The following is a 72,089-nucleotide window of genomic DNA, read 5'->3' on the forward strand; positions in this document are numbered from 1 at the left end:
GAGGGAAAAGAGCAATGAATAACTTCTGCAAAGCTGTTAAAGCTTCTGCTTGGATGAGGCATAGAAGACTTCCGCGCACGTTACACTAGGCCAAACAAGCCATGTGGCCAAGCCTGATGTCAAGGGGGGGGGGTATAATTATATCACAGAGAGGGAGGAGAGAATGGTAGGGAACAATAACGTACTCTACAACACCTGCCTTTTGGTTCTCTTTGAGTAGTCTCTAGATAGAATTTCTAAACAAGACCTTTTGGTAACTGATTCAGGGCTGCCCCTGCCTGGCCACAATCTTAGGGTACATCCAGTTCAAAGCAGCTGAGCTGGTTGATTTGTTTACGCTTTGCTTAGATATGCTCATGGACGTTTTGCATGTAGTATTGTCTTACCTCAACCATTAGACTGAAGATGATGAAGAGTGTGAAAACAGCGAAAAACGCACATCAACAAATACATCCAGCTGTGCTTACCACTTAAGGGATATTTAAGAACTACCTGAATTTCACACATGAGCCGTAGTCCCTGTTAATTTTGCAACTGCCCATGAACACATCTGCATTCTTCACCAGTCCACACTGGTGAGGTCGGGTTGCATCTGTTTTGTTCACTGTTGTGTGCGATGACTAGCACCGCACTTGCCATATAATAAGCCTTTGATGAAAATGTGTGGGATGAATAAGCAAACTGAACTGGAATTAGAACACAAGGCTAGTGTCCCACATCAAATCAACGGGGTCAAGTTAGTAAAGATAAGCTATGGTCATCAGAAGCCCATGATAAAAAGGAGATAATATTTACACAAAAACAGCAAAATCTTTGGGGAGTGTCTGCTTCTTTTGTGTAAAGTCCAACAAATGACAAAAAGCCTGGACAAACTGAGGTGGCTTCCAAGTCAGTGTAAACGAACTATTTTATTTTATTTTATTTTATTTTATTTTATTTTATTTTATTTATATTTTATTTATATTTTATTTTATTTTATTTTATTTTATTTTATTTTATTTTAATTTTATTGTTTTATTTCCCTTTTCCCTTTAAGCGTTCACAGCCAGAACTTGTCGGGCCGGTAATGATTAGTTCTATTTTATGTCGTACCCCTCTGAGAACAGCCCCCTGGGAGAGCCCAGAAAGGTAGGTGGCCTGAGGAATGAGTGGGGCCATTCTGGAGTTTTCTGTTTGAGAACCAGCCTCGCCTGTAATGCCCAGAGCCACCAGCAGATGTCAGGCCTGATCTCTGTGGCGATTCTACTGTGTGCTTTTGGTTAACTGTTTTCATTACACCATGTTTTTCTACACGTGGTGTGCTTTGTACACGCAGGGCATATTTTCTCTCTCATCTCCCATGATCAAGGACAGCTATAATATACCTATTTATTTATCCATGCAATAAAGATTATCACGTACTCCATGTCCAGGACTGAGAATACTCTGGTGAGCAAAACAGACGCAGCCTCTGCCCTCCTGAAGAATTCTACCGGGGAGGACAGTTCGTTCAAAGAGTAATTTTTAAAATTATGATTTGGGTTATGCTGGCCGAAGTAGATGGCTCCAGGAGGGCAAGCGAAACAAAATGGACCAAATGTAGCCTAAGGAACCAGGGAGATTCTTCTGGCGAAGCAAGGTTTCTAGCAAGTTCTGAAAGATGGGTAGGTTAAACGGACCAAGAACCAGGGAGAGAGCCTATAATTTACCTTTAGGGAATATTTGTTCTTATAACGAGGAGTAAAGACAGTGTCCTGTGAAACACACAGCTTCTGGGCCATGCCGCCTGGAACCAAATCCTCCCTCTGCCATTTACTAGCTCTGCTTCAGTTTTCTCATTCATACAATCAGGAAAACAATATAACTCGATTCCCAGGGTTACTGTCAGGATTAAATGAACTAATTCATGTAAGCATCTGGCATAAAATAAGCACTCAGGGCGAGTCGGCCCCTGTTGTCATTTCCCGGAATATTCAGCGATACACATTGCACCTCAATTACTTTTCAGATTCAGAAATTCTCTGTGAATTGGAACAGCGCAAACCCAGTGGCCTCCAATCTGCTAAGATTTGTTTCTGAGGCCCAGCCACCTTTGAGCTTGGGTGGTTGTGTATATGTCTTGCATAGGTGGCATATGAGAATCCAGCCAAGGTTCACATAATTTCAAGCCACTTAATTTAGCTATGAGTCATAGCATGTAATCTTTTCTTCCTAATCTCATAGATACCCTGGCCACATTGATAGTCCTTGAATCTTAAGGTAGCAAATCACAGACCTATTTCAAAGTTATTGATACACAGATCTTTGTAGTGTTTTATGACCAATTAGTTTTAATTGTAAATTTTCCTCTTACCTAACAATACTATCCCTTCAGTCTCAGGGTTGCACAACATCTGAAAATCACATCACTTTCCTTAACTTTAATGAGGATCTTCATGGTTAGATTTTGGGGGGCACTTTGAAGTCTGTTTTTAATAACAGGGACACTAAAAAAGATGTACAGGGCATAATTAAGTGGTCTTAGGTTTTTGTAGAGATTAGAAGCAAAAAAATACAAATAGACATAGCAGGGGAAAAAGCCTCCATAAAGAAGAGCACACCTTTTAAATTGCATAGTTGTTTTTTTTTATTACACTGTATTACAGACTATCAGTCAAATGTCGTCCTGAGTTTTATTTTTATTTTTAGCTGAAGTATAGTTGACATACAATATTATATTTGTTTTAGGTATATGACATAGCGATTTGACAATTGTACACATTTCATAAATGCTTACCACGATAAGTACGGTTACTATCTGCTGCTCTATGACATTATTTCAATATTATTAATTATATCTCTTTTCCTGTACTTTTCATGCAAGTGATTTATTTGGTAATTGTAAGTTTGTACCTCTTAACCATCTTCACCTATTTCACCCATCCCTCCACTCCTCTCTGCACTGTCCATTTTCTGTATTTGTGAGTCTGTTTCTGTTTTTTTCTTTGTTCTTTTTTTTTTTACCCTTAGAGCCTCCTGGATTTTGAATATTGAAAGTTTTAATTTTTTAACCTGCCCATTATTCATTCCTTGTCGAACTTTTTGACTTTCAAAGTATGCCAGAATTTTCTTTATAGCTCTTAAAAAAAAAAAGTTATAGATTCGACACCAATTTTATTCACATCCCCATACAGACATAGAAAAAATACTGTGAGACATTACTTATGGTTCTTTTTGAGTTCTGGGATTGAGGGAAGCCTTTGTTTTTGTTATCGTTGTTCTACTTATAATTTTAGTTTCATAAGGGGAATGTGTGGTATTGGTTTTCTAAGGCGACCTAGAAAATAGTTCTCAGTCCTAAGCAATTCCATTTGAATAGAATTCACTTATTTTATTTTGTAAAAGATGTTATGTATTTATTTATTTACTTATTTTAGAGAGAAAGAAAGAGTGAGAGAGCGTGTGCACGAGCTGGGGGAGAGGTGCAGAGGGAAGAGGAGAGAGAATCTCAAGCAAACTCCAGGCTGAGTACAGAGCCTGAGGCGGGGCTGATCTCACAACCCCAGGATCATGACTTGAGCCAAAATCAAGTCTTCAGCTTAAAGGACTGGGCCCCCAGGCACTCCTAACTCACTTATTTTAAAACAATACAAAGCCAATCAAAAAAAGTTAGTTGGTAAAAGAAATGCTAGAGTGTATTAGAAAATGCCCCAGTTCCAGAATGCTTTGCTTGTCGAGGTTTAATATATACGATAGCTGCAATTTGTCTTCATGTGGTTCTTAGGGGTCTTACCGTCGGATTGATTCATTATTGAGACTAAGTTAAATCTTCTGGGAAAGAGAATTCCACTTCTCAGCAGGCTAGTTGCCTTCACACTGGCTCCATTAACTCTACCTATCCCCAACGTAGCCAAAGAATCAATAAGAACTGGTGGCATAAGACTAGTCATAAATTTGATTTCTGTATCCAAAATCATTTCCGTTCCAGGCTGATCTCACAAGGGCGGTCTGATCTGATTACAAGGTCATTTTCCCACAGGTTGTACTCAGCAGATGGAAAGGTACAATGTGTTGGTTAAAATCGGATCCTTGGGGACTACTTGCTCATTTTACAAGCTGATCCTCAATTTGACATAATTCAATCCAATGGGCAGTTGCTCCTTAGGGACCCTGACGTGATAAACGTCAGAGTCGTTCCGGCCCTGTCCCAAGGTGGCCTGACAAAGCCAGCCTGGAGCTTGGCCTGGCCAAGCCATTGGTGTTCACGCTCTGTCCCCGCCCCCATCTCCCCACTCCCCTACCCCCCCACCTCCTTCCAACTCAAACCTTTAATAACCATCTACAAGGAAGTCTTTGTGCTCCAAAAATGTTCTCATATTTACGACAGCTCTAATATGGGGGAAACTACCTCACCTAAAGATTTGATTGGAAAGTATTTTCTTAGCCTCAGAATAGTCATTTTTATAATAATAACATTATTTCCATGACTCAGAACTTTAAAACCACTTTAAATGCAACAGAGCTCATTGACTTTAATTTTGGAGATGAAAAGGACCAGGTACACTAGAGATATTATCTGGTAAATGAAGGAACGGAGGCTCAAAGGGAACCGACTGAACTAGCCTCCGGATAGATGGCTAGTTTTTCATGGAGCTGGGATAAAAACCTTAGGTTTCCTAATTTCCTCCCCAATGCCCTTTCCAACTTCCTCATTGTGCCTGCCTAGTCCCGTTATTGATGTTGGCTAAGGGACGATTGCATTCAATATCATTATTATTAATAATGATCACTACCATTTGTTGAGCCCTTTTTAGGCACCTGATACTGTATGTCACACTCAATCTTCAGAACAGCCTATTGAGGGGCGCCTGGGTGGCACAGCGGTTAAGCATCTGCCTTCGGCTCAGGGCGTGATCCTGGCGTTGTGGGATCGAGCCCCACATCAGGCTCCTCCGCTATGAGCCTGCTTCTTCCTCTCCCACTCCCCCTGCTTGTGTTCCCTCTCTCTCTGGCTGTCTCTATCTCTGTCAAATAAATAAATAAAATCTTTAAAAAAAAAAAAAAGAACAGCCTATTGAGGTAGGTCCTCTTATTATCCCATTTTACAGCTGAGAAAATTGAGTCCCAGAAAGGTTAAATAACTTATCCAGTACTTTAAATGACAGTGAGTAAAAGGCAGGACTGAGATTCAAATCCAGTTCTTCCTGATCTCAGCACACAAGCCTTTAACTATTTGGTACGGTGGCTGGATTTCTCAGAACCTTCTTTCCTTGGCAAAAGATATAAAACTGTCTTTTAAAATGTCTTGGCTTCTGGGATGCCTGGGTGGCTCACCTGGTTGGGCGTCTGCCTCCAGCTCAGGTCATGATCCCAGGGTCCTGGGACTGAGTCCCCTGTTGGGCTCCTTGCTCAGCAGGGAGCCTGCTTCTCCCTCTGCCTTCCACTTCCCCTGCTTGTGCTTTCCCTCTCTCTCTCTGACAAATAAATAAATAAAATCTTAAAAAATAAATAAAGTGTCTTGGCTTCCGAGGCTCAAGTTATCTACCTGATACGAATAGCATCCTTATCAGAACCTAGGATCCCCTTATAATGCTCTCTCTCCTTTCGGTGGACAAGTCAGAATAGAATTCTTTTAAAATAGTCTCTCTTTGTTGTATACTTCTAACCCCCTTAAGTCTATCTTGCACCAAATTCTGCTCTTTGGGGGACAGACTAGTGACAAACCCCGACAGAATTCACACAATGATTTCAAGCGCCCTACTGTGGGAGTTGCTAAAGACAACATTTAAGGAGTCAAGGATGCTTGGGCAGAGGCTTCTTGTCTGCAAAAGACAAGAGTGTGGGGCCCATCTGGGTCGCCCACGGGATCCAGCAGGCATAGCACATCGTAAATAACCCCCCACACAGGCCTCACTGCCAGCTCCAAATGGGTTTTGAGTGTATTTGGTTCGTTTTTAAAGAGAGTGTGAGCTAAAGGCTGTCATTTAAAATTGCCCAGAACCCACGTCACAAGAACAGGTGGGCCTGGATTGAAAAGAAAATAAACGAGAGGCTGAATTTACCAAAGCAAACATTAGGGAGTGATTATTTTGCTTTAGAACAGGATTACCCTTGGGACTCCTTAAAACAGCGATCTCCCTCACTGCAATTAAAATGTAAATTTCTCTATTCAAATTTGGTTAACCCTCAAGACCTGTCAGGAAAGGGCTTGTTTTATTAAGCAAGGGATCCCTTATTCAGGAGAAAAGCAAATTAAAGGTTAGTTCTTTCTAATAAATACTGAAGAAGGCGTGAAAAGCTTTACTTCTTTTTTCTCTTTACATGTTAAGGCTTTATGGTAGCTGCTTTGTGGAGGAATTTTTGTTTTTAAATATTATCTCAAACTCCTTCCTGAAACATACTAATTAATGCCCAAGACCAGGAAGAGCTAATAACCCTTTGCGAGCACATTTTATCTGCTGCCAAACAACCCTTGATCAGTAGGTGGCGCTCTAAGAATGAGATTGCTATACCGTGGGGGCAATACATTCAGTTGAAGAAAGCAAAATTGCACCCTTCTTTGGCATCTCCCTGGAGGAAATGGCTTTGCCCTGTGCCCTTAGATTGCTCCCCTTCTCGAGCTGTCCAGCTCTGCATTTGCTGTTTGAGTGTAAGGATGCCCACACTGAACCCTTCTTGGAATCACAGTCTGTGAAGGCCAGAGAACACCTCTTATATGATGGCTTAGCTTATAGCCTTTGGTCCCAGAATCACAGGCTCTGTAAAGCTTGGAGGAACCCTAGAAATCTTCTTCAACCCTCTCATTTTTTTGATAAGGAAGTTGAGACCTGAAATGATGAACTGATCACTCAAGGTCACCTCGCTAGTTCTTAGCTCAGCCAGGATGGGAGCCTTAGTGGGCTTGCTCTTCACCCTGTGCTTGCCCCCTAATTGGTGAACATTATGGGGGGATGGGGGGAGAGGCAATAGTCCTCAACAAGATATTAGCAAACTGAATCCAACAATACATTAAAAAAATCATTCACCACGAACAAGTGGGGTTTATTTCCATGGTATCAGTTGTATGCAGGGAGACAATGGCCTGCTTGGGGAGACAGGGTGCAGGCAGAGCTCATTTACCACGGGTAGGGGATGTTAAATATCTAATATTTTCTTCCTCTACTCTTTATACTCGTGATTGCCACTCTAGGAGGATTTACTATAAATGTCAGGTGCTGACTCTCTCTCTCCAAGCTAACTTTCCCAGGCATCATGTTTCTTTCAACCAAACCACCATTTCCCCATCACCCAGACTGGAAACTCTGGAGTCCCTCTTGGCTAGTTCTTGCAGCATGGATTCAACATGTGCTTAGAAATGTTTTTATTTTATCTTATTTTATTTTATTTAGACTTTATTTATTTATTTAAGAGAGTGATTGAGCAAGCAAGAGAGAGAACATGAGTAGGGGGAGAGGCAGAGGGAGAGAGAGAAGCAGGCTCCCTGGTGAGCAGGGAGCTGGACGTGGGTCTCCATCCCAGGACCCTGGGATCATGACCTGAGCGAAAGGCAGACGCTTAACAGGCGTCCCTGCTTGGAAATGTTTTAGGCTCCAGGATATAGAAGTGAACATAACAGACAAAAATCTCTGCTCTTGGGGCGCCTGGATGGCTCAGTCGTTAAGCGTCTGCCTTTGGGATTGATGGAGCTGGACATCAGGTTCCCTGCTCCACCGGGAGCCAGCCTGCTTCTTCCCCTCCACTCCCCCTGCTTGTGTTCCCTCTCTCGCTGACTGTCTCTCTCTCTCTGTCAAATAAATAAATAAAATCTTAAAAAAAATCTCTGCTCTCATGAGGGAAACAGAAAATGAGTAGAATAAATAAGTCAAGTATATGGCATATTATAGAATACTGAGTGCTAAGAAAGAAAGGGAAAAGAAGCAAGAAAGAGGGGTATCACGTGTTCGGGAGGGACTGAAAAGTGGGTCAGGGAAAGCCTCACTGAGAAAGTCACTTTTGAGCTAAAATTGATGGACAGGAAGGAGTTAGGTGAAAGCTGTGGAGAGATAGAAAATTCTAGGCAAAGGGAACAGTAGGTGTGAAGGCCCTGAGTCAGGAGCAGTCTTGGAATTTTAAGAACATCAAGGAGACCAATGGATTATTTCTAAATTCTTACCAAGAGCGATTTTTTTCCTTTATCAATATGTCTTCCCATTCATTCCTGTTTTCATCTCCTTGGGCTAGCACATCCTGAAACCTGGATTCTTAAAATTCTCATCGAACTGATCTCTTCACTCTGAGTCTTTGACCACATCTTTGACCAAATGCTGAGCTTGAGATGTGGCAACTCAGTGCAATGTGGCACGCTGCATTGGATCCTGGGAAAGATACAGGACGTTAGTGACAAAGCTGTTGAAATCCAAACAAGAGAGTTTAGTTCACAGTCCTGTAGCAGTGTTGGTTTCTTAGTTGTGATGCATGTGAGACGTTAACAACAGGGAAAACCAGGTGAGGGGTGTATGCGGACTCCAGGTACTATCACCGCAACTTTTCTATAGACTCAAAATTATTCCAAAATACATTTATTTTTAGAAATCCTGTTTGTGGTATGTCACTCATCTGTTCTAGAATTTTGAATGATGCCCTAGGGCTTTTGGGATGAAGTAAAAACACCTCACCCTACCATGTAAAGAGGCCCTCAGATAGTCACATACCCATTCCACAAATAGTTTCTGGATCAGCATTCCAGACACTGCTAGACACTGAGTGGTGAATAAGATCGACACAGTCTTTTTTTCTTTTTTTTAAGATTTTATTTATTTATTTGACAGGGAGAGAGACAGCGTGCACAAACAGGGAGAGCAGCAGAGGGAGAGGGAGAAGCAGGCTCTCCACTGAGCAGGGAGCCCGATGTGGGGCTCCATCCCAGAATACTGGGATCATGACCTGAGCCAAAGGCAGATGCTTAACTGACTGAGCCACCCAGACACCCCAAGATCAACACAGTCTTGCTCAGGCAGCTTACTGACTGGTGGGTGGGGGGTTCTGGCAAGCACACAATGAATTACAAAGTGCTGGGCACTAAAATGGAGAGGCACAGTACAAAGTACAGCGGGGATCAGCGAGGGCAGTCAGGGAAGGCATCCTGGCAGAAATGTCTAAGCTGAAACTGAGCAGATGAATGGGAATAAGCCAGGTGTAAGCAGTTGGGAGGGGTGGAGAGAAAGAAGGGCTAAGAGGAAAGTTCTAGCCTGCCATAAAGTTCTGTTTTTGAGCCAGACTAGAAGTCTTCCTGTCTTTGGAATCCACATTGTTTATTCTCCTTTTGTGGCCTTGCTGATTATTTCCCCATTCCAGCTCTTGGGGTCCCCCTCTCTCTCTTCAGGCTTAGTCTTTCACTAAGACTTGGACCATCTTTTAGGACCCAGTAAAAACGCCATTTCTTTTTTGAAGGCCTGGGCAGTAAGCCCATCTTCATATGATCATTCCCTATTTTCAGTCCCATAACATTATAGACTATGTATTTCGTTTGCTTCTTAATCATATTATACTTTGATTTATTACTTATCTTTGACTTAGTTGTACGTGGCCACAGAAAGCAGGAGTTGTATCTTTTTCACACACACACACACACACACACACACACACACAGGACTCTGTAGTTTGCTGCACTGGGAACCTGCAACAAGAAAGGCAGTTTCCAGGGGCACCTGGGTGGCTCAGTCGGTTAGGTGTCTGCCTTTGGCTCAAGTTGTGATCCCGGGGTCCTGGGATGGAGTCCCGTGTTGGGCTCCTTGCTCAGCAGGGAGCCTGTTTCTCCCTCTGCCTGCCTCTCCCCCTGCTTGTGCTCTCTTTCTGATAAATAAATAAATAAATAAATAAATTCTTTTAAAAAAAAAGGGCAGTTTCCTCATATGCAAACTGCAAGTAGGACAACCAGCCTCATAGGAGAATTGTAAGGATTATATGAGACACTGTAACTCAAGTCCTTATATACGGTCTGGCTGCCCTGTAAACAGTTATTGAAGGATAATAGTGATTGTGTGGTTAGTGGAAAGACCATAGGACTTCTGGTTTAGCTTCTGGCACTATGTATCGGCTTTGTGACCTTGGACAGGGCATCTAACAGGGCTCGTGGGGCTCTCTCCTCTCATCTGTGAAATGGGATAAAAATGATTCACCTCACAGAATGATTCTAGGCCCAAACTGAAAATCATGTGTGTGTAATCAGTTCTTTGAGGGGCTCAACCCATGAAGGTACAAAAACCAGGCAGAAGTTTTATTTTTCCGAGTCTCGCTCGCAACTGGGGTCTGTTGTATTCATTTCCCCTGGGGGAGGCCCCCTTGGTGATATCTTGGACAGATTTAATGACTTTCTAGTCACCTTGGTGATGTGAGCAGTCTTGTTTCAGCATTTGGGACCTAGTTCTGACCCCATGTCTTCATGACCCCAGTTAATGTCAAGCTTTATTAAAAGTTATGCTCCCCCCATTCCTGGCCCCAAGGCAGGTGACTCTCTTTGTGGCCCCAGGAGCGTGGAGCGGAGGGCCAGAGAGGACTCTGGGAAAGCTGCCCCGCCCTCTTCCTAGAGCTCTCCTGTATCGGTAGTACAGGGAGGAGGCTAGAGGAGGCAGAGGTATTCTTCTGTGATTGCCTGCAAGACGGCAGTGTCTGGCTTCTCCCCAGTTCTGGCAGGTTCTATCTAAGGCTAGTGCTGTCTGTTGCAAGTTTCCTTGTGTGTATTTTCTTGGGATGGTGTTCAGCCTTATCCTCTGTCGCTGATGACTGCTTCCTTGGTGGGAAGGTCACTGGGTGAGGGCCACTCAGAGACTTCTGCTCTATGGCTTACCTTGGTATCGCTCCACCCAGGGAAGCCACAGAAATTTCTAGGGTCCTTTTCTGCACCCTCCGGGGCCAGAGACCACATGGGATGGAGTGGGGTTTCTTCCCAGCCATATCTTACTCTACCATGGATGCTTCCAGCACTGTGGGCATGACCCATCCCATCAAGATGCCTATCTTCAGAAATTGTTCAGTGAGTACCAGTCTGTTTCCAAAGGCTCCCAGATGGAAGGCTACACATATCAAGCACCCATTTTTCTTTGCCATAGTGAAGAAATGAATGAAAAGATTGATAGGCTGTTTCTAGGCTTCTAGAACATTTGCTAAGAGCTCTTTCATGATAGTGCTCTTGGGGACAGTTTGATAGTGGGTCAATGGATACAAGGATCCTTCACTGGGGAATGGGGAATCTCTTCTTTTTGCAAGAACCCCTAACTTCACAAGAATGCTTAGAAGAGGAAATAACCTCTCTCCAAAAATCCTGGATTTTCTTTAAAGCCAGTGACCTTCTCCTCTCTCCAGTTCTCTTATGGGCATTGAGTCCTATGTGAGGAGTGACCAAGTGGTGGTAGATGGAGGTATTTTATCAACCTGGAGCCTCTTCAGCAAGCCCTGCAGGGAAGTGGCTGGAAAAAGCAAGGAAGGATTCTGTATTAGCCAGGGGTCTCCAGAGAAATAAAACCAAGAGTATGTGGGAGGGGTGTGTGTGTGTGTGTGTGTGTGTGTGTGTGTGTGTGTGTATTATATACATATAAGGAATTGGCCCACACGATTATGGGGGCTAACAAGTCCCCAGATCTGCAGTTGACAAGCTGGAGACCCAGGAAATGCCTGTGAACCAGGAGAGCCAATGATGTAGTTTCAGTCTAGAGGCCAGGAGGCTTGAGACAAGGGAGAGCCACTAGTTCAGTTTGAGTCCAAAGGCAGGAAAAAAAAAAAAAGAACCCCTCACAATTTCCCAGTTTGAAGACAGGCAGGCAGGAGGAATTCTCTTTCATTCAGGGGAGAGCCTTTTTTTCTATTCAGGCCTTCAACTGATTGGGTGAGGCTCACCCGCATGGGGGAGCAATCGGCTTAATTCAGTCTATCAGTTTAAAGTTTATCAATTTATAATCTCTACAACCAATGTGGGGCTCAAACTCATGATCCCAAGGACAAGAGTTGCATGCTCTACCAACTGAGCCAGTCTATTAGTTTAAATGTTAAACTCATTGCAAAACACTCTCACAGAAACCCACAATATTTTGTCCAGATACCAAATATCTGGACACCTCTGTGGCCCAGTCAAGTTGGCACATAAAATTAACTATCACAACTAGTTAATTTGTCAACTTGCTAATTTGTCAGCTTGGCACCCACCTGCCTCTCCTTAAACCATAATTAGTCTCCAAATGAAGACAATTACAAAGTCATAATTCCATCTAACATGGTATAACTATCCTGCATACAACCAAAACTACACTGACTCCTTCCCCAGGAGAGGAGGTAAATGAGTGATGTTTACTCTTGAGTGATGTTTGCTATTCTCCTTGACGTTCCATAACTTAAATACTATGATGTAAAATTAACAAAACTTAACTATTATGATATAAAGTCAATTCATCTTATGTTACATGATAAGGGAATAAGAGGGAGGAAAACAAAGGTATTTGACACATATAGACACACAAACATATTCATTACAAAATAAGGAGGAAATACTCATGACAATTACAGTCCTTGTTTAACTGTCCATATGGTCATAGCCAGTATTTCTAACTACCTTCTTCTACCCATTCTGTATTCCGTTTGCCTTCAGCAAGTACCTCAGCCAGTTGTTCTTTACCTGGTGAGGTGACCCAGACCTTTACTCTTGAAGGATCTGGACCATTAGTAGTCCTGCCTGAATTAGGTGGTTGTAGTTTTCCATTGGCTCTAGCCATAGGGCATGGTAATACTAACAGGTGCTCTAGGGAATCTGCTGTATTCTCTTCCTTGCCTTCACAGTGGAACAGTGAATCCAATTTCCCCTTGGGAGTCAGGACCAACCACCAAGTCAGCACAGTAACTCCCTTCTTTGTTAATTCAGAGGCATGAGGACTCCAAAGTGGCTGGGTACCTGTCTTAACTTTCAATTCAATGGAATCATTATGTCTCCGGGTAGACGCATTCTTCCCTTTGGAAGAGCCTGTGGGAACAGGAAGCAGAAATTTTGCTGGCGGGTCACTAGGGGTAATAGGGAACAGAGCTACTCTTATTCCATCCCTTGATGCCTGGATGCATAAATTCTGGCCATAGGAGAAACAGCATCTATTGGACCCTGATTCAGAGCCTTCTGGAGAACCTTGCCCCAGCCCTCCAAACTAATGCTATCTAGCTGGTGCTGTAACTGAATCTTCAAAAGGCCGTTCCATGGTTATATGGAGCCAGCTCCTTCAGGTGGTGGAAAACATGACAAGGCCAATGAATTCCAGGAGCATGGATCCAATCCCCACTTCTTTTGCTGTGAAGTGATTCCACAATAGTGGATAAATAATTCTGTAGGTCTACGGATGGAAGTTTTGGCAGAAGCATTGTGTGCAGGGAAGGCAAATCTGTCTGTAGAGTACGTGTCTATTCCAGTAAGAACAAAATGCTGCCCCTTCCGAGATGGAAGGTATCCAGTGAAATCAACTTACTACCAGGTAGCCAGCGGATCAGCCTAGGGAACGGTGTCGTACCAAGGACTCAGTATTAGTCTCTGCGAGTGGCACTCAGCAGTGGCTGTGGTCAGGTTGGCATCGCCGAGTGGAAGTCCATGTTGCTGAGCCCGCGCCTAACCTCCATCCTTGTCACCATGGACACTTTGCTCATGAGCCACTGACGATGACGGTGGCTGGGAAAAGAGGCTGACTGGTGCCCAAACATGGGTCACCCTATCTACTTGATTTTTAAAATCCTCCTCTGCCGAGGTCACCCTTTGGCGAGCATTTACATGAGACATAAATATCTTCATGGTTTCTTCTCATTTGGAGAAGTCGATCTACTTCTCTCTTCCCCAAATTTCCTTGTCACCAATCATGTTCCTTACAGGTTTCTGGCCATTCAGGCAAATCATTGGCCACAGCCCATGCACTGAGATATAGAATCACATGCCTGGCCACTTTTCCTTCTAAGCAAAGTCAACAACCAAGTTCTGCCCACTGAGAGGATTTTCCTTCCCTCTTTGTCCTTCAGGGACATCCCAGAAGGGGGCTAGAGTGCTGCCGGTGTCCTCTTTCTGGGGATGCCTCTATATTGTGCAAAACCATCTATAACCCAAGCCTGAGTCTTTCCCTCTGTCAGCTGATCATAGGGGAGTACCCAGGAGGCCACAGGCGCGGGCTGGGAGGGAGAGACGGTGTACCTGAGCGGGGACTGTGGGAATTTGGGCCACTTCCTCAGGTCACTTAATTGTGTCTTCAGGGCCTGCCTGCATCCTGATGACGGAATGCTGCTGTGCACACCCAATGCTATGGCTGTGTGTGTCAGATAACACCCAGGGCATGGTGAGCAGTTCGGGCCTCATGGTAACTTGATGGCCCGTGGTTAAGTGTCCTGTCTCTATTAAGGTAGCGGGCCATGATCCGTTTCTCAAAAGGAGAGTAGTTATCCACGGGGATGGCAAGATTGTGCTGCAGTTTACCCACAGGGACCTACCAAAGGCTCCCGACAGCGTCTCTGTCTGCCACCGACACTCAAGCACCACCGGACCTGCTGGATCCCATGGTCCAAGTGTCAGAGCAGCCGGCCTGGCCTCCTGGACCCATTGCAGAGCCTTCTCGTTCTGGGCCCATAGCAGCTTTCGCTCTATGATGCCTTGCTAAGGCATTTCTTTCCCCTTAAAGTCATTTCCTTCCTCTCTCTACCTTTCTGTATTGGCTTTAGAGCCTTAGAGAAGTTAGGTAAAGTGCCCCCAAATAAACAGATAAATAAATGGTGAACTACAAAGGAGGAGCTTGGAACTAGTCTGACTCCGGAGTCCGTACGTAACCACTATACCGTGCAGTGTGCGCACTTTGGTAGACTGCCCCCCACTTAATAATATATGATAAGCATTTTCTCACCATATGTTTCTCATAACATTAAACATATAAACATAAAAACATAAAACATAGTGTTTCTCATAACATTAAAAATTCCTCCAAAGCATAATTTTTGTGACGGCTGGATAGCCACTTGCGTGACCTTTTTGGCTATTAGAAACAGCATACAGTCAGTATCTTTTTGCATGTAATTTTTGTCTGGCTTTCTAATTGTTTATTTAGAATAATCTTGGAATGAGTTGACTGGGTTAAACAGACGAACATTTCTGAAGACAGGATTTCTTTCCACGGTGTTCTCAAATTCTTTTGTTTTGGGCACCTCTTGGGAAAGAGATGATATGATCTGTGCTGTTAGGCATCACTGCTAAATTGCCAGGTCCTCATGCAGCTCAGGGCATAGCTCCACATACATACAAGACATGTCGTAAACAGTCGGGTTGGTTGAAATGGCTGGGATTGAATCGCTTGGGGTGTCTTATTTTGTGCGGAGGAAATGAGACCCAGGTGGATAATGGCTGGATAAGAAGCAGGGACAATTCATTTTGACCAGCTTGATCCATGTAATTAAGGGGGAAAGTGCACATAAAAGGGACATGTGTCCAATGTCAACAGTGGCTGTCTCTGGACAGAAGCCATAGCAGACATGGTTGGTTGGCTGATCCTATGCCCATATTCCAGTCCCCAACCCCCATGCATGATCTCTTTAATCCATGGACAACCTTATTCTTCACCGCCTTCCAGCCAGATGTGAGTGTATGACACAGTTCTGTCCAATGAGATGAAAGCAAATTCTGCTGAGCCAGACTGTCAGAGAAGCTATTGTATTCTTGATTTTTGAAAAGCCAGATTTAGGGCACCTGGGTGGCTCAGTTGGTTACGCATCTCCCTTCTGCTCAGATCATGGTCTCAAGGTCTGGGGTTGAGCGCTGCGAGGGCTGCGTCTGGCTCACTGCTCAACGGGGAGCCTGTTACTCCCTCTCCCTCTGCTCCTCCCCCCAAGTCATGCGCTCTCTCTCTCTCTTTCTCTCGCTCTGCTGTCTCTCTCTCTCAAATAAATAAATAAATAAAAATCTTTTAAAAAAACAGATTTATGCATGTGATGAGCACTGGGTGTTATACACAACTGATAAATTATTGAACACTACATAGAACTAATGATGTACTGTAAGTTGGCTAATTGAATTTAAATTAAAAAAAATAAAACAACAAAAAAAAAAGAAAAAGAAAAAAAAAAGCCAGATTTAGCTGGTATGCCATTTTCATTTCTTTCTCCTGCTTCCTGTCCAGAATGCTATTTGATGCCTAAGGATGTGGCAGCCTTCTTGAGACCATTAAGGGCCAAACACGAGGACAAAATCCAACTTGTTAAGGCTGCCAGGATGTTAATATTAACAACTGAACAACACATGATGTCTACTGCACTATTCTAGTGGTTTGCATATATTAAATTATTAATCCTTTCTATAGGCCTGAGAAGTGGGGTCAATTATTATTATTGTTATTATTATTATTATTAAAATGACATTTTTAGAGCAGTTTTAGGTTGATAACAAAATTGAGGGGGAAGGTACAGAGATTTCCCATACATCCCCTACCCCTACACCTGCATGGCCTCCCCCACTATCGACATTCCCCACCTGAGTGGTACGTTTGTAACAATCGATGAGCCTACACTGACACATCATAATTACCCAAATCCCTAGTTTACTTTAAGGTTCACTCTTGGTGTTGCACATTTTGTGAATTTAGTCAAATGTATAAGGCCATGTATCCATTATTATAATATCATACAGAGTAATTTCACGGCCCTACACACCCTCTGTGCTCTGTCTGTTCATCTCTCCTCCTACCCCTGGAAACCACTGATCTTTTCACTTTTTCCACAGTTTTTCCTTTTCTAGAATGTCATATAGTTTGAATCATACAGTATGTAGCCTTCTCAGATCGGTTTCTTTCGCTTACTGATACGCATTCAAGATCCCTCCTTGTCTTTGCATGGCTTGAGAGTTCATTTCTTTTTAGTACTGAATAATATCCCCTTGTTCGAATGTACCAGTTTTTTATTCATTCACTTACTGAAAGATACCTTGGATGCTTTCGAGTTTTGGCAAATATGAATGAACACGCGGCTATAAACATCAATGTGCAGGCTTTTGTATAGACGTTAAGTCTTCAACTCCTTTGGGCAGATACCAAGGAGCACGATTATTGGATCACACGGTAAGAGTACGTTTACTTTTGGAAGAAGCCGCCAAACTGTCTTCCAAAGTGGCCGTACCATTCTGCATTCCCACCAGCAACAATTGGGAGTTCCTGTTGCTCCACATTCTCACCAGTGTTTGGTGTTGTCAGTGTTCTGGATTCTGGCCATTCTTTTTTTTTTTTTTAAGACTTTTTTTATTTATTTGAGAGAGAAACTGAGAGAGGATGAGCCGGGGTGGGGATGGGCAGAGGGAGAGGAAGAAGCAGACTCCTTGCTGAGCATGGAGCCCAACTTGGGGCTCGATCCCAGGACCCTGAGATCATGACCTGAGCCAAAGGCAGACCCTTAACTGACTGAGCCACCCAGGCACCCCGATTCTGGTATTCTAATGGGTGTTAGAAGCATCTCATTATTACTTTATTTTAAGATTTTTTTTTTCAATTTTATTTATTTATTTGACAGAGAGAGAGCCAGCCAGCAAGAGAGGGAACACAAGCAGGGGGAGTGGGAGAGGGAGAGGCAGGATCCCAACAGAGGAGTCCAATGTGGGGCTCAATACCAGAATGCTGGGATCACGCCCTGAGCCAAAGGCAGGCACTTAACGACTGAGCCACCCAAGTGCCCCAAGACGCATCTCATTATTGTTTTAGTTTGCATTTCCGTGATGACATGGGGGATGGAGTTTCTTTTCATATGCTTATCACTATCTTTGGTGACAAGTCTGGTAAGGCTTTGGCCTGTTTTTAATCAGGTTGTTTGCGGTCTTACTACTGAGTTTTGAGTTCTTTGTATATTTTGGATAACAGTCCTTTATCATACGTGTCTTTTGCAAATATTTTCTCCAGCCAGTGGTTTGTCTTCTCATTCTCTTGCTATTTTTCTTTGTGGAGCAGAAGTTTTTAATTTTAATGAAGGCTAGCTTATCAATTATTTCTTTCATGAATCATGTCTTTGGTGTTGTATCTAAAAAGGCATCCACAAACCCGAGGTCATGCAGGTTTTCTCTTATGTTACCTGCCAGGAGCTTTATAGCTTTGCATTTTATATTCAGACTGGTGATCCATTTTGAGTTTATTTTAGTGAAGAATGTAAGGTCTATCTCTAGAGTCACTGTTTTGCAAGTGGATGTCCAGTTGGTCCAGCACCATTTGTTGAAAAGCCTATTTTGCTCCATCGTATTGCCTTCACTTCTTTGTCAAAGATCAGTTGACTAGATTTATGGTAGGGGGAGTCTATTATTTTCACAACCACTTTATAGACAAGAAGACCGGAGAACTGGAGAGAGGTTAAGTAACTTTCCCAACGTCACACAATCGCAGAGCCAAGATTTAATACTACGAGTTAACAAGAGCTAATTAATAACGCCTCATGCCAGCATCCCTGTACTTAACCATGGTACAATGGAAGGTAGCAGAATAAAGTCCTGAAACCCAAGCTATAGAGTAGCTAATCCCCTAAATCACTTTGACGTGCCTTTGTGGTTCATCACCTTTCCCCCTGTTAGAGTGTTAGCTCAGTGAGCACAGGGACCACACCCACCTTGTGCATTATTGTGCCTTAGTACAGTGCCTGGTTCATATGAGATGCTCAGTAAGTAAGTTGGAAAAAAATTGATAGTGAAGCCTAAATAAATAAATGTCATCTCCCATTCCTGCCTTACTTAGCATCACGCTAATTTGTATTCTCTGTGTATAGGCTGGCAAAGACAGAGGGCAGGAGCTCTGTATTTTGTGGTCATGTCAGTCTAACCTGGCACTAAAAAAAACCAAAAACAAATGAATAAATCATCAAGCCCATGAACTGTTGAGAGGTAAGTGTACTTTTGGGTTTTTGTTTCCCGTGCCATTTTCTGTCCCTTTTCAGCCCTGTCTTTAGCTCTCAGTTTCCTACTTCCTTTTAATTCCATACCACCTCTAACATCAATTTATCCTTTTGATTTATGTATCTCATATATGCTCTTTTCTTCTTCCTTGTCTCTCCTTATTTCCCTGGACATTCTGCACGGTTCCTCTCCACTTCTGATAGAGTAATTTCTCTAAGGTATAGAGAACTGTTTGCTACCCTATAATGTACCCTTGCCTCTGCCCTCCTCGCCACTCATTTCAATTTCCTGGTGTGATTTATCCAGCAATCAGACCATTGCCCAAAATTGGCTTTGCAGAAAGGTTTTTAATGTGTTTGTCTTACTCCTTCAGGGACCGCTTCTGATTATCATACAGAGAAGCTCCGGTCCCCATTTTGCTGATCCTTCACTTGGACCAGATCAGCCACATGAGCCATTTCGTTTAATACCAAATGGAGCTATTAATTCCCAGAGTAACGTGCAATATGTGGAAGGAATCCTGTGCCTCTGTCGACAGGAAGGGATTGTGCTTCTTGCGTGTAGCACAGCATGCCTTTTCTCCCTGTGATGCGCTAGAGAGAGTGCTGGGACACAGGTGAGCTGGAGCCTCGGCTCATCTCAGGGAGACACTGGTCTTGAGCAAGTCATTTGCTCAGTTTCCTCCCTGGACCTCAGTTTCCTAGCCCTCAGAGGGTTGAACTTCATCAACCCTAAGATATCATCCAGCCTTGTAATTTATGATTTTATAAATAAGAAATGGCAAAATAACTTACAAAAATCAATATCACAAAGGCAACCTCCATCAAATGTTAAGAAAAAGGCTTAGAATTCTTCCCTTAAACATTTATTATGATATTAATCACATTCAATCTCATAGCTCAAGTTCAGAAAATTGGACTAAAGAACCGAATAGCAGGTCACATCAGAATCCAGCATTCAAGGTTAGATTAATGATGGGAATCAAGAACAAAGGGCTCAAGTCCAACCAGTGACTTGGGTGGGGTGCAGGGGAAAGCGCTTCTCAGAGGCGAAATGTGTTCCTGTGCCTTTCTTAGTGCTGCTATTTGTGCTCTCTCGTTTCCTGACCCCTACCCTCTGCTGTCCTTCCTCTCCTTCAACAAGCATATATTTTATATTTGTTATTTTTGTTTTGTTATATAAAATTTATTTAAATGTTTTTAGAGGAAATTTCTAAAATAAGAAAGTATGTATTTTCTTGTTCCCCCATGATGTATTCCGGTACGCTCAGCCTTCCTGGGCTGTAGCAATCTAACCACCAGGCAGCTACAACTGTGGTCCCAGGCCAACAGGTAAATGAACTCCTGACACTCTGCTGGAAGGTTCCCTCCAGGCAGTGATGCCAATGGGTGGGGCAGGGAAAACATCGTGGATGTGCAACCACATGACTTATTATCTGCATGGACTCCATCTAAAGTCAATAGGAAAAAAGAGATCATTTGGAACCCAGAAGCTCTAACTGCACAGGCTCAATTTAAGCTATTTACACATAACTCACATGTGTTCCCTCTAGTACACAAATCTTTCCCAACCCCCCCCCCCCTTACCTCCTCACACAGTGGATCCAGTTAGACCACATGGCTTTTTTTTTTATATTTTATTTTTAAGTGGTAGTGGGGGGAGGGGCAGGGGGAGAAGGAGAGAGAGAGAGAGAGCATCTCCAGCAGACTCCCTGCTGAGCGCAGATGTGGGGCTTGATCTCATGACCCTGAGGTCATGACCTGAGGCAAAATCAAGGGTGGGGCACTTAACTGACTGAGTCACCCATGCACCCCCACACATGGCTCTTTGATTTTGCCTGTATGGAATTGCCTCGTCACAAAGTAGGAGTCCCTTAACTGAAGTCCAGCTGTTTTGATGGTTAATTTTATGTGCCATGGTTCCCAGATATTTGGTTAAATGTTATTCTGGATATTTCTGTGAAACCGTTTTTTGGATAAGATTAGTATTTAAATTAGTGGTCTTTGAGTAAAGCAGATTATTCTCTATAACATAGATGGGCCTCATCTAATCAGTTGAAGGCCTTAATAGAACAAGACTGCCTGTCCCCAGCAAGAGGGAATTCTGCCAGCAGATAGCCTTCAGTCTCAAACTGCAGCTGTTTCCCTATTCCCAGCCTGCTGGCCTATCCCATCAGATTTTGGATTTGCTAAGTCCCCATAATCATGTGAACCAACTCTTTAGCAGAAATCTCTCTTTATATGTGTATATACATCCTATTGGTTCTGTTTCTCTGGAGATTTCTGACTAATACAGATCTCCAGGCTGAGTCTTGCACACAGAAAGCCTCTGGGCCGATAGAAAAAGAAAACCCCTGGCCTTGAAGTACAAGTACCGATAATGCAAGATTACACCAGTGCAGAATTTCAAGTCTTGGAACCAGGGCCATTTGCTTAGGTGACCTGACTGGCTGGGAAGCAGAGTTTCAATCTTCTATGGTAATATTCGTTGGTTCTAGCCTGCGCTGGCTGAGGGTAGGGAAAACATTGACTTGTTTTTATTTGCATATTGCATATTGTATCCATTGCCTTATCTACTCTTTTTCCTGAATCCATTCTCTTTTCTAATATGATTGATTCTTCCTCTGATCAATGCCGCTCATCCAACAGTGCAAAGAAAAACAAACAAACAAACAAAATCCCCTATAATTCTACGGTCCAGGAATAGGCCCTACTAATAGATGGACCTGGGCCCCAAGGTAAATGGCAGTGCCCACTTACTTCGATTGGAAGAGCAAGTTTCAGAGATGGATCTTGAGGGGGTAGAGGAAATTACGAAATCAGTTTTGGACAAGTTTGTGATGCCTATTAGATAGCTAAGCTCAGAAGCAGAGTAAATGGTTTGTATAGGAGTCTGGAATTCAGGGCAGAAACTCAAGCTGGAGCTAGAACTTGCAAGTCATCTTAGTACATAGAAAGTGCATACAAGGCATTTAAAGTCATGGGCAGGATGAGGTCCCCAAGGGAGTATGAAAAGAAGAGTAGAGACCTGAGGACTGCGTTCTGGGCACTACGATGTCCAGAAGTGGGGAGAGTGAGGAGGAACCAGCAAAAGGAGACGGAGAGACAGTGAACAGGGAGGTAGAACAAGAAAGAGCCAAGACTCAGAAGCTAAGTGTCGGAAGAATTTCAAGATGTAAGCCATCAACTATGTAAATGCTGCTAACAAGGTCTAGAAAGATGAGGAAGGAAAATTGGTCAGTGGATTTGCCAACATGAAAGTCGTTGGTGACTCTGACAAGAGCAATTTTGGTGGAGCAGAGCCTGATTACAGAGGATTCCAGAAAGAATAGGAAGAGAGACTGCTGACAGTGAATTTAGGTAAACCCTTCTAGTAGTTTTGCAGAAAAAGAAGGAGAGAGGTGGGATGTGGGATGGAGGAGGACATGGTGAGTCAAGGGAGGGTATCTTTTTACATAGAAGATATGATACAACGTGTTTGAATGCTGATGGTAAGAACCATAATACATTCCATTTATTAAGGAATGTGTATTTCATTTGCGGGTGTACCATAGTTTATCTAATCATCCGGCATTAGAACACATTTTGTGTCTCCAACTTTTGATCTTATAACTAAACATCTACACTATTTCTAGGTGCAAGGGAAACCCAACTTGAAAAATAACTGGCCATCCCTGGACCAATAAATGAGGGGCTGGGAACTCCCACTGGCCCAGGCTGGGTCAGGTGCCCAGTCCTGCCTCCTCTAGTCAGTGGTGGCGAGGGGGTGAGATAGGTGGAAAGATGACATATCAACCATGGGAGAAGGAGAATTTCCACAAAGGTAAGTGTGTGTAGTGGTTGCTCTGGACAGATTTCAGTAAAGGTATTTATAACAATATCCCTGTATGCCAATCATTGTTTGCATTTCTGATTATTTCCTTAGGATAAATTCTTGAGCAAAATTAGTGGTCCAAAGAATATGAAACTTTTAAAGGCTCTTGCTACGCTGTTTGCCAATCTTTGTGCCCACCCAGTGAGTCTGAGAAAATCATTCCACGCCCCTACCCTATCTCAGCATTGACTACTATAAAAAGAAAAATCAAGTATTTGAAAAGTGGGAAGTAATGTCTCGTTGTTATGATTTTAATTAAAAAATTATCATCGAGCTTAAATTCATGCAAAAATTCTCGTTAACCAATATATGCTTTAACAGTCCACTCACTGGGCTATTCAACATGGCGGAACTGAAAGGTGCCGACCCTCGCCTCCACTTCCTGTCACAGCAGCACTGCAATAGAATGTTTCAGAGGCCTGTCTCCCTTCTAGAACCCTCCAGCTTGAATTGTTGGAGACTCCATCCACCCACTTCAGGGTCACAGTGAAGAGTAGAGGCCAAGGAGATGCTTGAGGAGCCTGTCTCAATTCACCTGAAAGTGAATTCCAGCCTGAGCTCGGGATGTCTTTTGTGTCCTCTGTTCACCTCGGTGAATTTTCCTGTCAGCTGAAAGTGAACATGCCTGAGGCCTCAGAAAGCGGCAGCTGATAGCCAGTCAGCCCGGCTCAGTCTCCTTCTTTCCAGGGGCTTGTTCAGATGTCAGTATGATCCATGGGCCCCTTTCCGTTCCAGGCACCTCTAGCCCCAACCCCTGAGTCCCTAACACATGAACGCTGTTCCCAGACGATCTGCTGCAGTATGTGAGTTCCTCAGGAGTGAAAAATAAGCCTTTATTTCAAAAAAGGGAGAGGAGGAGGGGAAGTAAAGTTTCATCTTTAAAATTTCCTCTGTAAGTCTGAGGCCTCTGGGAGCTTTTCAAGCTCAGAATTACACAGAAGAGCTCCATCCTTCATCTCACTGCTAAACTGCCCGGACTGGGGTCCAAGGACACCCCACCAGAATGTATTTTCATTCCTTAATTGTATTTGGGTAAGTCTCGTGATCTCTGTGCTTCCAAATTTGTAAAATAAGGAGAATAATGGGGGTCACTAATGCCTGTATGAGTGGATTTATCTAGTGTTTGCTTGTAATAGTGAATTGAGCATTGGATGACTAAGATGTATTGAACGATGTCGTCTATTTTCTGGATTTTTAGTGGGTTAAAAATGAGGGGCCTTGAAAAGTTTAGAAAAATTAAATTTCTCCCCTCAGTATATATCAGTTCTGGAGTGAGACAAACATGAGCTAAAATTTCAATTCTTTCTCTAGCCACAGCGACCAGGGGCAGATTCCCTAACCTCTCCTTGCCTCAGTTTTTCGCCTATAAAATGGGGATGTGAGCTGTAACTACCTCATGAAGTTGCTAATGTAAATACATATAAAATAATAATGCTATTATTCCTTAGGTTATCATTAGTTAGAGCTAAGGCTCTGGCACGAGCCGGACCGTGGTTCAAACGTCAGATCTCCTGTTGATTTAAAATCTCTGTGCCTCAGTTTCCTCATGTGTAAGGTGGGTTTAAAAACAAGATCACCTAATCTCACAGGGATGTCATAGGGATTAAATGAAATAATGAAAGTAAAGTGCATGGTAGAGAATGAATGCTCTGTAAACACTAGTTATTTTATAACTGGTCCCTCTCCTGGGCCCACCTGAAGGTAAACTTATGAAGCTGGTAAAATACGTCATCTGGGCTCTAGTGCCCACCTGCCTGGCTCTTCGATGCCCCCACTTCCCCAGATGTCCCCAGATGTTCCTTCTCCATCCCAGATCGAAACCCAGTTCAAGCTCAGAGAATAAATTCCACTTCATGAGACATCTCTCTCACGGGAATTTGCAACACAAGCCTTATCTTGACTGGGAGAACAAGACTCTGGCCGCTATCCCAGGGACTTTAGGCACCACAACCAGGTGAGCATGTTCTCAAGCTGATGGCTATTTTAGTGCTCTGAACATTGCAGTACTTGGTGGGGCTCTCGGAGGAGGCCAGACCCAAACAGAAGAGTAATTCAAAGTCAGGTGTATTAGGTGATGTGTCAATTAGGAATCGTGTCCAGCTGCAAATAGCAAGCAGAGACCCAACTACAACCAAAAGGGGTTTATTCTCTCACATACAAGAAGCCTGTGGGCTGACATTTTAAGGAAAGGATAGTATCTCTGTGACAGCATTAGGGACCTGAATGTATTTTCAGCTATGCCATCCCTAGCTTGTAACTTCCATCCTCAAAGTAGCTCCATGGGCCCAATATGGCTATTAGAGGTCCAGCCATCACATCGCCTTTCCAAAAGATGAAAAAGAAGGGCAAAGGTAAAAAAAAAAAAAAAAAAGCCCCCTCCTGCTGAGTTAGTATTCTTTAAGGAGTTTTCCTGGAAGCCCCACCCAAAGATTTGCATGTCCATCTCCCTAGTTGCAAAGGAGGCTAAGAGAAGTAGACTTTTAGCTGAACACATTATTATCCTGAATAAAATCAGAGTTCTGTTCATGATAAAGAAGGTGAGAAAGAATGATGGGTAGGTAACTTTTGTCTCTACCACAGATAGTATTTCTTTTAAACCAGCTACCTTCTTTATTTGGTTTTGTTTTTCAGGGCTAAAGGTGGACATAGGCTAATGAACTTGGCAGAGTTAGGTCATCACCAAAAAAATAAGTGGTTTTCCCCCCTGCTGATTAGTTTTCTTTCAGCCAGATCAAAGGTCAGAATTATAGGAGATGCAAAAAACAAAACAAAACAAAACAAAACAAAACAAAACAAAACAAAAATGACACTGTAATTTTCTCTCCAAATTCCTAACCATGCCTTTAGCTTCTTCTCCCTTCTCCGTAGTTTCACTGCAATTTGGTTTTTAAGCCTGAAATTGCTCCTATCAATGTCCCTTTGACTTTCCCAAAGGCTAGATTTCAGGGATCCACTTTAGTCCTTCTCTTTCTTGAACTTGCTGTTGCTTTGACACCAGTGACCACTGTGGTCTTAAAACCATTGACTCATGCTACTCAGCGCTCTTTCAACTCTTTCTTCATTGTCTCGTGGACCTCAAGGTTCTATTCCAAACCCCCCTTCTCCTCTTCCTCCAACACACTTTCTGAGGAATGTCAGTCACTCCAATGACTATTTGCCATTGCTGCCAAATCTGTTTTTCCAACTCAGACTTCTCTCTCGAGATCCTACATGATATATTTGGAGGCTTACCAGGCATCTCCAATTGGAAGACTCACAGATAATTCCAACTTAAGTTCACAACTGAGCTCACCCTCTTTTCCCTCAGATCTGTTTCTCCCTCTTTTTCCAGTGAGGGCACCCCTACCCATTCCAGATGCCCAACTGGAAACTTGGTAATCATCCTTTTCCTTGTCTTCCCTCCCCACAAGCAATCTCAAAATCCTGATGTTCTAATTTCCTTTCTACCCCTTGAATCTGTCTCTTCCTATTTCCCCTTCTGTCATGTTGGCTTTCGTTTGCATGGTCTCTCTCATGGATTTTGCAATAGCCCCCTTTCTGACTTCTTTCCTTTGTCTCAAATGCATTCTCCCCACTACTGACAGAGTTTACTTTTTAAATGCAAATATGATTTGGTTGTTTCCCTGATGAAAGTCTTTCTATGGCTCCCACTTAGGCGGAGATTAAATTGAAAACTTGGGCATGACACACAGAGATCTTCATGATATGATCTCTTCTGCTTGTCTTATCTTGCTTCCTAACATTCTCTACTGAGTGTTTCACCACCAAACCTATAACCTGAAGTCCTACATTGATCAACTAGTTTAATCCATTCATTAGACAAATATTTATTGACCTACTGTTCTGAGCATGGGGATACAGCAGTGAAGAAAATAAAGTCCCTGCCTTCATGGGGCTTCCATTTCTGATGGTGGTGTTGAAAGGCTATAAATAAGTAAATAATATGTCAGGTGATGCCATGTGTCATAAATAAAAATGAAAAAACCCAGAGAGTACTGGAGGGCGGTTGCTCTTTTAGCAGGGTGGACAGGGAAGACCTCTCTGATGAAGTGACTTCTGAACAGAACAAAGACCTGAAAATAATAAGAGGGGGAGCCATGAGGATGTGGGAGGAGTGGCATTCTGGGCTGAGGTTGCAGTGATTGCAGAGGCTTTTGGACAGGATCATGTCTGGCAAAAGCAACAAGGAGGCCTGGATAGTGAAAGTAGAGTGAGCAAGGGGAACAATGGTTGAAGGTGGGGTCAGAGAAGTAGAAGAGAAATCGGGTCACGTAGGATCTTAAGGCCATAGAAAGATTTGGATTTGAGTAAGATGAGAAGTCCCTGGAGAGTTTTGAGAAGGAGAGGGACAAGATAAGACAATGGTTTGAAAGGACCTCTCCAGGGCAGGTGTGTGAAATACACACTGTCATGGGCACGTGTGGAAACAGATATGCTGGCCAGAAGACCATGAAGATAATCCAGACAGCAGATAACGGCGGCCTGGACGGGGTGGTTACAGCAGACATGGTGCAAAGGGGTCAGATTCTGGATATAATCTGAAGGTAGAGCTGATAGGATTTGCTGAGGAACTGAATGTGGAGTACAAGAGGAAGGGCAGGGATGACCCACATTTGTGGCGTTTCAGCCAAATGGAATGACATCTTCCCACTACAACGGTGATTATGAAGACTCTGTGGAAGTATTGCCGAAAACTTATGATAAAATGTTAAATGAAAAGAGTAGAATTCAAAACAGCATGTTTCTGATGATTACAAGCCTGTAAATTGCCAACAAATGGTAATATGCCAAAACAGTAACAATTCTGTGATAAATAAATTCTGAAATTTATCAGCCTGATACAAGGGTAATGCTGGCAAAAGGTTAGTATGCCCTTTTCAGGATTTGGCCATCATGTAACTCCCTAAATTTGTTCTCTTGATCTCAGCGCATAAGAAATGGAATCACAGAATTTAGACATGCACAGGGCCTTGAAGATCACCTGGTACAACCCTCTCCTCTTACAGATGACAGAACCGAAGACCCTAAATGTTAAAGGGGTTCCATAAGGTCACCCTGCTAATTATGAGCACAGCCCAATCAAATGTGCAGCCGAACTCCTGATCCACTAGGTCATGTAAATCCTTGCACCTAATTTTATTTTCTGCTTTAAAAATGATCTTGGAAATGTGTTTCTTACAGTTTATTGAAACCTTGTTTCTTGGTGATTTATTCAAAATCACTATACTCACATAGACTTGTTTGCATGCAAAGTACACCCTATTTTCAAAGTTGAGAAGACGTGAAATGTCTTTTTCTCTGCAAAGCCTTGCACAACATGTGAATCCTAATATTAGATCTTCAAATGCAGAAACTTGGTAAATCCCATGTGTGCATAACAAATGCTTACTCCACATTTTTTCAGGGTCTCTGATTTATTCAGCAGGGCAAGTTATTAATAACTCTGTAGTGTTGGGTGAGATAGAATTACCTGTCACAATACATTTCAGTCTGGAAATAAGTGAAGTCAAAAACTGGGAAAACCCCACAAACTCCACCAAGAGCTTACATTTATTAGATTTCCATCAATGTCACATTCCTATTACTAAGGTATTTGGATAAATACTACAGAAGAATTGGAGAGAAAACTCCCGATAATAAGATTGGTTATATATCTTTTAGAGGAATTCAGATAGTGTGGGGAGTGAATAATGATTCTTGAAAAGAATGCAGAACCAAGTACTCATGTCACTGGATTTATGGTATTGAGGTGGTACTAGGTAGTAGAAAGAGCTTTGGGCTGAAACTCAGCATACCTAAGTCCTAGCCCAGGTTCTACTACAGGATGATCTTAGACAGTTAACTCATTCAACCTTGAAAGCCTAGTACTGACATTCCATCTACAGATATTGATTGAGCTCCAACTATGTCACTGTGAGTGGCCAACTCAATATCTGTCTCAGCTTCTTCTCTTTTCACAGAACCCTGATTTTTGTGGAGGAGGTAATGTATTTAGCCAAAAATTCTCCTTTCCAGCTTCCCTTGCAGCTAGATCATGTGACCCAGTTTTGGCCAAGCGACACAGAGCAGAAGATAGCTGGAGATTTTCATGGAGGTCAGAAGTTCTTGGGGGAACAGAGGAGACTTGGTGGCTTCCTATGGAGCATTAAGAATCTGGTTCTGTCTCTCACCAACACGTTCTATGACAGAGGAAGGGTACCCCACTCAGCTTGACAGAGCAAGGAGAAAACTGGAAAAGCTTATTGGAGGAGGTGATATTTAAACTGGGTCATGAAATATCTCTGGTCTTCTGGGCTTCTGTTTCCTTATTTATAAAACAAGAGGATTGAAGTACATCCACTATTTATGTCTTGAGGTTTAAAAAAAGCCATAGTGATTTCAAAAATCCTACTTATAAATACAGATTAAATTTAAAACAACAAAAGGCACATTTTATTTGGAATAATAAATAGGGCGTCTGGAGACACACACACACACACACACACACACACACACACACACACACACACACACTTTTTGAGAAGGGGGTGGAATACATAGGAGAAACTACAGCCCAGGGCAAAGAATGAGCTGTATTGTAAACCCATGGCCCTAAAATGTACAGATGTTATTTCTATTAATTTGTTTTTGGACCCAGTTTGTAAAATCATTCTTCCTTGGGCAAAACTCAAATTGCAAAAATCCCAAACAATGAAAAGAACTACTTTCTGGTTAATAGAGGTGAGAGAGAGTGGAAGGAAGTGAACCTCACCATCTGAGAGAAAAGGAGGGAGAGCTAACTTGACAACACCATGACCAGAGAATGAATTTAAAAGGCAAATGCAAGTTGACTCCCTGTTCCTGGAGATGAGAACTGATTTTGTCTAAAGCTTTGTTGTGAACAAAGTGTTTCCATAGCCCTTATCTTATTTGATCCTCACAACAACCTGACAGAGAGGCATTATTAATATCCTTGCTTGACAGAGATGAGGGCTGATGGGACCTGCCCAAGGTCAGGCAGCATAAGGAAGCAGTAGAACTTGGACTCAGATACTCCAAATACAATATTCTTTATGTGATTCCAGAACTGCATCAAACTGCAATTTTACAAAAAGAAAATAATGTGGATGTCCTTTAACAACAAAAACATTCAGTGCAAATGTTTCTATCACAGAATGGTCAAACTGCAAAATCTCGATGAGGCAGCTAGTGGACAATTTTCTACTCGTCTTTTATTCTGACTACTATAATTTGAAGCCAAGGGGGAGGAATTTCAAAGTGAGATTGCAGGAAATAACTACAGAGTAAAGGGCCTTACATTTGTCAGGATAGGCTAAAAGCTATAACAAAGAACTAACCACTCTTAACACAATAAAAGTTTACTTGTCACTTTTTTCAAAATGTGGCTATTCCCGGTCAGGTGACTCTCCTGAGTGGTGTTCATGTAAGTGGCAACTTAGGAATTAGGGTCTTTTTATCTCATGACACCACAGTCTTCACACGTGAACCCTAGTGTTCATTGTAAAAGGGGAAATGAGCATGAGGTCATACCATATCCCTAATGGCCTTGGATCTACAAACACAAATCACCTTTGCTTTCATTTCATTGGTTAGAACTAGTCACCTGACCCTCCTCTAGACGAAAGTGAGGCTGGGTCCCTCCCTGGCTGGCTGCTCCCCCACTACCAAGGCTGCATAATGGAAGGGAACAGGGCTCTTTGGTGTCAGCTCTCCTGTTAGTTTCAAAGTAACCAGCCGTGTGGTTCTTCTCACCCTCCTAAATCCTAGTGAGACCTAAAGACACTGTTCCATTGCAGCTATCTAGAAAGAAGGCATTTTGTACAGGAATATTTGAAGAATTGCAGGAGAGTAGCACTGTCAGTGTGGGTTCAGGTATAAATAATAGGTCAGAGAAAGAGAAATAGCTAGAGTCAGGGAAATATGTTGGGAAGACTCTGTACTTTAAGGATCTTTTGCTAGTTACTATCTAGTGCCTACTCTATGTGGTAATTGTAGACTCACCAAGTCATTGAGGCATGGGCCAGCTTCTGCAGTTCCCCTGGATGCTTCTCACCCTTTTTGGCTCTTCTCTCTGCCCTAGGAGCTTCCCAGTCTGTTCTATACTAAGGTCTCCTTTGTCCTCTGGGTCCCAGCTGAACTTAGCCAATGGCAACCCTTGAAGAAGGCTGAAGTGAGAGAGGAGGCAAGGGCAGGTATCTATGCTTTCTTCCTGCAGGGCAGCCTTGGGTTTTGCATGTCCCTCTGCTGAAGGTTACTGCTCCTCTCAAGGCTCCCTGTTCTACATGACCCTCTCCTCCTCTAGGTCCTGGTAATCTCTCCCTCCCCGATTCCTTCTGTCCTCCGAGTGGCAAACAGCTCTTCTGTTGCTCATCCAGGATTTCTGCACTATCTCTTGTGGTCCCCCCTAGATCCCACTCAACATTTTTGTTCTTAGTTCCTTTCTAACCATATTATTTGATTTTGCCAGTTGTTTCTATTTGTTGCTTTTTATTTTTAAATCTGTTAACAGTGTGTTTTCAGTCCCAAGCAGCAGGCCTAGTCTCTGTATAAACTACAAGAATCCTTTTTTTAATCATTCATAGTATTTTTAAGTAAGCTTTAGAGATCTGGGCATTATTCATATAGGGCTTTGCTCGTCTTCGTGCATTCAGTCTTGATTATGTGTCCCTCATCCCCTCCTCTTGTACGTACCCTCTGAAAATCTGAGCTCATCAGCACACTCTCCACCCAGTCACATGTCCCTCATCATTGCTCCCTGGATCTTCTAAAAGAAGAAATTGCTAACAAGGCAAGTGGAGGATTCAGCAAATGTTTTGCTTTTGCAGAAGGAGAATTCCATCAGATATTAGAAAAGCTGTATTAGGAAGAATCTAGCATGGGAGGTAAAAACTTTTGAGATTTCCTGTGATACCAGAGAAATCCAGACACACTGGGTATCTGAATTCAACGGCTCTTTGTCCAGTTCTTTTTCCTGATTATTTTAGAAGTCTGTGTTTGGGTTTTTTTCAGTTTTATCTGTTTCTATCCTAGCTCCAAGCTAAATTGTCTCTGTCCCCCAATTCTCTCAAATCTCCAAGGAAGAATTTGTTCGGTTTCCAGTTCCTGCTTGTAGCCTACACTTCTCTGATCCTGCCTACCTGAGAAGCACCTTTCTTCCAGCCTTGACAGTTCCAGAACCCACGCCACCTGTTCATTGTCCTCTTTTCTGCCCTGCGCACTGAGAGGCGGTGGGGTATAGTGATGGATGACAGGATTTTTGACTCAGATAGAACTGATCTTGAGTCCTGGTTCTGTTGCTTCCTAGGCTGAGTGACCTTGATGAGGTTACTCCACTGAATTCTAGTTTCTTCATCTGTAAAATGGAGCTAATAAAGATTCCTAGTTTGCAGAGTTTGTTAGAAGGATTAAAGGGGAAAAAATGAATATACAATATGTGGCACATAGTGAGCACTCAATAAATATTGGTCATTTTTATCATAACCCTGTGTACATCACCCAAATACAGGGTTGTAATCGTGATCTGTTGTTCAAAGTGGACCTCAGATCTTTATGTCTCTTCTGGAAGACCCCAGAAGAGTTCTTATTGATTTCTTGCCAACTGGTGCCCATCAATTAGTTCTGGTTATTTCTCTAAACAGAGAATAGTCACTTGAAATATGTTATGCAAAATCAGATTCAACCAATATTTATGGGGTACCTTGTAAGTATCAGATATCTTGCTCATAGATTTTCTACCAAAATCAGATGCACGCAGTGGATAGCTTTGTGTTTTGTGTAGGACCCGCAGACAGTCTGCAACGCCTTTATTCCTTATTCCAGTTTGACTTTCAACTTGTTCTAATCATCTGATCATAGGCAATCTTTTCTGGAAAGATGGTAGTTATAAAAAGCAACCATAGACACATAAAATTTCAATGGGAAGAGATCATTTTGAAGTCATTTGTCTTTAGTACACTTTTACTTATCAAAAGAAAGCACTTACTTTGAATGAATATAATTTCAAAAGACTTTATGGTCATTTGTTTTTGATAAAGCCATGCATTTGTTTGGGTTACATTTACTGTCTAATTCTGTTCCTACAGACTTGTACCAGCTCTTTTCCTTCTCCTACAGGGACCTGAACTAATTTTCTGTTTCTATGGGCATTTCAATTTGCATTTCCACATTTTATGTCATGCCTGTCACCTGATTGATACATCTAAGTTTAGCCCACCTTCAATTGTTTCTTCTCCTTTTAAAACTTTTCCTATCACTTCGTATATTCCCTGACAATTACTTTTTCCTCCCTCTTTTGAAATGTTACTTAGTACTCTGACAATATTGTATCTGGAAAGACTTCTAAAACTTATCTACTGTGTTGGTCAGGAATGTTCTTGGCTGCAAGTAAGAGGATATGCAGCTAAAGTGGTTCAAACAACAGGGATGCACAATTTTCATGTAACACTCAGACTGGAACTAGGTTGTCCCAGGGTTACTTCAAAGGCTCAACAATGCCACTGAGGACCCTGGATCTTCTAATCTCTCTGTGCTGGATCTTCGGTGTGTTTGCAAGTCTCCTCTCAGGTGTGAGGCAAGCTGCAGTGGCTCCAAGTATTACAAGCTTACCTTTCAGCATCCCAAGAAGAAGGAAAGGGATAGGGCCAAAAAGTCGTCTTTCTTGAGCAGCTTCCTCTTTTATCAAAGAGGAAAAGCTTTTCCCAAAGTCCTCCAGCAGATTTCCCCTTAATCTCATTGACCATCACCTGATTGCAAGTTTACCTTTAGACTAATTAATGTCCAAAAACAAATTACCATTGTTGCTTTACATTGATCACAATTAATCCTCTGAAGGTGGGCAGCTGATACTTACTAACAGGTGGGGTTCTGTTATCCAAGAAGAAGTGAAAGGACCTCTGGATAGGCACCCGATCATCTCCACATATCTCCTCCCACCATTTGTTTATTAATTTTTTAGAGAGACAGAGAGAGACAGAGTGCATGGGGTGGAGAGGAGCAGTGGGAGAGGGAGAGCGAGAATCTTAAGCAGGCTCCACGCTAAGCACAGAGCCTGACATGGGGCTTGATCTCATGACCCTTAGATCATGACCTGAGCCAAAATCAAGAGTCAGACACTTAAGACAGCTGAGCCACCCAGGTGCTCCACCTCCCACCATTTGTAGATGAGGAATCTGAAGTCCATTAAGGTGAAAGGTTTTGCTAAAGACTGCATAGCTAGAAAATGCCAAAGCCAAAACCAAACCCCTGATCTTATGTTCTAGAATTAATTTCTCCATTTTGTGCTCTCTAAAGTAACATTTTAAACCATAGAAGTTCTGGGGGAAGAAATGGAAGTTGGTGAGGAGCCAACTCAAGGAGAATTTCTGTTTGTATTCCAAGTCCTACACTTATAGATTGATGAACTTTCATGTCCACATTTGTGAGGTCAATTCATTCATTAATTCTACAAAGATTTAGTGCTCTCCTACAGTATATTAGGAATAGTATTAGGTGCAAGGGATACAGTTCATTTGGTTCATTTTCATAATTATCTCCTTAAATATTAAATGGAAATCTAAGGGTAGAATTGTAGAAATCATCATAATTGGGACAGAGGTAACCTATACATTTCTCAAAGACTGTTTTATTTTCTTCTTCCTAGTCACACAGGAGGACTTCATTTCCCAGCCTTCTTTGCAGTTAGGTTGGACCATGTGACTGGCATCTAGCCAATGGGTTGTGAATGCATGCCATTTCCAGTCTGGCTGTAAAACCCTATACACCCTTGACATGGGTCTCAAGGTTAAAACAAGGCCATCTCTGCTAGTCGTTTTGCCTGTAGTTCGAATTGTCAAACAGTACCTCCAACCTTTTCCCCCTATAGCTTTATATGGTTTAGAAAACTGATAGCTTTGGAATTGGTCTTGAACTCTCACAGCTTTTTGACTTTTCCCCATGGATTCCTTTAATTTAATTTAATTTTTAAAATTGTATTTATTTATTGGCAGAGAGAGAGAGAGCACAAGCAGGGGGAGCAGCAGGCAGAGGTAAAGGGAGAAGCAGGGTCCCTGCTGAGCAGAGAGTCAGAGAGGGGGCTGGATCCCAGAACCCTGAGATCATGACCCAAGTTGAAGGAAGATGGCCAACCAATTGGTTGCCCCACATCCCCATGGATTCCTTTTAAATAATAGCTTCATCTTATTTTACTTCAGCTTCTTTAAAATGAAGAAAGGCTTTTCTTTGAAAATCTGAAACAGAATTCAACTTCTCCATCCAGAGAGAAAGGTCTAGAATTAATAACCCTGTTAGTGGAGGTTCAAGGCCAGCCAGAGATAGTGGGGAAGGCTCGTATGAGGGGTTGTGCTTTGCTATTGTTTACTTCCCTTCCAGTCTTGAGATTCTCTGTTTTCGGCATCCATTCTATTTCTGTCTCCTAACGCCAACAGCTAAATGGGGAGAAGAAAGTAAGCAGAAACAGGTAATAAGATAAATCTCAGCCTTTTAAAGTTCTAGACTCCTCACCTCCAAAATGGCAACAGCAACCCTAACTTCATCTGGGTAGCTGGAAAGGTTGGAGGAGATAAAAGATGGTCTCAGAATACTACTTAGCACCTGCTAAGAGCTGGGAAAAAATGATGTCATTTAAAATATTGTTGAGAGACACCAGAGTGCAGTGGTTAAGAACTTGGACGTTGGAGCCAGACTGCCTGCATTTCAATCCCTACTCAGCCATTCGCTTGTCACATCATCTTGTATAATTCACTCAGTCTCACGTTGCACGTTGTCCCCATCTGCAAAAGGACAATAATAATGCTATCTGCTTCACAAAGTTGTTGTGAGGATTGAGTTAATACATTTAAAGTGCTTAGAACAGTACTTAGCATAGTTAAACACCCCAAAATGTTAGCTATTAGTGTTGTATTTTTAAGTTCCTGTGGCCTAATTACATTTCCTTCTCAAATGAGGCAGCATAGCACCAAATAGCCGTCAGGACTTGATAGAGGCTAAGTGACATTGGCCCTTTTGAGTTCTCTGTGAGAAAATGGGAAAGTCTCTGTCCTGGTTTTGTATATGCAGGTTACTCTTGACATGTGTTATAACTCTCTGTCCAGTACTTGGTATAAACAGTAGGTCCATAATTAATCAATCATGTATTAAAATTCTATACCTGCCCTTCTTGATATGGATATGTATATATAAGTAATTTTATTCTGTGATTATGCTATATGTTCTAGTATTCAGAAGCGTTCAATTATTTCTTGATTTTTTTTTTCAACAGCATGTGTGCAAGACAGAGAGCAAGTATGGGATGGGTAGAGGGAGAGAGAGAGAATCTTAAGCAGATGCCACACCCAACACAGTGCCTGACACAGGGCTCAATCTCACGACCTTGAGAGCAGAACCTGAGCTGAAATCCAGAGTCAGACGCTTAAGCGACTGGGCCACCCAGGTGCCCCCGAAGTGTTTGATCATTTCTAAAAGCCATTCAACACTTACCTGAAAAAAAAAAACAAAACATGTTCTCATAAAAGTGGAAGAAAATACGAATTGTTGGCCTTTACAAATTTAATGCATCATGTGATACTTTGAGTTTTTATTTTCAACCTAAGCCATAACTTTTCTGAGTAGTGTTCAGTGTTAGCTATTGGCTACATAAACAACGCGTGGCTCAGTTGGTTAAGCGTCTGTCTTCGGCTCAGGTCATGATCTGAGTCCTGGGATTGGGCTCCCTGCTCAACGGGGAGTCTGCTTCTCCCTCTTCCTCTGCCTCCCCAACTTGGGCTCTCTCCCTCGCTTACTCTCTCTCTCAAATAAATAAATAAAAATCTTAAAAAAAATCTCCAGTAAGTACTGGAGACTGAAAAACGGTCTTAATCAATATGTCATTAAATGCACGGGAACATTGGAGCATCTGGGTGGCTCATTCGGTTGAGTGTCCTGCTCTTGGTTTGGGCTTAGGTTGTGATCTCTTGGGTGATAGGATAAAGCCCCATATCAGGCTCCGTGCTTAGCGGGGAGTTTGCTTGAAGATTCTCTCCCTTTTGCCCCTCCCCCACCCTCTCTCTCCCCCTCTGCCCCCTCAAATAAATAAATAAATAAAACTTTTTTTTTAAATGCATGGGAACTTTGAAAAGGTAACAACAATAACCAGTGACCAATGTTGTATATGGAAATGTCATCTAACTTCTAGGCTGTTTATAACAGATTTGGACATAAAGGGAAGGTAAACTACAATAGCTTTTGAATCTTTCGAAGTGACAATAGAAATCAATTCCATAGGTCTTTGCAGTCTGTTCTAATAACACACAGCATCACATGTTCAACCTGCTGTAGTTTCATTAAAGGTGATCTATTTGTGAGAAGATTAAAACCAGGACAGAGAAAAGCAATAGATTGACTCTCCCTCCACCTCCTCAGTTTAAGGAGCTAAGTCCAAAAGGACACAAGAACAACGAAGCCAGTGGAGGAATCTTCAGAAGCCAGTAATGCATGACCCCTTATGTTGCTCTTATCTATTGCACCCAAGAGGATGGGAGACCGACCGTGGTGGTTAATACAATGGGTTATGTGACTCTGGGAAATGGCAGTTGTTTCTTTAACTTTAAACCTGGACTTGAGTCCGGGCTCCATTGCTTCTTGGTCGTATGACTTTGGGCTCGCTGCTTCACCTTCATAGTGTCACGTTGTCCTCATCTGTAAAATGGGGTAACAACAGTCCCTATATCTGTGAGTAAGTGTGAGAATTATAAAGCCTTTCACAATGGATCTAATGTTTTAGTAAATGCAAAATAAATGTATCAATTATCATCATTATGCTTAATTTTTATTAGGTAAGTCACTTTGGCTATCTGGGTCTCAGTTTGGCTCATAAGTCAAAAGGAGCATGACAATTTATACTCATTTGAGGGCATGGGGCTGCATTAGATGACCTCGCAAGGTTATGTCCCGTGATTTGTAGATGAATATATATATATATATATATATATTTTTTTTTTTTTCATCTATCTGTCTTCAGGGCATAGGACTAAAGCTGATCTCATAATGAATCAGGATATGGGCAGATCCAGCCCGAGATGGAGTGACTTTGACACCTCTCTCTTCTTTACACCTCATATTCAATGTATTATTCATTAAACAAATACATAACAAATATATATATTGAATACTGGTTATGCAGCAGGCACTATTTTAGGAACTGCACATAAAATGATGAAAAGAAAAGTCAGACAAAACAAAACACAAAGTTCTGGCCCTCTTCGAGGTCATTCTCTACTGCCAGACGTGGGCAATAAATAAACAAGTAAATGAATACTCTGGCATCACATCCTGTGAAAAGTATCTTCAAAATATATCTCAAATCTGACCACGCTTCCTGCCTCTCCTGCTATTACCGCACAACCCACCATCATTTCTGTCCTTAGTTACTGAACCAGCCTCCTCACCAGTGCCCTGTGTCCCCTCCTGTTTCCGTGATGCCTGTTCTCCACCCAGCACCCTATGCAGATATCACACCGTATCACTCCCTTCCGCAACACCTGTGAAGGGCTGCCAGCCCATTACTTTTGAAACAAAAGCCGAAGCATTTCCATATAGATCTAGCCCTCTTCCATGTCTTCCTGCCACTCACCCTCTCATCTCCACTCCAACCACACCATCCGTCCTTGAACATGACACACATGCTGCTGGCCCTCGGGGACTTGGCACTTCCTGCCCTCCTGCCTGCGGTACACTTGCTGTACCTTTTTCCTTCACCCCATTTGGGTCTCAGCTCTTCAGAGATGTCTTCCCAACTACTGTTTTAAGAATAAGCCCTCCAACCCATTCTCATTAGTCCCTTATCCCACTTTATTTATATTCACAGCACAATCGCATGACATTCTATGGTTATTGGCTTGCTTGTTTGTTGCTGTCTCCCTGCAGTGGAATGTAAGCACCAAGAACATCAGGACTGGGATGCACTGCTGAGCCCCCTGTCTCTAGCACCATGCCCGGTCCACCGTGGTCCTCAAGCACAGGTGCAGAGCGTGGGTTCCAGAGCTGGTGGCACGGGCTTTGAAAGGCTGGCTCCTCGCCCTCCAGTTGTGAGATGTTAGGCAAGTCCCTCAACCTCTCCTCATCTGTTATGGGGAGAAGAACAGGCATGCAGGCATCAGGTTGTAATTTCAAAGATTAGGTTGGTTTATTTGTAAAGTGCTCAGAAGAGTGCATAATGCATAAGAGGTCTATAGAAACACTTGCCATATAAAATAAAATACGTCGGAAATGAATGATGTCAGAAGGCTCACCTGTCCAAAAACATCTCACATGGCTTGCCTCCGTCTCTTAAATTCTATCATCACTGATGCATTAGAGCCTTTATTTATTGTACTGCTTAAGGAATACTTATCATATGCTGCCTTTTTGTTGTCTGGCTTTTCCCCTCTGTCTTCCACTCTTGCCTCCCTCCTCACCTTGGATCCACACACACAGCATATATTCTTAAAGAGTATTCACCAAAGTATAGCACTCAGGGAAGGAAGGTCCCTTAGAGGCCATCAAGCGACCAAGCCCCCATCTGATCCGTGGGTCGCTCCACATCTCTGTCTACGTGGCTGTCTGCTTTCATGCTTCCAGTTATGGGGAACTCACCTCTTTTATTTTTTAACTGACTTTTTATTTTACTGCAATTTATTGAGTATTTGCTCCACACTGAGTGCTGCAATAAGGGTTTGATACGCATCATCTTCTCTAATCGTGGCAACAACTTCAGGACATAGATAGGGCGGTTACCCCCATTTTGCAGCTACGGGCACTCAGTCATGGAGCCAGGCGGACAGTCTGACGGCTCACTGCATACTATAGTGTCCCCCCAGATTTCTCCCTAAGACAATCCCTTTGGTACTTCAAGGCTTTTTTACTTTCTTTTAATCTTCCCGATCTCTGTCAGGGTATGTATCCTGACATGTCTGCTGACTCCGTCACTATGCGTCTTTGAAGCCGGAGATGAAGTTTTTTTCAGTTTTGCATCTCCACCATCCGGCAGAGTCTGGCAGGTAATAAGCATTCAGTAAACGTCTGCCAAGCTGACCTCTGTTAAAACGTGCAGCGAGCTGGGAAGGGGGGTCTGGGTAGAGCGCAGCCTCACTGCCCTCTCCCCCCTCCCTTCTCCCCGTCGCCCTCACCCATGCCTCGTCAGTGCCGCACTGTTCAGAAGTTTTCCAAGATGTGGATTTTTCAAACTAAAGGTTACAAATCACAGTGACAGAAACTGAGGTTCTGTTTGGCTCTGCTCTTGTCTTTGAAAGGAGTTCAGAGCAGCAATGGGTGGGCGGCCAGACCAGGAGGGGCTCTTGCTTGTAAGTTCGGTGGAGTGGAAAGCGTGTACGCACAGCGTCTACACACAGGCACACATGTATACTTTTATCTACAGAGAGGGACAAAGCAAAAGATGTTTCGCATTTCTCCAGCTCTGACCACAATATGTTGTTTCAGTTTACTGGAGTGAGTGATTATCCACTCCACAGAAAATTACTATTTTGGTTTTTGCTAAAGGGTGGTTTGTTCTGCTGTAGAGAAGTACAAAAAGACTAAGTTTCCAAAAAGAGTATTTTTGTCCTATAGCAGAGCACCAGTGTGGAAGAAAGAGGACTGGCTTGGGGGTCAGAACTCCTGCATTTACTCCCCTCTCTGCCCTGGATACACTGTTGTGCTGGGGGCAAGTCCCCTTTCTGAAGTGCAGACTCGTCTGGGATAATTGCTCATCTATTTCTAAAAGAAACATTAAAGAAGAAACCCTTACCTTCTACTTTCTTCTCTGCAATCCGACCTACAGTAACCCTGGGACACTGAGAATGAGGGCTGGGGGTCAGGTGGAGCACAGTCAAGACTCAGCTTGGCTGCTACAGGCCGGTGACTCAGGCACCGGGAGCCCACGTTTCCTCCTGGATGAAAAGGGGTTAATAATGGTACCCACTTTCTAGGGTCGGTGTGGGGATTAATAAAGGGGTGCATGAGAACACTTGTTTCAGCGTTTGTCACATGGTATGTCCTTGACAAGGGTGACTATAAGAATAGTGGCAATAGTAATAATTATCAAAATAGCACAATATAAAAAAATTGTCAAAGTAACAAAATAATGATCAAAGAGCAATAATTATCAAAACCGTGTGCCAGAAGGGACGGGAAGCACAAAGCAGAGGATACACTCTGTGACCTTGAGGAGACAAATGTATAAAACATGAAAACAATAAAAGCCGATATGAACTGAGTGGCAGGGAGGGGTGGGGAGAGGTGATGTCAGGATTCAGAGGGGGTGAGAACCCCTCAGACTGATGTGGTCAACAGAGGCTTCCCAGACGCGGCAGGAGAGAAGCCGGGCCTTATTACATCTGGGTGGCAGGAAGGAAGATGGTGAGATTCCCAGGAGAGGATGTAATGGGCTTTCAGAGGTCAGTACACAGACTGCTTTGACGGAGCAGAGGATTTTTAATAAAATATAAGTGGGGCAAAGGCCTGTCTAGTTTCTTTCTCAGGGAATAGAAATCAAGACCATCTTTGTCTTCCTACACAACATTCTAAATCTGAAATTTATTTCAGTGAATGGCTGGCTTGGTACTGGGGATTGTGTTGCCATGGCTGGAGCACTGAGATGTCTGCGCCTTCTTGGGGGCACGTGTGTCACCTACAGACACAGCCTGGGGCTGGTCTGGGGGCAGGGGAACAGTGGATGTGTTCACAGGGGCCAATCTAGCTGTCCCTCTGGGCAGGGCCTTCAGGTAGCCAGAGACTTTGGCTGGAGAGTACTAGAAGGTAAAACCTCCTTGGTATGGTTCTTTTATCGGCTTGCTCTGTTAGCTGTGGTTTGGATCCCCTGATGCGGCCATCTAGGGGTCCACTTGTCCACAGTTATTCTGTTGAACAGGTCGTGAGTCTGGGTGCTGAGTTTTATGGTTTGTAGAGATTCTATAACAGGATAAATTATTAGCGCACACACACACACACACACACACAAGACTACTAACTTAGCATCTACTTCCCCCACCCAACCCCAGGAAATAAGGCCAACGCTAGATTTCTAAAAACCCACCACAAACTGGGACACCTAGATGTCTCAGTCAGTTAAGCGTCTGCTTTCAGTTCAGGTCATGATCCCAGAGTCCTGGGATCGAGTCCTGCATCGGGCTCCCTGCTGGGCAGGGAGCTTGCTTCTCCCTCTGCCTGCTGCTCCCCCTGTTTGCACTCTCTCTCTCTCTGACAAATACATAAATAAAATCTTTAAAAAAAATAACTTAAAAAAAAGACCCACCACAGATTATGGTGAAGGGAGAAGCTTGTGGGCAGGGGAGGTGGGAGTGGTCATCCAAAAATGGGGAGAAGTGTGGAGATGGGGTCCCAGAATGGAGGGTGACTACAGGATGCCATGTCCTTGCGCCATGGGGGCTGCACCTGAGAGGTTATTTGTGGGGCTGTTCGTAGAGCAGCATCCATGAGATGGATGGTGGAGGCCTGTGCTCAGTGGACAAAGCATGAAGAGGCAGTGGTAAAGCTGGCGACCACCCCGGTGTGATAAATTGCCTCCTATCCCAGTTTTCTGGCCCCACTAATTCCAGAATTATTGAATTACCCAATGCAGAAGGAGAGAGAATTCTACCCTTCCCCCAACACACACCAATTACTCAGTTCCCGATATGTCTCCTGCCAGCCAAGAGAAGGCTGGGGAGCTTGGAGCAGATTACATTTGATTTCAAGAAATGGGATACTTTGACATATCTTGCACCCTAGATTTGTGGACTAATTTCTTTTCCCACTAAGCTTCTGCTCTTAAGTTAACTATAAGAAATTGAGTAAAGGAGTAAATTGATTTGCCTGCCTCCCCGCTGTTTCTCCATGTGGAAAGCCCAGGCTAACCCAGAAATCTCTGTGGCTAACCTTTCAAGAAGGCAGCCAAGTCTCCTAGGTCTCTCACCATGGTCTAAAGATCAGTTGTTGAGTAAGCCTGCCCCCTGAGAGCAGAGGCTGCCCAGCAACCAGGCCAGGTGACAAGCAAGTAGGGGATTTGTACTTACCATGTGCACCCAGTTCCCTGCCTCAAGGCCAAAGGGCATTTACAACTGCGGAACTTACAAAGCACATTTCCAAGAACAATTTTGTGACCCTTGAATTCTTGGACCAGATCAAGGATATAAGAGGGGTCCAGAGCATGGGAGAGAAAATCTGGGGAAAAGGTTCCTTGAGCAGGTGCTGTGCAAGTCCTCTCTGTCCCCCAGGAGGGTGGGCAGTTCTACCCCCTTCACCCCAAGTCTAGTGCAACCATTGCTACAGTCAATTTCATAGCATTTGCATCACCCCCAAAAGAAACTCCTTACCATCAGCAGTCACTCCCCTCGTCTCCCCAAGCTCCACAACCCCAGACAACCACTCATTTACTTTCTGTCTGTGTAGATTTGCTTAATGGGGGCATTTCAGAGAAATGAAGTCATATGTACTGTAGTGTTTTGTCACTTGCTTCTTTCGCATAGCATCTTTTCGTGGTTCGTTCATGCTGTTTCATGTATGAGGACCTCATTCCTTTTTCCTGCTCAGTAATATTCTATTATATGAATGTATCTTATTTAGTTTATCCATTTACCAGATGATGGACATTTGGGTTGCTTCCAGTCCTGGCCATAAATAACGCTGTTGTGAACATTGGTATACAAACTTTTGTTTGGACATATGTTTTCATTTCTCCTGGGTATACACCTGGGTCTATGTTTTAATCTTTCGAGAAACAGCCTGACTGTTCCCTGAGTTACAGAATCACTTTTTTTGGGGGGGGGGTCACTGAATCACTTTAAAAGAAATGGTAGAAGACAAATATGAAATTGTGTTTTGATTATGTCACATGTTGTGCTTGTCCAACATTATGACTACAGATCAAGTCAGCCCAAACCCCTCGCACCTCACCCACCCTGTGTGGGGTTCAGGCCAGAGGGAGGAGGAAGGACGGAGGGAGAAAGAGGGAGAGAGAGAGCAAGTGCAAGGGAGCAAGACAGCACAGGCAAACAGGAGCTTAAAGACAAGGCATAGAGACCCCAGATGAGACCCCAGGAGTGGTAAGAATTGGATAAGAATGGATAAAGAAGATGTGTGATATATATACAATGGAATATTACTTAGCTATCAAGAAACTGAAATCTTGCCATTTGCAATGATGTGGATGGAACGAGAGGGTCTTATGCTAAGCGAAATAAGTCAGTCAGAGAAAGACAATTATCATATGATCTCCTTATATGTGGAATTTAAGATAAAAAACAGAGGAGCCTAGAGGAAGGGAGGTGGCAAAATCAGAGAGGGAGACAAACCAAAAGAGACTCTTAACCATAGGAAAAAAACTGAGGGTTGCTGGAGGGGAGGTGGGTGGGGGATGGGGTAACAGGGTGATGGACATTAAGGAGGGCATGTGATGTGATGAACGCTGGGTGTTATACACAACAGATGAATCACTGAACTCTACCTCTGAAACTAATAATACACTATACGTTAATTAATTGAATGTAAATTAAATTAAATTAAATTTTAAAAAAAGAACTGGATAAAAAGTTGCTTGGACGTACAGGTCTATGAGGCAATTGAGCTACTAGTGTGTGGCTGGAACTGATTTACTCAGTATTCAACCCATATGTGGCTACAGTGTACCAGTATCATCTTTAGGTGAGGTTATGATTATGTATGTGCAAAACACAATGTCTTACCTAACCCTCATGAACATGTGAGGTGACTATCATCCCATTTCATAAACAAGCAAACTGAGGCTCAGGTAACTGACCTGGCCAGGGTCATACAACTCTGACTGGCAATCTGGGATCAGGAACCTTGTCTGCCTGACTGTGAGGCCAGTGTTGTTAATCACTTCATACCTCTCAGTTGGCCTGGACTGCTGGGCTTAACTTGCCAGCTTCCGATTTTGCATGTCTCCAAAAATCCTTCTATGTAGAGAGGTGTGCTGGTAAAATGGGTCTCCAAAAAAAGAAAAAAAAAAAAAAACACAACTCAGGATATGTAATGTGTGCCAATTTCTATGGTGTAAATATTCCTACCACAGCAGATTTCAAGATAACATCACTTTAACAACTACTTCCTAACATTCCTGAATATTTAATGATCAGCGTTCAAGAGCCAATATTAGCAACATCAGCACATCTCTGCTTCTATGCCTTGCGTTGTATGGATCTTTGCTCTTACTTTTTAAAATCTGATCACCAAAGCTCCAGAATGACATGTGTCCTTGAGTGTTCTAGTAAATTGAGGGGTTTAACCTGTAATACTGACTCAACAAACCATTTCTGGGGAAGACATGTTTGTAAAACCTGGTGTTTCATGACTCACAGAAATAGAAGCAAAGTCATATTAAAGAAATGCACTAAATTTGTATGCATTTCCTCTCTTACCTCTAAGTAATAGTTAACATACTTCTAGGCTTATTCCAGAAATGTCAGTTATAAGCCAGTGACCATATGATTGAAGTTTAAGTTGACAGAAGCCAGACCTTCTTCAACACAGTATTTCTTAAACCGGGGTCAGAATGTTCTACCATAATTTAAAAATATAATACTTGTTTACCATGCTAATTAAAAAAAACCGTTATCACTTATAAGGATAAAATTTCTCTTTGTGCATGACTCACAGCCATTTAGCAAAAATGCTTTAGTTCCTTAGCAGAAACGAATTCTTTGGGGGGTGGGGGGCACATTTTTTTTCCCTTTAAAATGAGTGTGTACGTTCCTCATGGATGAGAAACGCTACTCCAACCCTTAGAATCTGATCACCTTTGAAAAAAATCACCCTTCCATATTGTTTCCAGATTTTTTTTTAACAGATTCCTTTCAGTTTTATTCAGCTTCTTTTGTTTTCACACAAACAGGCAACCAGTGACAAGCCCCAACTCCCGATTGTGTGACAGATCAGGGAGAGCTGGATAAATTGACAATCTGTAATCTTCCAGCCAATTTCACGTGGTTCACCAGTGCAAGATCTGCAGGAATGGTATTCCTAGCTGCTAATGACCAACTTCATTATCACGCCGCCCTGAGCTCACATTTTGCCTTTGGCTTATAATGGGAGTCATTAGATTCTAGAACATTCTCTTTCTGTCCTGTTTCTAAATTTGATTTTCCCAGAATCAGAGAGAATACAAATTCTCCTGAGCTTTGTGGATAAGCAGTGAAGGTGGGGACGAAAGGAGACTTGCATCATCTCCGCGCTGCTGTGCCCACACACAGCCCCGACCCAACCGAAGAAGCCAAGCTCCAGATGGACATGCAGCGCGAGCTCACTCCTGCAACATGCTTAGGGTTTTCCATAGGAAGTTAACTAAATAACACTAACATTCCTTCCCTCCTCTCCTTTCCACTCTTCGCTTCCCCCTGTAATGAAACAGTTTAAGCTCAGCACTTTAGCTCCCTCGTGGAGGCAAAAGTTTGACAATTTCATTCTCTTGTGACCCTCCGATCAAAAAGAAAAGTCTCTTTTCTCCTTCACTTGCTTATTCTGAAAAGAGTTTCTCTTCAAGGCTATTGTATTTCACTGAAGATGCAACTTTCTGATACACTCTGTCCCGAAATGGTAGTTCAAAGATGCATCCTTTAAAAATGGCAACAGAGGCACTTTAAAGAGAACCCAATCACAGCGTAAGTGGATCCGATTCCTGTATTCAACAAAATAATTGTGGCACAAATAGCAGCTTGCTGGTGTCGTAGATGTAAAATCATCCAATGAATCAAAAGGAGGGTCAAATCTTCCCCAAGTGGTCATTAACATATGTGTTTTCTTCATTACGAACTTGATAATGAAAGTTTAAATGGAAATGTTCAGTAGCAATTTAAAAATATTGATGGATTGCCTTGTAGGTGCATAGGAATTACGATCTACTTTAGACACGTTGTTCAATAGACTTTGGTGCACTCATGGCCGACAGGGCAAAAAGCTCTGTGACAGGGGATGGGGGGCCTAGGTGGGTGGTCCCTGGCTTCAGAGAGTTTATAATTAAGAGTGGAAGAGAAGCAGGTCTAGAAATAACCAGAATCCAGGCAGTTCCACACGCAGTGTGTATTTCCTGACCTCTCACTGGCCAGGCCCTGTGCTAAGATGATTGAGGCTCAGTGGTGAGCCCAGGAGAAATGGTACCTCCCGTGATAAGGGAGAACAATGTGAAAAATCCTTCCTTATTCCACAAATATTTTTTGAGCATCTTTTGTGTGTCAGCTGCTCTTCTTAGAGCTGTGGGTATAGCAGTGAACTTTTAATAATAATCGTGGCGATTATTTGCTATTGGAGAGATAGGAAACAAATATATAGTTTCAGGTAAGGGTAAGTGAAGAATATAGAAAAGGGTACCTGCATTGAAGGTGACAGTGGGGGGGGGGAGCTCCTTTAGAAAGGGTGGTCAGGGAAGTCCTACCTGGGAAGACCTTTGAGTAGAGACCGGATGGTGGGAGAGAGCTGAATTGGCTTTTCTCGAGTCTTGAGCCTGCTGGCCTTTGATCTGGAACTACACCACTGGCTCTCCTGGGGCTAGGGCTTGCGGCCTCATCCTGCAGATCCCGAGACTCGTCACCCTCCATAATCACGTGAGCCTTTTTGTTCTATTTTAGAACACCTGATTGGATGGACCCCCCCCCACCCCATTAGGGAAGGCAATCTGTTCTATTCAGTCTGTTGGTTTAAACGTTAAACTCCTCCAAAAACACCCCCACAGAAACATCTAGAGTAACGTTTGACCAAATTTCTGAACACCTTGTGGCCCAGTCAAGTTGGCACATAAAAGTAACCAGCACACCTACCGTGGGATGTACCCCCCTCTTTTCCCAGCCCCACCTCTCCATTACTCTTCCACATGCCTTGCACCTCACTCCAGACGCCCCAACTGCATTCTAATTATGCCCAGCACTTCCGGCCTTCCCGCGAGGCTCCGACAGGGGCCCGCCCCGCGCGCCCTGCCGCCATCTCTCCAGCTCCTGCGGGACCATTGAGGCCAACACCGCCTCCTCCGCGCCACGTGTCCTGTCATCCTCCGTGTGAAGGTACCTCACCTCTCCTTCGTTTATGTCTGTTTGGTATTTAGCATACTTCCCTCAGGTCATTGTTATTTATGTAATTTATGATTGAAGCGAGATGCTTAGCGAGAACACATTCTCCCCCTCACTCTTGTGAGAGACGTTTTATGAACTCACCTGGGAACCGCAGGAAGGACGGGGTCCCTGGTGCAGCTGTTTCCCAGGAACGAATCGCCTTGGCAAATGGTTTGCGGTCTCTCGCTTCCTCGGCTGGAGGGTGATGGTACCTGCCTCCCGAGATGCACCGTGATGGCGCATTGAAAGCCCCTCATACAGGATGTGGCGACGGGAGAGCGACTGCCAGGGGCGCGGAGGAGAGCCTCGCTCAGCGAGGTAGATGCCCGGCCCCCACAGTCCTGAGGGGCGCTTCTCGCAGGAGCGCGGAGCAGAGAGAGCGACTGGGAAATGAATCCTTTGTTTAAGGTTGAAAAAGAACTGGTGTGATCCCCTCTGTATTTCCCGGGACCCCGCAAGAGGTTCTGGATAGGAAAGAGGATAAAGCTTAAATGGGCCTGATGAAACCCTGGGGGGCAGCCAGAGCAGGGAGGGGGGTGTGTGGAAAGGGCCCGCTGAAGGAGCTGAGGACTTGGGAAGGTGGAGGCATCCTTGGTCGTGCGTGGCCTGTGGGAGGCAGAGGGCATGGCCTGGCATCCCTCAGGGGACCCTGGCGGCCCTCTGTCCTGGGAGCTGAGTGGGCCCACAGAGGCAGCACCTGGCAGTAAGCCAGTTGCTCCTCTCAGGGCTCTGGGAGACCCTGCCTCAACTTTATTTACATTTTTTCATTTTTCACTTATTTTAAGAAATGTATTATTAGAGTATAACACGCATGCAGAGAAGTGCAAACATCTAATTGCAGTAGCTCAACGAGTTTTTGTAAAGTGGTCCCAGCCACGGAGCCACCACCCGGGTCAAGAAATAGAACATTACCAGCCGCGGAGAACCCTCCCACCTCATGCCCTGTCATTCGTCTCCACCCCGGTCCTGAGAAGTCATCGCTAGCCAGACCTAGACAGCACAGATTGGTTTTGCCTGGTCTTCATCTACATGGAATCTTACAGTATGTGCTCTTTCGTGTCTGGCTTCTTTTGCTCAAGTTATTTTTATGAGATTCATTCCTTTATTGTGGGGGAGATGCATTCATTCTCACTGCTGACTAGATTTTCTTCGTATGAGTATGTCGTAATTTCTTTGCCCATTCTACTGCTGATGCCCATTTGAGTTGTGTCTGGTTTGGGGCTATTGTGAACAGTACTACTAGAAACATTCTAGTACATATCTTGTGTTTGCATTTCTGTTGAGTAAATACCAAGAAAGGAAATTACTGGGACTTAGGGAGTGCATATATGTAGTTTTAATGGTGAAGGGGTTGTGCCAATTTTCACTCCCACAAAGAGTGAATGAGTGCAACAGTGTCACCCTACCAGCTTCTCTACATTGTTGTCAATGTTTGGTGCTGAAAGACTCTTTGACTTTAGTCATTATATTGAGTGTACAGAAGGATGACCAGCTTTCATAGCCCTGAAACATGGTGGTGGAAGGCAACTCCCAGGATGGGCCTGATCTATTACCCCCGAGATCTCCAAAGTGAGGTGTGTTTCCCCAAAAGAGCATGAACCAAGGGGTCAGGGGATGCACGAAAACTTCTATTTGTATGCTTTATTAAGATTTCATTCATATACTATACGATTCATTCATTTAATGTATACAATTCAATGGCTTTTAGTATATTTGCAAATACATGCAATCCTTATCATAGCCGTTTTAGAATAATTCATTATCTCAAAAAGAAACCCCCCTACCCCTAGGTATTACCCTCCTATCACCTGGTATCCCTATTAGTCTTAAGCAGTCATTAATCTATCTTCTGTCTGTATAGATTTCCCTATTTTGGACTTTCCTATAAATGGAATCATATCCTGTGTGGTCTTTGGTGCCTGGCTTTTTTCACTTAGCATAATGTTTTCTAGATTCATCCATGTAATAACACGCACCTATAGTTCATTCCTTTTTATGGCTCAGTACTATTCCATCGTACGGATTATATGTATTTTAATTATTTTGAAAATGTTGATGTTTTCTGTGTTTTATAATATAACATAGTATACTAGTATAAAATTTAATATGTTAATATAAAAGGACTCACCCATGGTTTATAAATAAGTAAACATATACATACAAACATACGTACACTGGGGAAACAATCTTAAAAAGGCTTTACTGATAGAAATTCACCATTGTGGGGCGCCTGGGTGGCACAGCGGTTAAGCGTCTGCCTTTGGCTCAGGGCGTGATCCCGGCGTTATGGGATCGAGCCCCCACATCAGGCTTTTCCGCTATGAGCCTGCTTCTTCCTCTCCCACTCCCCTTGCTTGTTCCCTCTCTCGCTGGCTGTCTCTATCTCTGTCGAATAAATAAATAAAATCTTAAAAAAAAAAAAAGAAATTCACCATCATGAGCACTGGGTATTAAACACAACCAATGAATTGTTGAACACTACATCAAAAACTAATGATGTACTATGTGCTGGCTAACTGAACATAATAAAAATAAAAACAATAAAAAAAAAGAAACTTACCTGCCCAACAGGGCAACCTTTGTTTTGGAAAAAAAAAGAAAAGAAAGAAAAAGAAATTCACCGTCAGTAGAGTCTGAAGATCCCTGCATTAGAACCAATGTTCTCTTTTCCTTGGGGTTGAAAGTAGACTTGACTTCCTTTTCGGGCTGCCTAAGTTCCAGAGTCTGTTTCAGATAATCATGGTGGGAAAAGGAGCCAAAAGTGTGAGTATCCCTGGTAATGTGGTAAATGAGTGCTCCAGCTAGTCTAAATTTAATGTAGAAAAATAAGAGAGATTTTACCGTATTTCTACCTCAAATGTTATAGAGCTGATCATTCTAAAATTACATTATTCCCCCTGTCGTAACCTCTAATAACAGAGGCCATGCTTCTCTCAATTTTTTGTCTTCTCCGAGTCTGGTACCAAAGTCCAGTCTAATTCCTCTGTCTTAGCACCGTTTCTGCTGTCTTTGCATCTGGCAGTGCTCGGGGAGAGCCCAGCCTCCTCCTGGAAGGATCTCATTCAGCGTCCTTTCGGTTGCAAATATCAGAACCTTCCTCACTCTGGCACAGTGGTTCTCCATGGAGGTGTGATTTTGCCCCCCACTCCCACCAGACCCCACGGGGGATATTTGGCATTGTCTGGAGACCTTTCTGATGATTACAACAGTGTTACTAGTCTCTGTGGGTAGAGCCCAGGGATGCTGCTAACCATCTTATCGTAGCTGTGCCAGGCCCCAGCAGCAAAGAATTATCCAGCCTGAATACCAAGAATGCCAGTCTTTCTCCTTCTCTCCTCTGTCTCAGTCTCTGTCTCCTCACCCCCCCGCCCCATGTAGTAGCCCGTCTTTGCATCTCTCTAAGAGTGGGTTTTATTTTTCCCTGTTTATAGATTGGCTGTCTGTTTTGCTAAGCAGTGGCAGCAGAGGACCCCCCCCCCACAGCTCCCAAATGCACATGTCCTTCTTTCAAGTGATCAGCGAAGACTGAAGAGCATCCCTGAACCACGAGAGGACAGGGACCCTAATTCACCCGGTTTGGATGGCTGTGCACACCTCCTATCTCCTCTGTTACAGCTGGGCGGTGGGACCAGTGTCCCACAGCATTGCCAAGTCCTACTCCTGTGGATCCGAAGGCAGCAAGTCTCAGAGAAAAGAGAGTCCGGGTTGAATGCACTGTGGCTAACCATATCCCAACACCTATCGTACTTCCTGGAAATCTTTCGCTACCCCTCTTTTGTCTTCTCCACTACACTAGAAGCTCCCACAGGGCTCATCCCTGTAGCACACTTCCTGGCACATTGTGAACACCCAACAAAGAATGAAGAAGCATTGATTCATTTGCTTTCATTCATCAGTGATGATAAAAGCCGCTGTTTACAAACCTGTCAAAAAAAGACGACAAAACAAAACACAGCATGTAATCGACAGCAACAGGGAAGGTCATGCGTCATAACCCTGGAAAGGGTGTACTCTCTTGGAAGAGAGAAAAGAACAAACCTGAAAAGTGCTTGAGCAGAAAGTTACAGAGTGGGAAAGTTTCCTTCTAAGGTCATCACTGTCAGTCATGGGAAGTACAGCTGTTACTTATGAAAATATTGGTGTCAGACCTCATTATGGAGAGTGATTTAAAACCTCACTTGGCTTTTCCTTCCACATTTTAAAAACAGAACTTCTTTACATTAAAAAGAAGAAGAAGAAGGGGGCGCCTGGGTAGCGCAGCAGTTAAGCGTCTGCCTTCGGCTCAGGGCGTGATCCCGGCGTTATGGGATCAAGCCCCACATCAGGCTCCTCCGCTGGAAGCCTGCTTCTTCCTCTCCCACTCCCCCTGCTTGTGTTCCCTCTCTCGCTGGCTGTCTCTCTTTCTGTCAAATAAATTAAAAAAAAGAAGGAGAAGGAGAAGGGGAAGGGGAAGGGGAAGGAGAAGGAGAAGGAGAAGAAAAAGATCAGCCCATGCAGCCTCAGAGCCAGCCTCTGGGTTAGGGCTGGCCATCCACCATCTCCCCAGCTCAGGCTTTACCACCTAAAACCTGCTTATGTAAAAATCCTCCATGGTGAGATGAGAGATCATGGAAGTTTAAAGTGAAAACAATATTACCCCCCTCCACCCAAATTCATATGTTGAACCCCTAACCTCTAATACCCAGAATGTGAGTGTATCTGGAGATGGGACCTTTACAGAGGTGATTAAGTTAAAACAAGGCTGTTAGGGTGGGTGCTAATCCCATCTGACTCGTTTCCTTCTAAGAGGAGATGAGGACACAAACAAGCTTGTGCACAGAAGGAAGACCATGTAAGGTTGCAGCGAGATGGCAGCCATTGCCAGTGGAGGAGAGGGACCTCAGGAAGACACCTTGATTTTGGACATCCAGCTTCCCGAACTGTGAGTAAATAAATCTTTGTTGTTTAAGCCACCCAGCCTATGGTGTTTGGTTATGGCAGCCCTAGCAAACTAACAAAATCACTTTCTCTGATGGCTCTTCATCTTTCCAAGTATAGTTTATTGTTTGTTTATTATTGCATTTGTAAATTACTTCATTGAACCAGCAAAGGAAAAGCACAGATAATTTACCTCCATAACAAGTTTATCAGATATCCACAGAGAGAGAGCCAGGAAAAAAAAAACAAAACAAAACAAAAAACAAGGATTAGGGCCCACCCTAATCCAGGATGACCTTTTCTTAACTTGATTACATGCAAAGACCCTGCATCCAAATGAGGTCCCACTCACACGTCCTGGTGGTTAAGACTTAAGTATATCTTTTTGGGAGATGCAATTCTGCCCACTACAAATGGCTACACTTGAAGGGAGTTGGACAGTGATTGTAAGAAGCAGGAAGAATCTTCCGGAATACTGGTGATATTCTTGTTCCTGATCCAGGTGCTAGTTACACTGTGGTTTCAGTTTACAAAAATTTGCCCGGCTATTCCTCTCTGATATATGCACTTTTCTCTATAGATGTTATGCTTTGATAAAAAAAAATTTTTTTTACATCACCTTTGTTTAGAATTTACACTTGTTTATTCTTTTGATTTATGTTTCTCTAAAATATTAGGCAAAAGCAAATCTATCAGTGTCTCACAATTAGGCGAGAGGACTGTAATTGAATATATCACCGTGGGCTTTGGTTTTTCCTTTTTATCATCGATCAAGAAACTATATGATGAATAAAAGCCACAATGTATTCTGTATTTTTTTAAAGATTTTATTTATTTATTTGACAGAGATAGAGACAGCCAGCGAGAGAGGGAACACAAGCAGGGGGAGTGAGAGAGGAAGAAGCAGGCTCATAGCGGAGGAGCCTGATGTGGGGCTCGATCCCATAATGCCGGGATCATGCCCTGAGCCGAAGGCAGACGCTTAACCGCTGTGCCACCCAGGCGCCCCTGTATTCTGTATTTTAAAATTGAATTTCTATTTTATTCTTCACAACAGCATCTATATATATTTGAAAAATATTTGTACACCAATGTCTCAGGCATTCTCTCTTTGTTTACGGATTATGCTTGCCTGCCATATGGATTCACAGGCCCCTTGCATTTGCTCCAATGGCCACTCTGTGGTCATAGGTTGAGGACTACTTGTCTAAGTGATAATGATGTGGTGAAGAGCATGGAATTTGGAGCCAAGCTGGCTGGGTTGGAATCCTGTCGTTTTCTTAGTATACGAAATCTGTGTGTGCCTCAGTTTTTCCACCTATAAAAAGGAGTGATAGTAACACTATTAATTTATAGGATTATTGTACTAAGATAAGTTAATACATGTGAAACACAGAATCTGTAAGTTTCTGTTACACAGTAATTGGGCCAGATTATATAAAAGTATTAGCCATTATTATTATTATTATCATCAGGATTTGCAAGTCTGTGGTTATTGCCAGAGTGAGGGTCTGAGACAGGTGGCTGCCCGGCCCCTGACTGGAGTAGATATTAGGGATACAGATTATTTGGGGAGGGAGGTTCTTATTTTTGGCTACTGTAAATTATGCTGCCATGAACATGAGTATGCAAATATCTGTTACAGTCCCTGCTTTCGATTCTTTTGTGTCTATACCCAGAAGTGGAATTACTAATCAAATGGCAATTCTGTTTAATTTTCTGAGGAACCACCATACAATTTCCCACAGCCCTGGCCCCATTTTATACTCCTACCAGCAATGCACAGGTGTTCCAGTTTTTCCACATCCTTGCCAACACTTGTTGTTTTCTGTTTATTTGCTAATAGCTGCAATAATTAATTCTATGTATTAATTTAGCTGGGCCTCAGTGCCCAGATGGTTGGTCAAACATTCTGAGTGCTTCCATGAGAACGTTTCTGGATGAGATTAACAAGTCAGTGAGCTTTGACTAGAGAAGATTTCCCTTCATAATGTGATGGGGCCTCATCCAATCAGCTGAAGGCTTAAGCAGAACAAAAAAGACTTGCCTTCCTGAGTTGTGGGAATTCCCCAGAAGTTGGCTTTTAGACTACAACTGGAACATTGGCTTTTCTGGTTCTCCAGCCTGCTGGTCTATCCTGGAGATATTTTTTTTTTTTTGGATTTGGCCACCTCTATAATCATGTCTCAACTCCTTATAATAATAAATAGATATATAATAAATTTAATAATTTGTATATACTAAATATATAATAATATATATTAGATATGTAGTCTCCCATTGATCCTGTTTCTTTGGACAACCCTGACTGATACAATAGTTATCCTAATACGTGTGAAGATCTCATTAGTATTTGAATAAGTACTACAAGTAAGTACATAACATATGCACATTGTATATAAGACTTTTTCTTTTTGTATATAAAACTTTTATCGAGACTTACTGTAAGCCAGGTACAACCCTAAGCATTTCCCATGTCTTAAGTCATGTGATGTGGACAACTCCCTGAAGCAAGCATTATCTCACATTTATAGATAAGAAAGTAGGTACGTAGAGGTTAAATAACACTTGCCCAAGGTCATGCAGCTGGTATGGGGTGATTTGAACTCAGCAGTCTGGCTCCAGAATCCTTGGCTTTTGCCAAATGCTGCTTGGACACCTTCTGTTCTGGTAGCTTCACTTAATTATATAATCATCTTGGTGACTTCTTATGCACTGGATTTCCTCTCCATCCATTTCCCTGTTCCTAAAAGTTCTACCGTACTTCTGTCCCTAAAATAAGTCAAGGCTGAGTGCTGCAATATTCCCTGTAGTGGCATGTGGTGTGAGGGGGAAGAACGCTGGTTTCTGGTTATAACCGAACCCTGCATATATGCCCTTGAGGGAAAAAAAAATTAGGAACTACTAAATCCTTTACACTAGATGAGGAAAAATTAAACCGTTTAAAAATGAAAATTATTCCCATAACGTATTTCAGCCAAATAATTAAAGTGTACTTGTACATTAATTACACTTTCAAGATTCTCCTTGCCCTGCTTTGCGGGGCTTTCTCTTTTTCCCAGGGTTAAGTGAGGACGAGGTTTTTGAGGTAGAATTTAATTCCATTTCAAGAAAAGTCTCAGGCTGGTTAGGCAAAATTCCCATCCAAAAGAATTGCCCAGCCAAGCAATTAAGTCACCTTCAGAAGTTACTAACTTGCAGCTGACCTTTGTGGAAACCAGAGTTACAGTTATAACACACAGGTTTGATATTTTTTTAAAGATCAAACTCCCCCTCCAGAAAAAAAAAATGTATCCAGCACTTAAACTTGGAAACAGCACCGAGCTAGGTCCCTCTCTTTAGAACTGCTGCAAATGTTTTCATATCCTGTTGACCTTACTGTGTCCCATCTTTCAAAACTGAAGCCTGGATAATTTCCTCAAAGCCGTTAGCTTTGCCCTTGATCAGCTTCCCAGGATAATTGTCTCCACCTTCTGCAATGTGTCTTGGAAATGTGGACCTTCCCAGGTTGTAAAGCATTAGCTAGTGCTAGAAGGAGGCTTAGCAGGGCATGTCATACCTTGAATGTTTCCCAAAACTTTTAAATCAGCAAGGAATCTCAAAGATCATCAAATCATTCTCCTTAACTTTACAGATGAGGATATGGAACTCGGGTTTCGTGGGAAGACACTAAAGGAATATAAATAGGGATGGGCCAACAGGGCTCTCCTGCTGAATTTACTTACTAAATCTGTGGGTGATAAAAGCAAAGAATCTGATGGCTATACATTAGAACAATGGGCCCAAAACAACATGATGGAATTCATCAAATAGTAATAATAACGGACTGCTTCTAGTCACAGAATCAGCAAGCTTCCCCAGCGTGGGAGACAGATGATGTTTGGCTGACCCCAATTTCAGGATGAGCCTACAGAGACAATGGTCAGCCAGATGTTAAAAAGCCTAATTAAATTTTTTTAAAGATTTTATTTATTTATTTGACAGAGATAGAGACAGCCAGCGAGAGAGGGAACACAAGCAGGGGGAGTGGGAGAGGAAGAAGCAGGCTCATAGCGGAGGAGCCTGATGTGGGGCTCGATCCCATAATGCCGGGGTCACGCCCTGAGCCGAAGGCAGAAGCTTAACCACTGTGCCACCCAGGTGCCCCGTAAAAAGCCTAATTAAATTCTAATAATGGCACACTCAACGTTGTGTTAGAATATGGATGAGGTCTAGAAGGACGCATAAAATAGCCCGTTAGTATATGGATGAAGTCTAGAAGGACACATAAAATGGTTCATGGTAGTTACTTTTGGGCAGTGGAATTAGGTGGAAGAGAGGGCTATACTTCTTATTTTATACACACAGTATTACCTGACTAATTTTACAGTGAGCATTGTATTAATTTTGGAATAAGTACATCTTAACAACTTAAAAAAATAGTGATTAACAAAAACTGAGGCTGAAGGAGAGTCCCCAGAGGAAGAACAGTAATGTCGTAGATACATTGTATGGGATGTCTACTGTCTAGCCTTGGGCATCAAAGGGATATCAGTAAGTTAAAAGTACTATATCCAGAAGGAAAGAGATCAAATGGTGGAAGGGGCTGGGAATCAGGTCACAGAGATTACTGAACAGATTTAACTAACTTCATACTTTTGAAACAACAGGGGAGTTATTTATCTCATTCTGAAGAGCTAGAGTATGGAAATCCATTCATTCATTCATTCATTCATTCATTCACCCATTTATTCATCCAACACCATAAACAAAGTGTATCTTCCTTAAAAAAGTATTTGAGAAAGTATTTCCCCTGGCAAAGAATTAAGCTCTTTTAAAAGGATAAATTGCTTATTCTGGAGCATATTCAAGGAATGGTTGGCTGATCTATTCTCAGAGACAGACACCTGCAGTTTTAAGGATGATGGACTAGGAAAATTCTAATGGTTCTTACCAGTTTATATTTATATCATTTTCCTGCTCGGAAATACCGTGAAGGCTCCAAATTGCTAGCAGTGCAAAGGAAGGTCGAATTATTCATTGTGACATTCAAGGCCCTTCAGAACATTGCTCGGACCACCTTTCCCAGTGTGTCTCCTACCATCCCCATGAGGCACCCACTTCCCAGCCTCCCTGGTCCATTTGTCAGGCACCTTCCTGCTCCTTGCTTGTCCTTTTTGTTCATGCTCTTCCTTCCAAGAATGCCCTTTTGGCTTTTCTAGACCTAGTGTAATACAACTCATTTTTCAATTTGAATCATTGAATACTACCTTGCTTTGAGGCTTTCCCTCTTTCTCAGATATCACTTTTCAAAGCTGACATTCCCTGGTGGGAATTCACAGTTACACCAGTAGTTTACAGCTGGGGTCCAAACTACTTGGTTGGTCAGTGCCCACACGTTAGAGGTTAAAAATGTAAAACGCTACGCCGATGTCCCTGTGACGCATCTAATATTGCGTCATGCTTGGTCTTCGGGGCTCCTATACTTCCACTAGATATGAGCCCCTTGAGGTCAGGATCACATCCAGTCAAATCCAGATCCTCTGGGCTTCATAAAAAGCCTGTCACTTCCAGAGTCACCTGGAAATCTGCGCTGGATGAATTCATGGACTTGAAATCGCTCTCATTCTGTTCCTTACCAACCAGTTAGAATTTCCGACTTCAGCATGTAGTTACCTCCTCCGTGCTTTGAGACTTTAGTTGAAATTGGTATGATGTACAAATGCAGTATTTCTTACTATTTTAGACGTCTTCAGGCATATTCTGAGAATACACCGAGTTGATGTAGTTTGACTTTCAAAGAGGAGGGGTACCTGAGACTTCCATTCTCAGAGTGGGGAGTCCAGGGTCCAGCAGATAAGAGTCTACTCAGATCTGAGTAGAGTCCAACAGATCTGACTTTGAATTCTGTCTATGCCACGTGCTACCCATGTGATCTTGAGTAAGATACTACTGTGTCTAAGCCTCAGGGTCCTCATAAAAAGGGAATACAAATGGTACCTTCCTCATAGGGTTGTTGGAAGGAAAATATTATAAGATCCTGCCTACAAAGAACTAAGCCCAATGCCCGCCACACAGTAAGTGCTCAATAAAACTAGATATTATTATGGCTGTGTGTTCTGAGTCTGGCAGCTGCAGAGACAACCTTGGATTCATGAACAACTACTACCTGTTGTAACTCCCCCCGGCTGCTCCCAATACCACGCACACATAGTTATAGGGCCTGGCTCCTAAAAGGCATTATAAAATATTGAAGGCACTCAAACATGGATTTTAATATTTGGAGCATTAGCTTCCAAAAGGAATGGGCTTTTATATTTGTTATGTCCAACATTGCAGTTTTTGCCTTAAATCCACCACCAAAATGACTTGACCCATTTGTATTAAGCCCTTTACGTGAGCAGAACATTGTGGCTTGCGCTTACTCAAATCCAAATTAAGGTCTAAATCTGAAGAAAGAAAATCACCTTTTTAAAGAACCAGACTCCATGAAGAGAGAAAGTAGGCCAAACACCTACTGGACAAGCTGTTGGAAAGGATTCACCATTTCTTTTAACTTTTGCTACTTGCTACTGGCCCTAAAATAAATCCATTTGTGCCAACGCCTATTATTTCCCCACTTCCAAAGAAGGTCAGCAATCAAACAATACAGAAGGTTCTAGATAGGACCTCATAACGGTGATTACTTCCTATGGAGAGTTGAAGTTCTGATTCTGCATCTTTCTGGCTGTACCTCAACCTTTCTGAAGCTCGGTTTTTGTTTTCCAATCTCTGAAATGGGCATAATAATGTAGCTGCCAGCTCTGTAACACTGTTTTCGTTTTCTATACAATCTATACAATAGGAATAATTATACCTACCTCAGAGTTTGTGGTAGAATGAAGAATATATATGTACATATAAGTAAATATTAATTATACTATATACACTATGTATATCATATAGTATTTATTTTTTTTAGAGAGCGCATGAGTGAAGGGAGGGGCAGAAAGAGAGAATCCTTTTTTAAATTTATGTATTTATTTTTAAAGATTTTATTAATTTATTTGACAGAGAGACACAGAGAGAGAGGCAACACAAGGAAGGGGAGTGTGAGAGGGAGAAGCAGGCTTCCTGCCGAGCAGGGAGCCCGATGCAGGGTCTGATCCCAGGACTCTGGGATCATGACCCGAGCCGAAGGCAGACGCTTAATGGCTGAGCCACCCAGGCGCCCCTATTTTTTAAATTTAAATTAAATTAAATTTTAAATTAAAATTTAAGTATCATATATTATTAGTTTCAGAGGTAGAGGTCAGTGATTCATCCGTCTTATGTAATACCCACTGCTCATTACATCACATGCCCTCCTTAATGTCCATCACCCAGTTACCCCATCCCCTCCCCAGCAGCCCTCAGTTTGTTTCCTAGAGTTAAGAGTCTGCCATGGTTTTTCTCCCTCTCTGATTTCATCTTGTTTTATTTTTTCCTCCCTTTCCCTATGATCCTCTGATTTGTTTCTTCAATTCTACATATGTGTGAGATCATATGATAATTGTCTTTCTCTGATTGACTAATTTTGCTTAGCATAATACCCTTTAGTTCCATCCACGTTGGTGCAAATGGCAAGATTTCATTTTTTTGATGGCTGAGTAGTATTCCATTGTGTATATATATACCACATCTTTATCCATCATCTGTCGATGGACATCTGGGCTCTTTCCATAGTTTGGCTATTGTGGACATTGCTGCTATAAACACGGGGGTGGAGGTTCTCCTTTGGATCACTACATTTGTATCTTTGGAGTAAATACCTAGTAGTGCAATTGCTGGGTCATAGGGTAGCTCTATTTTCAACTTTTTGAGGAACCTCCATACTGTTTTCCAGAGCGGCTCTACCAGCTTGCATTCCCACCAACAGTGTAAAAGAGTTCCGCTTTCTCCACATCCTCACCAACATTTGTTGTTTCTTGACTTGTTAATTTTAGCCATTCTGACAGATGTGAGGTTATATCTCCTTGTGGTTTGGATTTGTATTTCCCTGGTGCCAAGGGATGTTGAGCATTTTTTCATGTGACTGTTGGCCATTTGTATGTCTTCTTTGGAGAAATGTCTCTTCATGTCTTCTGCCCATTCTTTGGTTGGGTTATTTGTTCTTTGGGTGTTGAGTTTGATAAGTTCTTTATAGATTTTGGATACTAGCCCTATATCTGATAAGACATTTGCAAATATCTTTTCCCATTTTTTTCTCTTATCTTTTGGTTTGCTCCTTTGCTGTGCAAAAGCTTTTTATCTTGATGAAGTTTCAATAGTTCATTTTTGCCTTTGTTTTCCTTGCCTTTGGAGAGGTGTCCAGCAAGAATTTGCTGCGGCCAAGGTGTGACAGAGGTTGCTGCCTGTGTTCTCCTCAGGGATTTTGATGGATTCTTGTCTCACATTTAGGTCTTTCTTCCATTTTGAGTCTATTTTTGTGTATGGTGTAAGGAAATAGTCCAGTTTCATTCTTCTGCATGTGGCTGTCCCATTTTCCCAATACCACTTGTTGAAGAGACTGTCTTTTTTCCATTGGTTATTCTTTCCTACTTTGTCAAAGATTAGTTGACCATAGAGTTGAGGGTCTATTTCTGGGTTCTCTATTCTGTTCCATTGATCTATGTGTCTGTTTTTGTGCCAGTACCATACTGTCTTGATGATTACAGCTTTGTATTAGAGCTTGAAGTCCAGAATTGTGATGCCACCAGCTTTGGTTTTCTTTTTCAATATTCTTCTAGCTACTCGGGGTCTTTTTTGGTTCCATACAAATTTTAGAATTATTTGTTCCAGCTCTGTGAAAAAAGTTGATGGTGTTTTGATAGGGATTGCATTGAAGGTATAGATTGCTCCGGTAGCATAGACATTTTAATGATATTTGTTCTTCTAATCCATGAGCATGGAATCTTTTTCCATTTCTTTGTGTCTTCTTCAATTTCTTTCATGAGTGTTCTATAGTTTTCTGAATACAGATCCTTTGCCTCTTTGGTTAGGTTTATTCCTAGGTATCTTATGGTTTTGGGTGCAATTATAAATGGGATCAATTCCTTGATTTTTCTTTCTTCTGCCTCATCATTAGTGTATAGAAATGCAACTGATTTCTGTGCATTGATTTTATATCTTGTGACTTTGCTGAATTCCTGTATGTGTTCTAGCAATTTTGGGATGGAGTTTTTTGGGTTTTCCACAAAGAGTATCATGTCATCCACAAAGAGAGAGAGTTTGACTTCTCCTTTGCCAATTTGAATGCCTCCTATTTCTTTTTGTTGTCTGATTGCCGGGGCTAGGACTTCTAGTACTATGTTGAACAACAGTGGTGATAGTGGACATCCCTGCTGTGTTCCTGACCTTAGGGGAGAAGCTCTCAGTTTTGTCCTCATTGAGAATGATATTTGCTGTGGGCTTTTCATATATGGCTTTTATGATATTGAGATATGTTCCCTTTATCCCTACACTGTGAAGAGTTTTAATCAAGAAAGGATGCTGTAGGGGCACCTGGGTGGCTCAGTTGGTTAAGTGTCTGCCTTGGGCTCAGGTCATGATCCTAGGGTCCTGGGATCAAGCCCCACATCAGGCTGTCTGCTCAGCGGGGAGTCTGCTTCTCTCTCTCCCTCTGCCTGCCGCTCTGCCTGCTTGTGATCCCCCCTCCCTCTCTCTCTCTGTGTGAAATAAATAAATAAAATCTAAAAAATAAAAGAAAGGATGCTATACTTTTTCAAATGCTTTTTCTGCATCTATTGAGAGGACCATATTGTTCTTGTCCTTTCTTTTATTAATGTGGTGTATCACATCGATTGATGTGCAGATGTTGAACCACCCTTGCAGCCCAGGAATAAATCCCACTTGGTTGTGGTGAAGAATCCTTTTAATGTACTGTTGGATCCTATTGGTTAGTATTTTGGTGAGAGTTTTTGCATCCATGTTCATCAGGAATATTGGTCTGTACTTTTCCTTTTTGGTGGGATCTTTGTCTGGTTTTGGGATCAAGGTAATGCTGGCCACATAGAAAGAGTTTGGAAGTTTTCTTTCCATTTTTTGAAACAGCTTCAGAAGAATAAGTATTAGTTCTTATTTATGTTTGGTAGAAATCCCTTGGAAAGACATCTGGCCCTGGACTCTTGTTAGTTGGAGATTTTTTATTACAGCTTCAATTTCCTTGCTGATTATGGGTCTGTTCAGGTTTTCTATTTCTTCCTGTTTCCGTTTTGTTAGTTTATACGTCTCTAGGAATGCATCCATTTCTTCCAGATTGCCTGATTTGTGGGCATGTAGTTGCTCATAATACATTCTTTTTTTTTTTTTAAAGATTTTATTTATTTATTTGACAGAGAGAGACAGCCAGCGAGAGAGGGAACACAGCAGGGGGAGTGGGAGAGGAAGAAGCAGGCTCATAGTGGAGGAGCCTGATGTGGGGCTCGATCCCATAACGCCGGGATCACGCCCTGAGCCGAAGGCAGACGCTTAACCGCTGTGCCACCCAGGCGCCCCCTCATAATACATTCTTAAAATTGTTTGTATTTCTTCCGTGTTGGTTGTGACTTCACCTCTTTCATTCATGATTTTATTTATTTGGGTCCTTTCCCTTTACCTTTTGATATTTCTGGCCAGGGGTTTATCAATCTTATTAATTCTTTCAAAGAACCAGCTCTTAGTTTTGTTGATCTGTTCTACTGTTCTTTTGGTTTCTATTTCATTGATTTCTGCTCCAATCTTTATTAATTCTCTTCTCCTGCTGGATTTAGGCTTTATTTGCTGTTCTGTCTCCAGCTCCTTTAGGTATGAGGTTACGTTTTGTATTTGAGACCTTTCTTGTTTCTTGAGAAAGTCTTGTATTGCTATACACTTCCCTCTTAGGATGGCCTTTGCTGCATCCCAATGGTTTTGTACAGTTGTGTTTTCATTTTCATTTGTTTCCATGAATTTTTAAAATTCTTCTTTGATTTCCTGGTTGACCTATTCAGAGAGAATCTTTTTTTTTTTTTTTAAAATTTTATTTATTTATTGACAGAGATAGAGACAGCCAGCGAGAGAGGGAACACAAGCAGGGGGAGTGGGAGAGGAAGAAGGGCTCATAGCAGAGGAGCCTGATGTGGGGCTCGATCCCATAATGCCGGGATCATGCCCTGAGCCGAAGGCAGACGCTTAACGGCTGTGCCACCCAGGCGCCCCATTCGGAGAGAATCTTAAGCAGGTTCCACACCCAGCACAGAGCCATATGCAAGGCTCAATCCCACGACCCTGAGATCATGACCTGAGCCCAAATCAAGAGTCAGATGCTTAACTGACTGAGCCACCCAGATGCCCCTGTATATATTATAAATACATGTTAATTAATAGTGTATATATGTAATATATATGTACTAGTATAAACTATTATATATTTATTATTTTATATGTGTGTACTCTTCCTCATTGCTTATGGGGTTATTGTAAGGACAGGAGGAATTATGGAGTATGATATGTCATGAAACTATGCTGTGACTTACAAAATATTATACAAGTATGAAGTGCAATAATTAATGAATATGGATGGCATAATGGAAGGGATTTTTATGTAGCAGTTCACTTGCTGAGGTGGTAAATCAGGAAACCTATGTGGGCAATTTACTACACTTGTTTGCCATACTGATCAGCCATCCCTACCTTCCAGGATTTTCCTTTAAATCATTTTGTTATTGTTTCATAAATACTCCTATTGTATAAAATTATAAGATGCAGGTAAGCAACTATAAAAAAAAACTAGAAAAGTCACTCATAATGTTGTCATCCAGGTATAATTTTGGTGTATATAAATTTAGTGTATATAAATTACCAGATATAAATTTGGTGTAACCTTTTCAAACTCATTTCCATGCATGTATTTGTGTTTATTTTTTAAATGAAGTAGTCCCATATAGTATTTTATAATCTCTCTCTCTCTTTTTTTCCTCAACAGAATGTCTTGAACATCTTTTGTTGTTAATAAATATATTTCCATATAATTTTTAAATGTATAATATTGTATAGTATTATCGCATAGCATTATAATACTCTGCTGTATAGCTATACCGCATTTTATTTAATCATTGTTCAGTGTTGAGCCATACAATTTATTTCAAATTGTTTACTATTTATAGTTAAGATTGTGATAAACATCCTTAGAGCTAAAGCTTTGATCACATCAATAACTATGATTGTAAAAATAAATTGAAGTGGAGTTAGTGATTAAAATGTACATACCTTTTTTTTTTAAAGATTTTATTTATTTATTTGACAGAGAGACAGCCAGCGAGAGAGGGAACACAAGCAGGGGGAGTGGGAGAGGAAGAAGCAGGCTCATCACAGAGGAGCCTGATGTGGGGCTCGATCCCAGAATGCCAGGATCATGCCCTGAGCCGAAGGCAGATGCTTAATGACTGCGCTACCCAGGCACCCCTAAAATATACATACCTTTTTAACAGCTTGATTGAGGTAAAATTTACATATCATAAAATTACCAAATGGGTATAATTCAATGGTTTTTGGTAAATTTATAGAGTTATACAGCCATAACCAAAATTCAACTTTGGAATGTTTCTATAACCTCCCAAAAGTTCCTTCATGCCAATTTTCAGACAATTCCTACCCCTATCCCAACCCCCGGCAAATACTGATTTGCTGTATAGATTTGTCCTTTCTGGAAATTTCATGTAAGTGGAATCATACAATATTCAGTCCTTTGTGTCTGGCTGCTTTCATTTAGAATAATGTTTTGGAGGTACATCTAGTAGCGTGTATCAGCACTTCATTCCTTTTTATTGACAAATAGTATTCCATTGTATGGATATATCATTTTTTGTTTATCCGTTCATCAGTTGACAGACATTTGAGTTGTTGCAATTTCTTAACTATTGTGAATAATGCTACTGTGAATTTTCATGAATGAGTCATTGTGTGGACATGGGCATACATTCCATTTCTTGGGTAACTACCTAACTATGGAATTGCTGGGTTGTATGGTAAGTTTGTTTTTAACTTTTTAAGAAATTACACTTTGGGGGGCACCTGGGTGGCACAGTGGTTAAGCATCTGCCTTCGCTCAGGGCGTGATCCCAGCGTTATGGGATCGAGCTCCACGTCGGGCTCCTCCACTATGAGCCTGCTTCTTCCTCTCCTACTCCCACTGCTCGTGTTCCCTCTCTCGCTGGCTGTCTCTATCTCTGTCAAATAAATAAATAAAATCTCAAAAAAAAAAAAAAAGAAATTACACATTGGTTTCCAGAGTGGCTGTACCACTTTACATTCCTATCAGCAACACATGATGGTGCTGGTTTCTTCATGTCCTTGCTAACACTTGCTATTGCCAATCTTTTGGATTGCAGCCATTCTAGCAATGCATAGTGGTATCTCACTGTAGTTTTAATTTGCATTTTCATAATTATTAACGATGTTGATCATCTTTTCAGATACATATCAGCCATTTTTGTATTTTCTTTGGTGAAATGTCTGTTTAACTATTTTACCAATTTTTAAATTGGTTTTTTTGTCTTTTTAGAGTTTCAAGAGTTATTTATGTATTCTGGATGCAACTCCTTTATCAAATATGTGATCTGCATATTTTTATCTTGGTCTATAGCTTACCTTTTCATAGTCCTAGGTGTTTTGTTCTTGTTGATGGTGTGGTTAATGGAGTTGTTTTTTAAATTTCATGTTCAAATTGTTTGCTGCCAGTATACAGAAATATAATTGATTTTTGCATTTGATTTGATTTCCTGCAATCTTGCTAAAATCATATATTCTAGTAGGGTTTTAAAAATGTTGGTAAATTTCTTAGGATTTTCTACATGTAGGATTTGTATTTTTTTAATTGAGGTGAAAGTCACATAATATAACATCAGCCGTTTTAGAGTGTACAATTAGATGGCACTTAGTACATTCACATTGTCGCGCAACCACCAACACTACTGACTTCGAAAACATAACACCCTAAAAGAAATCCCCATGCCCATTAAGCAGTCATTCCTCATTTCCCCCTCCAAACCCCAGGCTCTGACAACCATCTGCTCTCTGTCTCTGTGGACGCACCTCTTCGGGATCTTTCGTATACGTGGAATCATACAAGATGTGACCTTTTGTGACTGACTTCTTTCATTTTAGCATGTTTTCTAGCTTGGTCTGCATTACACTATGTAGGAGTACTTCATTCCTTCTTAAGGCTGAATGATATGCTCTTGTAGACACACATCGCGTTTTGTTCGTCCATTCATTCATTGATGGGCATATGAGTTGTTTCCATCTTAGGGCAATTACAAATAGTGCTGCTTTGAGCACTTCTGCACAAGTAGTATCTCTTTGAATCCCTGTTTGAGTTTCTTTCGGGTACATACCTAGGAGCGGCATTAATGCATTATGTGATAATTCTATGTTTAACTTCTTGAGGAACCACGAAACTGCTTTCCACAGCATTTGTACCATTTTACATCTTCACCTGCAATTTATGAAGGTTCCAATTTTTCAATCCTTACCAACACTTTTTTCTTTTCTTCCTTCTTCCTTCCTCCCTCCATCCCTCCCCTTCGTTCCTTCTTTTGTTCCTTCGTTCCTTCCTTCCTTTCCTCCTTTCCTTTTCTTTCCCTTCTTTCCTTTCTCCTTCCTTCCTTTCTTTTATTCTAACCACCCTAGTGCGTGTGAAGCAATATCTCATTGTGGTTTTGATTTGTATTTCCCTAATGAGATCTTGTTTTGTAACTATATATTTTTAGTTGTTTTCTTAGCGATTGCTTTAGAAATTACAGTATATATCTTATCCACATTTTAATTGAGGTTATTCCTGATTTAATTTGAGTGAAATATGGCAACTGCGCTCCAATATATCTCCATTTCATTAGCCCTTATTTGTGCTATTGTCGTATATATTACATGCATACGTATTGTAAACCAGATAATACAGTGTTATAATTATGGCTTTATACAATCTTATGTCTTTTAAAGACATTAAGGGAAGAGAAAAGACAAAATATATTCATACTGTCTTTTCTATTTACCCACATGTTTACCATTTACTTCTTTCTGTCATTCACATTGTCACCTGATATCATTCTCCTTCAGCCTCATGGACTTCCTTTAGCATTTCCTGTAGGACAGGTCTCCTAGCAACACACCCCCTCAATCCTTGTTGATTTGCAAATATCATTATTTTCCCTTCATTTTTGAAGGATAGCTTTGCTGGATATAGAATTCTTTTTTGACGGTGTATTTGTCAGCATTTTGAATGTGTCATTCCCCTGCCTATTGCCCTTTGTTGTTTCTGAGGAGAAGTTAGCGTTAACCACACCGTGTTTTCCTGTAGGTGATGTCATTTTCTTCCTGCTGCTTTTAAGATTTTGTTTCTGTTTTTGACATTCAATAGTTTTGACTATTTTGTGTCTGGGTGAGAGTGTCTTTGTGTTTATCTATCTATGTGGGGGTTGTTGAACCCTTCAGATCTACAGATGAATGCATGCAGGCTCCTAAGTAGCCAGGGACGCCTGGACGGCTCTTCTAGCTCCTCTGACTCCCTCACATCTCCCTGTTAAATTTCTGGCTAGTCCCCCATCCTGTCACTCACCCCAACCAGCAGTGTGACTTCAAACTATCATAACTGTAGATTTTCCCTGTTTGTTTTCTACCAAGTTTGTGACTTTTACTGACAGTCCTGTTGGGCATGGGTTGTCCTCCATTGGCTCCAAATCAAAACCACTCCAGTAGCAAAGCTACTGCTAGTCACAGATTGCCCTGCCCCAGTAGCACCACTGTATCACGAGTTAGGTGAAGGGATGGGAGTGGTTCTAGGTAAGAACACCATAGACTCTTTCTGTAAGACTGATTCTTACCTGAAGTTCAGCGGTTTCTCATGAGTAAATAGCTTTCAGTTTCATGTTTGCTTTTGGCCAATTTCCAGAGCTCTGAAATGATCATTTTTGAACAATTTTGTCCAATTTTATTTTTTGGGAAGGGCAAAGAATTTGCCTACATCTCTCTGCCCTAGCGAGAAGTTCTGTCTATGCACACATTTTTAATACTTCTGATACAGAGAGATAGATTGCCCTCCAGAAAGATTATACCAATTCATGTTCTTTTAAGTAGTATATGAGAGTGCCAATTGCCCCTTAATATTTTCAGGATTGGATAATATCATTAAATAAATCTATCATAATTTATAGGTAAAAAATTTACCACACTATGGGCTTAATTTAAACCTCTCTAATTATCGTTACTTCAAGGATCTTACTTGAGAAAAGGATGAAATGCGATTGTAAGCATTAAAATCCTCTGGATGTAAAAAAACTTCTATAGAAATGCAAGGCATGTATTACTGTCTTGGCATGCTTAAAGTTTGACTGTGAACCAAAATAGTTCCCACAAATCCTTGTATTCAAGACGCTTGGGATAATCCCAGAAAGATCCTTGCCTTATATATGAAGAACTCAGGGCTTAGTGCATGTATTATACCCACTCTTGGGGAATATTAGCGATGATGTTCCAGCAAACCAAAGTTAGAATCATTTCTCAGTAAATGCAGGAACTGTAGGCGTTAGCAGGAAACTGGGGGAGAAGAGACAAGGTGCAAATGCACATGGAAGGTTGGTGTTTGCAGACAGTACTGATATGGATTTAATATCTGAGAGTGTTAAGACAACAGTTGACTGACAGTGTTCTAAGACTTTCCAGGAATGATGTATGCAATGCTGAAGTTTATTCAGCATTTCCTCTGAAGGGAACAAGGGAATAAAAAGGAAAATCCATGGAAAGTCCATGAAATCCTGGAGAATAAGGCATGGACTTTTCTCCTGATAACCTAATACACATTGATTGTAGAAAATGTAGGAAATTCAGATGTGCAAAAGAACACACTTCAACTTACGGTCTCATCACCCAAAGACAACCAAGTTTGTATATATCCTCTTTGGTTTTATGTATGGAAAGGGGAAAGAGGAAGAGATATGTTGTAATCCATGTGTGTTTATTTGTTTTAAACTCTGGTATTTCTTTTTAGCCCCTTCACCTGGGACAGGAGCCTGCTAAGGAGAAGTCAGAACAGTGGAACATGATCAAAGACATCAGAATCAATTTTCAAAGGCCAGGAGGTAAGAAGCTGATGAAGGATACATCTTCATGGGATAATGGGACTTCTCGTGTCTGGGAAGACAATATCAGTACCCGTTGTGTGTGGGGAGAGGTGTAGAACAAAGAACCATGAGAACAGACTAAAGCAATACTTCTCAAACAGCCTGTGGTGATGGATCAGTTTTAAATTTCTGATCTACCCTAGACTGACGGTTTTGTGAAATTAAAAAAAAAAAATGACACATTTGGAAGTCACAGCAATTTCAAGTTGCTATAAATTACTCTAAATTTCTGTATTTATTGCAGACTGCTAATACACAGCTTGAAGACCAGCATAGGTCCATGGGTAGGTCTGTACTAAAATACCGTCTTGTTACAGCGACAATTCAGGTATCAATAGCAATAAAGATGGTTGCACACTAGTAAATGTTTAACAACTGGTTCTTGGGCAAGGGGGAAGTGATTTGTAACATTTGACAATTTCCATGGTGTAAATACTCCCATCACAACAGATTTCAAGCTAAAAGGTGAAATCAATGAATGCAGAGAGTGGATAAGCAGGAGATGTATATGGCATGCCACTGCATACAGAAACCTACAAGTGGGTCTTAAGTTAACAGCAACCATCATCACAAAAATAAAATCGATACCCTTTAAACCTGCAGGAGAAAAGTCACCCAGTCCAATGGAAAGCAGGAAAGGAGGGTAAAAAGAAAGGCCTTCCTTTTATTGGAGTATTTCTCACATTATATAACTTGCCCATGAAGACAGGAGCCAGGAGTCATTTTCCCAGCTTCCTCTGCAGCTTAGACGAAAACATGTGACCTACGCTCACCCAATCAGATGATCTTCCTCTAGACTTCTATTTAGGAGAGACCATCTCGAGGAAGATTTGTGTAAACCTTGGTGACAAATTTGTCCAGATCTTGGCGAGTAGCAGCGAGGAGAAACTAGCATCAGCTCCTAACCTCATCAGTGAGAGCCCTAGAGTCTGTGGTGAGTCGTGGCTACACTGGAGGTGTCCCCAAGGTGTCGTTTGGGGACAGACATCCTGACCCTCCTGGAGAGCCTATGAGATTCCTAATAACCTTAATACATTACCTTTTCTGCTGAAACCATCAACAGTAGATTCTCTAGACTGCAACTAAGAACAGTGATTGATTCAACACCTCCACTCCATTTTAAAAATAACACCTTTATTGAGATATAATTCATATACCATACAACTCATCTACTTAAAGTGTACAAGACAATGGTTTCTAGTATATTCACAAAGTTGCACAATTATTACCACGATCAGTTTTTACATTTTCCTCACCCCCTAAAGAAATTCTGCCCATTAGCGGTCACTGCCTATATTGCTACAACACCCTGCACCTTCACCCCTAAATCCCAGACAGCACTAACCTACTTTCCTTCTCTGGGTGCTTGCCTGTTCTGAGCATTTCATATGAATGGAATCATATATATGTGGTCTCTTGCGACTGGCTTTCTTCACTTAGTTTCAAGTTTTTAAGGTTCATCCATGCTGTAGGATATTTTGCTATCTTATCCTTTTTGTTGCTGAATAACATTCCATTGTATAAATATGCCTCATTTTTTAAACCATTTATCAGTTGGCGGACATTTGTGTTTTTTCCACTATTATGGATAATGCTGCTATGAATATTTGTATACAAGGTTTCTTGGTGGTTTTTTTTTTGTTTTTTGTTTTTTGTTTTTGTTTTTGTTTTTGAGTATGGACATATGTTTTGGGTATATACCTTGGAGTAGAATTACTGGGTCGTATGCTAAATCTATGTTTAACCTTCTGAGGAATTGCCAAACTGGTTTTCAAAGTGGCTGCACCATTTTATAGTTTCTCAGTAGTTAGGATATGAGGATTCCACTTTCTCTACCACCTTGTCAACACTTGTTATAGTCTAATCTTTTTATTACAGCCATCCTAGTGGGTGTGAAGCCGGATTTCATTGTAGGCTTCATTTGCATTTCTCTAATGGCTAATGATAATGAAATCCTTTCATGTGTTTATTGGCCATCTGTATCTTCTTTGGAGAAATATCATTCAGATCCTTTCTCAATTTTTCAACTGGGTTATGCATCTTTTTATTGTTAAGTTTTAAAGTTCCTTATGTACTCTAGATACAAATCCCTGATCAGATATATGGTTTGCAAATATTTTTTCCCATTCAGTGGGTCATCTTTACACTTCCTTGGCATACACCTCATTTTTTATTTATGAAACAAAACTAGTTAAGTCTTGAATTGGGTACTGGCAAAATCATAAACACAGATGGTTTATGAGTATTTAGAAATTTAGAAATTAAAGCTAATATGCGTTC

General features: G+C 42.0%; 1 pseudogene; it reads right to left on the minus strand.

Annotated features, from left to right (window-relative positions):
* Window positions 1–12,515: 12,515 nt before the first annotated feature.
* Window positions 12,516–48,024, minus strand: LOC117796306 (annotated as a pseudogene).
* Window positions 48,025–72,089: the final 24,065 nt, after the last annotated feature.

This window comes from Ailuropoda melanoleuca, chromosome 15 (assembly GCF_002007445.2).
Source record: "Ailuropoda melanoleuca isolate Jingjing chromosome 15, ASM200744v2, whole genome shotgun sequence".
NCBI classification, from domain to species: domain Eukaryota; kingdom Metazoa; phylum Chordata; class Mammalia; order Carnivora; family Ursidae; genus Ailuropoda; species Ailuropoda melanoleuca.